Below are 72,089 nucleotides of genomic sequence, written 5' to 3'. Positions count from 1 at the left end.
TTAAATGTTTGAAACTCGGCCTCCATACTCGAGTTAAAATTAACAAAGTAAATATTTGAGATATAATTGAAAAAAAACAAAAATAATAATAATAATAATAATAATAATAATAATAATAATAATAATAATAATAATAATAATAATAATAATAATAATAATAATAATAATAATAATAATAATAATATTATAATATTATTATTATTATTATTATTATTATTATTATTATTATTATTATTATTATTATTATTATTATTATTATTATTATTATTATTATTATTATTATTATTATTATTATTATTATTATTATTATTATTATAGTGTTGTAAAAGCTTTTGCAAAAGTAAAATGCAAAATAAAAGTTTTTAGATTGTGACTAAATTTTAAGATAGTTGTTTATTCTAAGATTTTTTAGTATTTTTGAATCATAGTGATTGCTAACAAGCTTTAATTTTCAACTTATTTATGTGAATATATATCTTAAATATCAAGTGAAATTAGATATAAATTATTAGGGCGTTCGATTAGTTATAAAAGTTATTTCGCTTGTTAACCTAGAAAAAGACAACTCTTTAAATTTATAACTTACAACTTATTTTAAGACGAATAAAAACAAAAATATTGTGTCCGCAAACACTCAAAATAAATGATAAGAAAAAGCAGAAGGAATAAAAAAAAAAGCACATAATATTTTTAAAAGTTGTTACAAATTTATTTAAACCCTAAAAATACATTTAGTATGAAACTTGTATGTTGAAATCAATGAGAAACTTCCATCAAAAAAAAGAAATCAACGAGAGAGAAGCAATGCTGATTCAGTTGACGTGGTATTCGTTATATCCTATAGTCAATGTAAATAACAATCTTTTTTGTTCTTGACTGAAATAATTAATAATTAATATGACGAAATATTTGACAGAGAAATATAGTGGAGCAGTTGGAAAAATAATAGAGTCAGTCAGCATTCATTTTTTTCCTGTTAAGGCAACGGAAACTTGTTTTGGTCTTTGGGTGATGTCCTCATTGGAGGATGTTTCTCGAGTAAATTAAAAAAAAAAAAAAAAAAAAAAAAAAAATCGTGCAACTAGTATTTTGGGATTTTGGCCCAAAATGTTTTTTCGGGATAATTACAGTTTTGGTCCCCCAAGTTTGCACGTTTTTCACTTTTGGTCCCCCATTTACTGCCGTCAACAAAATACACACTAATGTTGTCACATTTTAACACATTTAGTCCCTCCGTCTGTTTGACCGTTAAGTAGTAACGGTCAACGGTTGAATTTGGAGTTTTTCTTTGAGAAAATTGCAATAAGACCCCTGTATTCTTTCAAAATATTCTAAAAACCTCTAAAATTTTATACAACCATAATTTAACCCCTATTTCATCAATTAACCAATTTTAACCAATGACCCCGATTTTTCAAAATGTGTTAATCCGACGTTGACTTTCTTTTTAACTCGGTTGACTCTTTTGTCGATTGATCTTTTTTTTTCCCCCTGTTGACCGATGTTGAATGTCGGCTTAACAGCGTTGACATTTTTTTTCTTGATTTTTATTTTATCTTTATTTAAATTGTTGAGTAATGAAAATATATATTTACAAAAAAAAATCAAAGCAGATAATCGGCGAGAAAATAATATCATAAAAAAATCAAAATAAACAAAAAAGGAAAAAGTCAACGCATTTCAATGACGGTAAAATTTTAAGACAAAAAAAAAAGGTAAAAATTAACGGCCGGTGTTAGCCCAAATTAAAAAACCATTGTATACTAGAGTGGTTATCTCATTTCAAATTACTCCGCACATGCCTAATTCATCTTCTTCATATTTTCTTGGGAATAAATTAGGGATGCATTGCCGGTTCCACGAAGAAAAAATTGAGGGGAAGAAATTATGGATTTTAGAATTTTTTTAAATTGTATTTAGGCCCTAGAATTTTAGATAAAAACTTTGTTAAAAGTTTGTAATTTTAATATTACGATTGTAGACGAAAGAATTTTCAAGCAATTAAATTGCTAATTTCCATAGAACCGGGTGAATTTATGCGTCAAAAGCAATATATATTAAATATCAATTATATGTTTTCTATTTTAATGTTAAGAATTTTATTAAAAAAAATTCCTAATTTAAATAGATAATTGATTTTAAATATATATTGGCCAATAGGATTATTTCTTCTCTCCCAAGTTATAAGAGATAAATATCAATTAATTATTGGCCAATCAGATTATTTCTTCTCTTCCAAGTTACAAGAGATAAATATCAATTTAAATCGGGCCAATCAAATCGCACCACATCATCAGTAAGGCCCATCAAGGACTCTTATTCTACCACTATAAATAGGGATCCTCCCTTCACAATTCAAAAACACAGCTGAAGGAACAGAAACCGTAGGAGCAAAATTCTCTCTACAATTCAAGAAGCAAAGAAGAAGAATTCGTAGGAGGTAAGATTCTCTCTCTACATTCAAAGTGTTCTTCGTCAAATTCGAGGTGTTCTTGAGCAAATTCAAGGCGTTCTTCATCAAATCCAACGTTCGATCCGAGATAACGGTGCCAAACCTTCGGATTAACGTTAATCAATTCAAGTCAAGATCATTGGAAGATTGAAGGGCCAAATCCATCAAGAATTTCAAGATCTTCAAGTCAAATCAAGTCAAAGTTCAACGTTCGATCCGAGATTCAAGTCGCAAGACCCTCGGAAAACGTTATCCAAATCCAAAATCAAATCCGGAGAAGATCAAGTCAACGACCCGACTCCGAAAATTCAAGTCAACTATATATTGTTCTTGAGAGAAGAATCAGAGGATTAAAATAGAGATTGTAACCCGCAATTTATTTATTTTAATTCAATAAAATCATCTTTGTTCAATTTTTCTTGTTTGTTTATATCGCAGATAAGAATTTGTTGTTACAAATTTTGGCACGCCCGGTGGGACACCTCTACCTCTCATCTCTTCTCTCTCTCGAAGATCCTAGTAGTTGTTCTACGTTCACGATGAAGGCTGCTACTTCAAATTCATCAAGCATGGGCGTAGTTACAAGGAGTATGGCTAAGAAGCTGCAGACATCCTCCGAGACTAGCTCAACGCCCCAAATCATCGAAAAAGGCTCGTCACCTCTCGTCAACACAGGTGGAGGCGTGGAAGGATCTAGAGGAGAAGCTTCGTCATCCACGTCCCTTTCAGCATCAAACTACTCTGAGGTGGCTCCCGTCATGACGACACATGCTACGACCATGGAAGAGCAGATGGCGATCTTGACCAAGGCCATTGAAGGGCTAACAAAGCACATTCAAGAACAAGACTCCCAAATTGCGATGTTGCGAAACAAGGTTGACGGTAGTCACGACATGGGTAAACAAGGCGAAAATCACACCGAAGCTGAAACTTCTGCAAGGCGACATCCAATCGAAAGGGAGAAGAGCCCGGCTGAAGAATTCCAGATTTCGTTAGAGGGGTTGATTCCTATAGACCAATTGAAGGAGTTCATCATGGGGACTATCAAAGACAAATTCAATGAGGGTTCAAAATCGTCGTCAACATACACCAAGCCATACACTCTAAGAGTAGACGACTTGAAGATGCCAATTGGTTACCAACCCCCGAAGTTTCAGCAATTTGATGGCAAGGGCAACCCAAAACAGCATGTGGCACATTTTGTTGAAACTTGCAACAATGCTGGGACTTTTGGAGACTACCTCGTGAAACAATTCGTTCGATCATTGAAGGGGAATGCTTTTGATTGGTATACGGACCTAGAGCCGAACTCAATTGACAGTTGGAGTCAAATGGAGCAAGAATTTTTGAATCGCTTCTACAGCACCCGAAGAACAGTGAGCATGATCGAGCTCACAAACTCTCGCCAGTGGAAAGAAGAGGCCGTCATTGACTATATTAATCGCTGGAGGAATTTAAGCCTGAATTGCAAGGACCGATTGTCAGAGGCCTCAGCTATCGAGATGTGCATTCAAGGAATGCAATGGGGACTCCGATATATCCTGCAAGGGATTCAACCTAAGAGTTTTGAAGAGTTGGCCACTAGAGCGCACGACATGGAGTTGAGCATTATGGCTAGTGGAGTTGAGGGACCACCAGTTCAAGAGCCTCGACAGTCGAAAGAAAAACAGGATTTTCGGAAGGTGGGTAGAGTTTTCTCTAAGACCTCAAGCAAAGAATCTTTGGCAGTGAATGCGACCCCTATCAAATTTCAAGGAAAAGTGAACGGAAACAATGAGGAAAAACAAGATTTTTCCCAAGAAAGAAGAAGACTTACTCTAAAAGAAATGCAAGCAAGGGAATATCCATTCCTCGACACTGATGTGGCTGGAATATTTGACGATTTGCTAAGTTTAAAACTTATCGAATTGCCTGAAATGAAGCGCCCCGAAGAAGCTAACAAAACCGATGACCCAAAATACTGCAAGTATCATCGGTTGGTCGGGCACCCAATTCATGATTGCTTCGTATTCAAAGACAAAATCATGCAGCTAGCTCGCCAAGGAAAGATATCACTTGAAGAGATCAGCGCCAATACAAATTTTATCGTCAGCAGTTTTGAGTCCCTTGGCATGACGACAACCAACGTACACGAAGGAGATGATGATCATATTAACATCTCATGCAACACGATAATTGAAAAGGAGATCGCTGCTAGTGGAACAACTCCGTCTTCAAATGAAGTTTGTACCGTGATTGGTAAATGCATGTCAACAATGACTTTCGCTGATGAAGATTTACTTCTTGGTTCCAAACCACACAATAGGCCATTGTTTGTTGCCGGCTACGCTCGTGAGCAGAAGGTGAATAGAATTTTAATCGATGGAGGTTCTGCGGTCAATATTTTGCCCTTGCACACTTTAAAGGAGTTGGGGATCTCCACGGAGGAGCTCAAAACTAGTCGCTTGATGATCCAAGGATTTAATCAAGAAGGACAAAGGGCCCTTGGTATCATAAGGATAGAGTTGTTAATGGATGATATGTTGTCCACCGCACTGTTCCATGTCATTGATGCAAGAACCTCATACCGTATGCTTCTCGGGCGACCTTGGATACATGAGAATAGTGTGGTTCCTTCTTCTTGGCACCAATGTTTCAAGTATTGTCGAGACGGAGTAGTTAAAATAATACTCGCCGATGATAAACCGTTCACCGAGGCAGAAGCCCACTTTGCCGATGCTAAGTACTATCTTGATGATGAGAAGACGGTAAAGGCCAAAGAAATTCTACCAGTTGAAGAACCAAAGCGAAGAAATAATCAAGACAAGGCTCCTTTAGCGTGTGAGGCTTTGAAAGATTTGATGTTTCCCTTAACACCAATTGACGAGAAGCGATCAACTTCTCAACCACCTAAAGGATTTGTTCATCCCACAGAAGAAACCCAAGAGGAATGCAAAGAATTCTCCGAGTCCCAAATGACAAAATGCTTTGGCCCAAATGCTTATAAACTCTTAGTGAAAGCTGGTTTTAACCCACATGAAGATTCTACGCTTGGAAGGCTTCCTGCCGAAGTTGTTGGCGAAAAGATGCATGGCCTCAATACTACTCAAATAATGTTGAGGGGAAGAAATTATGGATTTTAGAATTTTTTTAAATTGTATTTAGGCCCTAGAATTTTAGATAAAAACTTTGTTAAAAGTTTGTAATTTTAATATTACGATTGTAGACGAAAGAATTTTCAAGCAATTAAATTGCTAATTTCCATAGAACCGGGTGAATTTATGCGTCAAAAGCAATATATATTAAATATCAATTATATGTTTTCTATTTTAATGTTAAGAATTTTATTAAAAAAAATTCCTAATTTAAATAGATAATTGATTTTAAATATATATTGGCCAATAGGATTATTTCTTCTCTCCCAAGTTATAAGAGATAAATATCAATTAATTATTGGCCAATCAGATTATTTCTTCTCTTCCAAGTTACAAGAGATAAATATCAATTTAAATCGGGCCAATCAAATCGCGCCACATCATCAGTAAGGCCCATCAAGGACTCTTATTCTACCACTATAAATAGGGATCCTCCCTTCACAATTCAAAAACACAACTGAAGGAACAGAAACCGTAGGAGCAAAATTCTCTCTACAATTCAAGAAGCAAGGAAGAAGAATTCGTAGGAGGTAAGATTCTCTCTCTACATTCAAAGTGTTCTTCGTCAAATTCGAGGTGTTCTTGAGCAAATTCAAGGCGTTCTTCATCAAATCCAACGTTCGATCCGAGATAACGGTGCCAAACCTTCGGATTAACGTTAATCAATTCAAGTCAAGATCATTGGAAGATTGAAGGGCCAAATCCATCAAGAATTTCAAGATCTTCAAGTCAAATCAAGTCAAAGTTCAACGTTCGATCCGAGATTCAAGTCGCAAGACCCTCGGAAAACGTTATCCAAATCCAAAATCAAATCCGGAGAAGATCAAGTCAACGACCCGACTCCGAAAATTCAAGTCAACTATATATTGTTCTTGAGAGAAGAATCAGAGGATTAAAATAGAGATTGTAACCCGCAATTTATTTATTTTAATTCAATAAAATCATCTTTGTTCAATTTTTCTTGTTTGTTTATATCGCAGATAAGAATTTGTTGTTACAACGATACGAGATATTAATATAGTATTATTATTGTGTTATACAGTAATTGTATTGATCGAAAAACAAGTCAAAGGAAAAAGTTCGTAAAAAATTAGAAAAAATAAAAAAAAGTCAACATTGTTAACCGAGAATACAATGTCGGTGAACGGCGTCAAAATCAATATTAAACAAAAAAGTCAATGCAGAAAAAAAAAAAAAAATCAACGGCGGTCAACGGTCAGCGGTAATGGTGATAAAATTTGGGGCCGTTTGTCAAAATTGATTAAATGATGAAATTGGGGTTAAATTGGGGTTGAATAAAATTTTAGGGGGTTTTTAAAATATTTTAAAGGAATGCAGGGGTCTGAGTGCAATTTTTATCTATGAAAAATCCCAAATTCAGCCCTAATTCAACAGTTGACCGTTACTTATTGACGGTCAAACTAACGGAGGGACTAAATGTGTTAAAATGTGACAACATTAGTGTGTATTTTGTTGACGGCGGTAAATGGGGGACCAAAAGTGAAAAACGTGCAAACTTGAGGGACCAAAACTGTAATTATCCCTGTTTTTTCTTTCACATTGGCCCAATACCGCACGCACCAGCCCATCTTAGAGATGGCCCACACTTTAAAAGTCCACGGGTGAAGAATTGGTCTTGACCCACTTAAAAAGGTTAAAACGTGAATAAGCTTCTTGTCCGCCTTTGCTCCTTTCCCCCCTCTCTTCTTGCCCGATTTCTTTGCCGGAAATATATGATAGTGATGATGCTAAAGTTAGATCACCTTAGAGTGTTGAAGTAGGATGAGCTGGAAGAGCAGAGTGGATCACTGGCTCACGAGCTTGATGACCTTGAGATACCTGCGATCATAGAACACGTGTACTAGGCCGGGGGTTGATCCAGCGGAAACCCCTCCGACGCTCAAGTCAGACATGCTGATAGTAGAAATAGTCCAGAGAATACATTTAATAGTATTGCTCAGATAATATGACGTACCTGAAAGAATGAGTTCAAACCTTTATTTATAGCTTAGTTGAGATTGTCGGGCCCAAACCTTACTTGAAGGTGATTGGGCCTCGGTGATAGTGGTCTTCGATATTGGGCTCGTGGCCCAGTAGGTAAATAATTTGTAGGCCCATTGGGTTGGACCAATTAGGCATATCATTAAGCCCCCCACTCTCGAGTCGATGTGGGGGCCATGTTGAAATGGGTGTTAGATCGTGTCGAGAGTAAAAATTGTAGAAGTCGATCGTTGGCGTATGGCCTAATGGTGTGCGAAAACGCGTTGGAGCGTGTGTCGGAGGGGAGTGAAGGCGCGTTGGCGCGTAACGCGACCAATTTGTCGCGATATATGTTACTTGAGTCATCGGTGTTGTCCCGCGACGATGTAGTAGCTCGGATCAAGTTATCTCCTCGTGGGAGTTGTCTTGTCGTGGGGTAATAGAGTTGATCGAGTTATCTCCTCGTGGGAGTTGTCTCGCGATAATGTAGTAGCACGGAGCTAGTATTCTCCTCGTGGGAGTTATTGTTTATCGACATTATCAATGTTTTGACGCGTTGCTTGTATGTGTTTACATATATCCTTGTGCGTGATGTATTTGAGGAGGGGATCAGACTCTCAAGATTTTTTTATGGGGATCGTGCCCCTTGTTAGACCTCGTGGGTTGTAAGTATGTTTGGACCGTGGCCACGTTTTAATGAAGGACCCATCGAAAACAAGTAGACAAATTTTGAGTAATCAAGCTGGCCAGGCTATATAGATTCCCATAATATCTCTAAGTGTTTCTAGGGTTGTAATCGTGCTAACTTGAGTTTGCGATTATATAGTGAATTCTGTGCGAGTTGTCTCCTCCTCGTGGGAGTTGTCTCGCAACGAAGTTGTTGGAGCGTTGGATAACGCGCGAGTGAGGAGTGTGCGGATTGAGGTCGCTCTGAGCGAGTTGTAGTAGCGAACGAGTTAGCTCCTCGTGGGAGTTGTCTCGCTGCGGGTTGTAATACCGAGCGAGTTGGCTCCTCGTGGGAGTTGTCTCGCTGCGGGTTGTAATACCGAGCGAGTTGGCTCATCGTGAGAGTTGTCTCGCTGCGGGTTGTAGTATCGAGCGAGTTGGCTCCTCCTGGGAGTTGCCTCGCAAGGGGTTGTAGGACCGAGCGAGTTGTCTCCTCGTGGGAGTTGTCTCGCTGCGGGTCGTCGGTCTGAGCGAGTTGTCTCCTCGTGGGAGTTGTCTCGCTGCGTGTTGCAGAACCGAGCGAGTTGTCTCCTCTTGGGTTGTCTCGCTGCTGGTTGTAGGACCTAGCGAGTTGTCTCCTCGTGGGAGTTGTCTCGTTGCGGGATGTAGGACGGACGAGTGGTCTCCTCAGGGGAGTTATCTCGCTGTGGTTTCGTAGACCCGAGGGAGTTGGCTCATCGTGGGAGTTGCCTCGCAAGGGGTTATAGGACGGAGCGAGTGGTCTCCTCGTGGGAGTTATCTCGCTGTGGTTTCGTAGACCCGAGGGAGTTGGCTCCTCGTGGGAGTTGCCTCGCAAGGGGTTATAGGACGGAGCGAGTGGTCTCCTCGTGAGAGTTATCTCGTAAGCCTCCGACTCTCGAGACGATGTGGGAGCCAGGTCGAAAAGGGTACCGGATCGTGTCGAGAGTAGATCGGTGTTGTAGTCTTGCATTAATCGTTGGCATGGCGCGGAGAAATAATATTTTTTATTTATCCATTCGATAGCGAACGCGATTTGGTAGGCGCGTTAAAGAGCTCGCGCAATTTGGTGGAGCGCGTTGAAATTCTCTTGCAATTTGGTGAAGCGCGTCAAAATCTACGCGCAATTTGGTGGAGAGTAGTAAAAGTTGCACGCGATCTGATGGGAGCGCGCGCTCCAAGGTGGCCTTGGGAAGGCGCGCGCAGCTGCTGCCCCCCAGGCGCGTGTGAGCACGCGCTTCGCAATATTATTAATTATTTTTTTTTGGATAGAGGCGCGCGCGGGGCTTGGAGGGGGCGCGCGGTCGGTTGGCTGCATTTTTTTTTTTTGAATGGAGCCGCGCGCGCGGCTTGGCTGCTGCTTCTTCCTTTTTTTTTTTTTTTTTTTTTGGAATAGGGAGGCGCGCGCGCGACTTGGCTGGCGCGTGCGCGCGGCTTGGCTGGCGCGCGCGCGCGGCTTGGCTGGCGCGGCGGCTTGGCTGCATCTTCTTCATTTGTTTTTTTTTTTTTTTTTTTATCTTCTTCTTCTTTTTTCTTCTTCTTCTGTTTTTTAATCTTCTTCTTTGCATCTTCTTCTTTTTTCTTCTTCTTTCTTCTTTTTCTTTCTTCTCCTTTTTTTTTTTTTTTTTTTTTTTTTTAGGTGGTTGATGTTCACCCCTTTGGGGATGTTCTATTTTTTGAGTAGGGAGATTACACTCGTTTCTTGAGATGGGATGTGCACCCACTTGGGGTTGAAAGGTAAGGGTGATGTCAACCTTGGGATGTGATAGCCTCCCACTTTAGGATGAGGCGCTCGAGACCTATGGCCTGAGGTGAATGCGCACGGTTGTGCCATTGCTTCAGTGGCAACACGAGTTGAAACTTTCGCGGTCGTACGCTGAAGGTCCTTATCGATTATCTGAACCGTTAGAGGAGCAAGTAGAAGTTGATCTTGTTGAAGGTTCGGCGATCATACGCTCAAGGTCCTCTTCGGTTATCTGAACCGTTCGAGGGGGGGCGGAAGTAGGCCCCCAGAGAGTCGATGACCCATGGCGAACGAAATGTTTTGGGGGCACTGTAAACCCCCAGGGAGTCGATAACCCTTGGCGAACGAAATATTTTGGGGGCAGATGTAAGCCCCCAGGGAGTCGATAACCCTTGGTGAACGAAATATTTTGGGCGCACTATAAACCCCCAGGGAGTCGATAACCCTTGGCGAGCGAAATGTTTTGGGGGCACTGTATACCCCCAGGGAGTCGATAACCCTTGGCGAGCGAAATATTTTGGGGGCAGAGGTAAGCCCCCAGGGAGTCGATAACCCTTGGCGAACGAAACATTTTGGGGGCAGATGTAAGCCCCTAGGGAGTCGATAACCCTTGGCGAGCGAAATGTTTTGGGGGCACTGTATACCCCCAGGGAGTCGATAACCCTTGGCGAACAAAATATTTTGGGGGCAGAGGTAAACCCCCAGGGAGTTGATAACCCTTACTAGCGTTGAAGGGCCTTCTCGGTTGTCTGAACCGATCGAGGGGCGAGAAGAAGTGGATCATGTTGAGGATCTAGTGGGACATCACGAGGAGGATCTCGTGGTGGATCCCGAGCATGGGGAGGAGGAAGTGGCAAGTCAGAGCCTCCACAAAGTGGGAGGTTGTTACCAGTGTCACACTTCCCTGATCAGAAGTCTCAAGGCCATCTTGCGCGCTACGTGGTCTTGTTTTCCTTCCCACAGACGGCGCCAAAATGATGATGCTAAACTTAGATCACCTTAGAGTGTTGAAGTAGGATGAGCTGGAAGAGCAGAGTGGATCACTGGCTCACGAGCTTGATGACCTTGAGATACCTGCGATCATAGAACACGTGAACTAGGCCGGGGGTTGATCCGGCGGAAACTCCTCCGACGCTCAAGTCAGACGTGATGATAGTAGAAATAGTCCAAAGAATACATTTAATAGTATTGCTCAGATAATAGGACGTACCTGAAAGAATGAGTTCAAACCTTTATTTATAGCTTAGTTGAGATTGTCGGGCCCAAACCTTACTTGAAGGTGATTGGGCCTTGGTGATAGTGGTCTTCGATATTGGGCTCGTGGCCTAGTAGGTAAATAATTTGTAGGCCCATTGGGTTGGACCAATTAGGCATATCAGATAGTCATATCTTGACTCCTCATTTCGCTGAAATCAGTTTCTTAGAGGCTATAAATATGCCTCTTCTTCGTGAGAGAAACAAACTACGAAAAATTCAACTTGCTTTTCACCTTGTTTTAAAATCTCTTTTTTGTGACTGATTCGACTCTTTGTGAGTCTCGACTCTTTGTGAGTGTTTGGATGTTGGGTTGGGTGTTGTGTGTGTTTGATTTATATTCAAACTCTTGGTTATTTGTGAATTGGGGTTTCTCGGGTTTTTCGGGCTTGGAGATCAGAGAGTGCTTTGGGTTATGGGGCTGGTTCCGGTGGCGCTCCCCCCCACGTGATGGCGACTCTGTCAGATCAACTACTTGCGTACAATGACCTACCCTATCATTTCTATTTAATTTACCCACGGTGAGTGATAAAATATTATTATGGCGCCGTCTATGAGAATGCAGATTAGATCGTATGAGAATACATATTAGATCGTGAAGTAGGCAAGGTGATCAGGAGAATCGCCTACCCCGGGATATACCACTTTAACATGTACAAAACTCCTTCCAATGGTGAATCCACTTAGACTGATGCAAGTCCCATCTTCTCAACGTGGGTTAAATCAAGTCCCGTCTCTCTCCATATGGGTTGAATCAACCCCCACCGGCTCCACGTATTCAAATAAGTATAAAGGCACTTAAGCTCCTGATATTATAAACAACTCTGCTGCGCTGTTACGTTGTGGCGAGATAACTCCCATGAGGAGATAATTCGCTCAATGCTATTACCCCGAGGCGAGACAATTTACGAGGAGATAACTCGATCAACACTACTATCCTGCGGTGAGGCAACTTGCTTGACGCTACTATCCTGCGGTGAGACAACTTCCACGAGGAGATAACTCGCTCAACGCTACTCAATAGCGGCGAGAAAACTCCCACGATGAGACAACTCCCTCAATGCTATTACACCAAGGCGAGACTGTTGGGATAATAAACTAAAAGCCTCACTTTAAATTACATAATTTTACTATCGAAAAAAATAGTATATTATCATTTTATGAGAATCTCTACTTTGACTCATAATCCACACATGCTCCTCTTCTCTCTGCACCATATTTTCTTACTAAGCTAACTTTATCTAACTTATCACCAAACTAACACTTCTTATAGCAGCTCACCAAGTCCATACAATGCTTGAACTTTGAAACATGTAGAGATTTTGTTAGCATATCGGCAACATTATCACATATATGCACCTTCTCCACCTTGATCCTTAGAGACAATGTCTCTTATACCAATGTGTTTAGACCTCTCATGAAACACTTGATGCTTGGTCAAGTGAATTGTACTTTGTTTTTCACATTACACATTCACAGTTTCATGCTCAATCTCCAATTCCTGGACCATCCTAATCACCCACAAAGCTTTCTTAATGAGTTCAATCACTAACATGTATTCAACTTCTGTTGTAGACAAAGCTACAGCTGATTAGAGGTTTGATTTAGGGATGGCCATGGGGCGGGTATCACAATCCCTGAACCCGCCCCGTTTGCAAAATTTAGCAATCCACACCTGCCCTATACTCATTGTGGGTTGGATTGTAGAACCCGTCCCCACCCCATTTTGCACCCGTGGGTACCCACCCTGTTTTACAACCCGTTTGTTTTTCCTTCCATTTCGGCTTTCCTCCTTATATTGAATATAAAGTAAATTCTGGCCATGTTCCTTAGAAAAACAATAGCCTCATCCTTTTTTTTTGAATGCAAATAAATTTATTCCTACTAATTACAAAATGCGATGAAACTCGTAAGAATTAAAATATAAATGGAAATCAACAATCATTTTATAAAATAAAATATTACATCATAAATTAAAAGCAATCATCATTGTGTTTGAACAAGTCACTCAGTCACCTATGTTCGACAATACTTAATACAAAATAAATAGAAAGGTAAACGACTTTGCTATTAATCACCAACCAATACACCTTCATCATCATCATCATCATCGTCATCATCATCATCTGTTGGAACTTTCATGATTTTCAATAATTAATATTGAGTAATATTAATTAAATTATGTAAAGATTAATTTCATTGATTTACTTGATCATAATCATGAAGTAAAGTGAATGAATATTGTCTTGATTAAATGGTTAAAGTTCAAAAGATGTGCGCTCGATGTGATCGAGTGATAGGACAAGTTTGGGTTTAGGTGTCCACAAATATTACTTTTGGGGACATTTAGTAATTAGTCAAATTAGTTGACCCAAAATCTAAATAATAATATATTGAGCCCAAACCAAATATTTAATTAATTGGCCCATGACCAATTAATTTTCCTACGTTTTGAACTCGGTGAAAAGAACAGACACAACTCTCTACTTCTTCTTCCAACCATTGCAACCCTCCATGAATGGATCTCTACCACCTATAAATAAAGGCAGAATCTGGCCAATTATGTACTGAATTTAATCGGCAATTAAGAGATAGTTCTTCATATTCTTCTTTTTCTTCGTCAAAGTTTCTTTCGTTGTTCAAGTTCGCCGGGTCGAATATTTGTGCAAATATTTGACAACCGATCGTTGTACCTTGGGAGACTACCGGGAAAAGATTGTGCACCGTTGACGGCCCGGAAATATTGTCTTAAGGGAATTGCTTTGGCAAGCCTCGATCGTTCTTTGTGTTTTTCACAATTCCGCTTTTCGACAAACAAGTAAGTATTTTTCGTTTACGCAGATTGTTATTAATTATACCAACAATCTTAAGACAATATAAAGTTTCAATTTGTTAACTTCTGCGTAATTTATATTTGTTTGCCCAAACTTTTATAAAAAGTTTGAATCTGTGTTTTTACTTTTAAATTAACATCTGTTATTAAAATATATGTATGCGTTTATATTTGCATATTAAAATAAGTTACTGTTTTAAATTATAAATTACTTTTGCCTTCCTTAAACGTTTTGCAAAAGTTTTTATAAAGTAATTTTGAATCTGAAATATGCTATTAAGATTTTGATTTATTAATGTATTTTTATTCTCTTGCGAAGACTTGTGCCTATAATTACAAATTTTATTATGTATATGTAAGAGTTGTCTGGTTCCGTGTGAAACTGATATTATTTTGAATAATTAATTGGTATTTCTGATTCCAATTGTTTATTAAACAAATGTTCTTCTATTACTGTTATTTGAGAGATTAAGGTATATAATACTTAATTACTTATATTCTTAATTACAGAATATTTGGATTTGAACATTGTTTGACTTGAATTATCTTCAAATTATCTTGGCTTTCGAGTTTAAAATTATTTTCGTTTAAACTTTTCCTGTGAATCTGAAATTTGTGCAAATGGCTTCAAATATGGTTTTTGGAGCAGCCGAAATATCGAACACATTCAAGAGTGATGTCCTTGTATCTGAAGCATACGTCATGAGCGATACTAAAGGTTGGTGGGTAGACACGGGGGCTACTCGTCATATTTGCTATGATAAGAGCATGTTCTCATCTTACAAGAAGTTAGAATGCGATCAAAAGCTCTTCATGGGAAATGACGCTTATTCGATGGTTGAAGGACAAGGTCAAGTGATCATAAAGTTCACTTCTGGAAAAGACGTTACCTTGAATGATGTGCTGCATGTGCCGGACATTAGAAAGAATTTAGTTTCTGGTTCTACCCTAATTAAAAAGGGGTTTAAGATGATCTTTGAGATGGATAAATTTGTTCTAACCAAAGATGAGATGTATGTAGGAAAAGGCTACTTATGTGATGACCTGTTTAAGGTTAATGTAGCCGTTATCGGAAAAAATAAAGCTATTAATGAGAATGCTTCTTCTGCCTACATACTTGAGTCTCCCATTTTATGGCATGATCGATTAGGTCATGTTAATTTTCATAAAATGAAAAAGTTAGTCAATTTGGGATTAATTCCAAAACTAGACTTCGGTAAATCTTACAAATGTGAAATTTGCGTTGAGGCAAAGTTCAAACAACCTTTTAATTCAATTGAAAGGAGCTCAAAACCGCTAGAGTTAATTCATACTGACTTATGCGATTTTAAATCGATACCAACTAGAGGTGGTAAAAAGTATTTCATCACATTTATCGATGATTGTACTAGATATTGCTATGTTTATTTACTTAGTAATAAAAGCGAAGCAATAGATGTATTTGTGAAATACAAAGCTGAAGTTGAAAACCAACTAAATAAAAAGATAAAAAATTCTTAGATCCGATAGAGGCGGAGAATATGAATATCCTTTTGCACAAGTATGTGCTGATTCAGGAATAATTCATCAAACCACTGCACCTTATTCACCCCAATCGAATGGGATAGCTGAACGGAAAAACCGGACTTTAAAAGATATGATTAACATCTTACTTTTAAATTTTGGTTTACCGGACAACTTGTGGGGGAAGCTCTTTATATGTCTAATCACATACTAAATAGAGTTCCACACAAGAAGAATGATACCATTCCTAATGAGTTATGGAAAGGTAGAAAACCGAGTTATAAATACCTCAAAGTGTGGGGGTGTTTGGCTAAAGTTTTGGTTCCTCCACCAAAAAGGGAGAAACTTGGACCTAAAATCGTTGATTGCTACTAAATAGGTCATGCGATAAATAGTAGTGCATTCAGATTTTTGGTGTTCAAATCTGAAATAAGTGATATCCACGTGAATACAATCATTGAATCACGTGATGCTACGTTTTTTGAGAACGTATTCCCACATAAGAAGGATTCAAAAGTCACTTCTTATAAGAGATCATATGAATCAATTTCTAATGAGGAAGATTTACAAATCGACAAAGAGATTGTCGGTGAGCCTCGAAGGAGTAAAAGAGCTAAAACCTCTAAATCCTTCGGACCAGACTTCTTAACTTATATGCTAGAGGATGAGCCTCAAACATATAAAGAAGCAATGTCTATTCCTGACGCCATGTATTGGAAAGAGGCAATAGATAGTGAATTACAATCTATCCTAAGTAATAATACTTGGGAATTGGTCGATCTTCCTCCGGGGAGTAAACCAATTGGATGCAAATGGGTATTTAAGAAGAAATTAAAACCCGATGGCTCGATTGACAAGTATAAGGCTAGACTAGTAGCAAAAGGTTATCGTCAAAAAGAAGGATTAGACTTCTTTGACACATATTCACCAGTGACTAGAATAAAATCTATTAGAATGTTACTTGCTCTAGCAGCTATATACAATCTAGAGATACATCAAATGGATGTTAAAACTGCATTCCTCAATGGTGAATTAAATGAGAAAATTTATATGGAGCAACCAAAGGGTTTTATTGTTCAAGGCAAAGAGAACAAAGTTTGCAAACTTGTTCGTTCTCTTTATGGTCTTAAACAAGCTCCTAAGCAATGGCACGAGAAATTTGATGGTGTTATGCTTAAAAATGGTTTTCACATCAATAAATGTGATAAGTGTGTCTATATAAAGAAACTTGGACAAGAGAATGTCATAGTTTGTTTATATGTAGACGATATGTTAATATTTGGAACTAACAATGAAGTTGTTAAATCCACTAAGAAAATGTTAACAAATAATTTTGATATGAAAGATCTCGGCAAAGCCGACGTTATCTTGGGTATTAAGATAACAAGATCATACGATGGTATTAAATTATCTCAATCACATTACGTGGAAAAAATGCTTGAGCGGTTAAAGGTTATGGAATTAAAGGAACTAATAATCCTTATACTCCATCTCTTGTTTTACACAAAAATAAAGGTGATAGCGTATCACAAGTTGAATATGCTCGTATAATTGGATGTCTCATGTATCTCATGAATTGTACGAGACCGGACATTGCTTACTCAATTAATAAACTGAGTAGATATACAAGTAATCCAAATAAAAATCATTAGGATGCCCTGTTAAGAGTACTTGGATACTTGAAAAATACATCTCAATATGCATTACACTATGGAAAATATCCAGCGGTCCTTGAAGGATATAGTGATGCAAATTGGATTTCTGATTCAGAGGAATCGAAATCAACAAGTGGATATGTATTCACTTTAGGAGGTGCGGCTATCTCTTAGAAATCTTCCAAACAAACTTGTATAGCTAGGTCTACTATGGAATCTGAGTTCATAGCATTAGATAAAGCTGGAGAAGAAGCTTAGTGGCTTCATAATTTTTTGGAAGATATTCCACTATGGCCAAAACCTGTGTCGGCTATATGTATACATTGTGATAATCAAGCAGCAATGCATAGAGCTCATAACTTTATGTATAATGGTAAATCTCGACATATTCGTCGTAGACATAATACCGTGAGACATTTGCTCTCTAATGGAATAATTTCCATTGATTTTGTGAAATCCAAAGATAACCTAGTGGATCCATTTACTAAAGGTTTATCTAGTGAGAGAGTTGAATGTGCATCGAGGGGAATGGGATTAAAGCCTAAAAAGAACTAAGTTACCTTATACGGAAACCTAACTTGGCGACTAGTGATCCCAAGGACCAAGTTCAATAGGATAACCAGTTCTGTGTAACTTAAATAATCGTAGCACTTAGGAGTTTAAGTCCATCTTATTCCTATGATGCAATAAGTGCAACCTACGACGTTCAAAAGAGGTTAAGCTATTGCTTTTAATGATGCCTATATCTTGTTACAAGTGGGTATAGTAGGATACTCTTTATAGATGCGGTCACCTATGTTAGTGTGAGCTGGGTCGGCTCGTTGAGAATTTTGAAAGGCTGGAATTCTCTAAAGCACTCGCAGAACCCGAGGATGTTCAGGGCCAAAACGAACACAACCGAGAACTTGAACAAGTTCGTTTAGTATGGTGTTAATTTTATTGTCTTGGTTTACACAAACAGCCGACGGTTCAAGATGAAATAATTCACCGATTGGCTAAGTAAATCCGATAAGCTTTAACTAGGGAAGGTTCAAGATGAAATATTTCACCTATCCCGATGCTTTACTATTCACTAAGAAATTTTGACAAGTAGATCTTATGCGATAAGATTGGAAGAACAATTGTATTCATGTGGGGATTGTTGGAACTTTCATGATTTCCAATAATTAATATTGAGTAATATTAATTAAATTATGTAAAGATTAATTTCATTGATTTACTTGATCATAATCATGAAGTAAAGTGAATGAAAATTGTCTTGATTAAATGGTTAAAGTTCAAAAGATGTGCGCTCGATGTGATCGAGTGATAGGACAAGTTTGGGTTTAGGTGTCCACAAATATTACTTTTGGGGACATTTAGTAATTAGTCAAATTAGTTGACCCAAAATCTAAATAATATAATATTGAGCTCAAACCAAATATTTAATTAATTGGCCCATGACCAATTAATTTTCCTACGTTTTGAACTCGGTGAAAAGAACAGACACAACTCTCTGCTTCTTCTTCCAACCATTGCAACCCTCCGTGAATGGATCTCTACCACCTATAAATAAAGGCAGAATCTGGCCAATTCTGTACTGAATTTAATCGGCAATTAAGAGATAGTTCTTCATATTCTTCTTTTTCTTCGTCAAAGTTTCGTTCGTTGTTCAAGTTTGCCGTGGGTAGAATATTTGTACAAATATTTGACAACCGATTGTTGTACCTTGGGAGACTACCGGGAAAATACTGTGCACCGTTAAAAGCCCGGAAATATTGTCTTAAGGGAATTTCTTTGGCAAGCCTCGATCGTTCTTTGTGTTTTTCACAATTCCGCTTTTCGACAAACAAGTAAGTATTTTTCGTTTACGCAGATTGTTATTAATTATACCAACATCATCATCATCATCGACGTCACCATCAAGGACATTTTGCAAAATATTTTGTACATCTTGTAAGGATAAACCTACAATCCTAGAAATAAGAATATGTTCTTAGATAAAAAAAATAAATAGACATATATTTATAACAAAAGTAATGATAACTTGGCTTTGATTTGTGACCATAACCAATTTTGGGTACACATCAATGCCTCTATCGTCTTTGCATGTAGTCTACTTCAACGTGGACTGAATAATCTATCACTTGTACTAAAAGTGTGATGGAGGTCTAACCAGCAGTTGGCAAGATTATCCAATCCAAGTCCCAACCGGACCAGTAACGAGGAGTCGAGCTAAGCAATTCAAGGAGAATCTTGCTGCATTGATCCAAAATTTCTTAACTAAGAAAGCTTCATTCAATGGTGATAAAAAAAGCTGGATTATGCATATTCAAGTGGCGGAGTCACCGGACAAGTGTGGGAACCATCCGGGCTAAAGATCAGTCCAAGTAGAGAAAATAAGAGCAAGAAGGATGAAGACCAAAGCCCACCCTACCTTAAATTCGTGGGTTCATCTCTAATTAGCTCATATTAGTGTTTTATGGGCCTATTCTATTAAGGCCCTCTTTAATTTCGTGGCTCACTTGTTTAAAGCCTTTATTAAGTAGATTTAGGGTTTTATTTTCCTTTCTTGAAGACCAAGTTTTGGGGGCTATATATATGCCTTCTTATTCATTGTGAAAGACAACTTTGATCATTAATTAAATCGTGATATTATTCTCTCTAGTTCTTTAAGAACTCTTCGAACATATCGGAGGATTCCGTACGTTCATCCGACTTATCAATCAATCTTCCACAATTGATTGTGGCATCTTCACATACCAAGGTTCTTGTCTCTTTATAGACAACGGGTCGCGGTTCCACCCTTCGATTCCTTCTTTTGGACGGTCCAGGATTTGATATCCGAAGTATTGATATCGGGTCTCGTCACATGGTTGGCGTGGTTCGTATCATTTGGTAATCAGAGCCATCTTTTGAGAAGGTTTCGTCTATCCTTCGAGTCTTTGTTGTTTTTGTTTCGTTTCTTTCCGTATTCCATATCTTTCTTCCTTCTAGTGTCATCTTTTCTTGTTTTGTTTTGTTTCCATCATCACATTTGTTCTTGAGTCATTAAATTCGTCCATGCCTTATGTATCTTGTTCGTCTTGAGTCTATTGTCAAAAAAAAAAAAATCTGAAAAAAAGAAAATCCGAAAAAAAAGAAAAAAAGGAAAAAAAGCAAAAATCGAAATTATTTGAAAGGAATAAATTCCTTGTTGGTATTATAAGTAGTTGGAAAGGTTCCGAACACTGAATCTTAAGTTAGGAAGGGTATATTTTGTTTCCTATCCTCGGGATCCTTGAATATCTTATCTTCTACTCCATATCTACTTCCTTCCTACACTCTTTTGTTTCCTATAATATTAATTTCGAAATTCAAACAAAATAAATTACTCATGACTATCCATAGGCCATTAAATTCTGCTCATATTCTATTTCGATTTAATTTCATCGTTCATCTTCTATATCAATTCCTGATAATTCGTGGTGAACTGTTGCTGAAAATTCTGATATTTATTTGGTGAGTTTGATTGGGACTATTGAGAATTTGAGAGGAAAAAGGCAAGAGTGGTGAGTTCATAAGAGGGTAAAAGCCAAAATTGATTGTGTGCAAACACGAAAGAAGTTGAGTGATATCCATTTATTGAGTGAAACACGTAAGGGAGTGTGTGAGGTCCATATTTTCTTTCTAACATTGTTTTGCATGAATCATGTCTAACAATCAAACAAAATTGGAAGACACACATAGGGAGGTTGATGCAAAGTTTATGATGGAGGCATTGGTGAGAGAGATGAAGATATTGATGAGGGAAGAGATGGAGCAAATTCATGAGCGGATGGATCAAATGGAAAACTCACGGCAAGAGTTTCCCCAAACCATTCCTAACGTACAAAGGAGAGGACGAGCTCCGCCCAGTGAGGCTAGGGCAGAAGAGGATGAGTATTATAGTGATGACTTCGATGACCAACATTCCGTTGCTGTAAATCGAAGGTTTGGAGCGAGGGTTCGCAATGCTCAAAACCGTGAGGATAACAATTTGGGAAACGTCAAGGTGAATATACCATTGTTTCGAGGCAGAAACGATCCTGAAGCTTACATTGAGTGGGAGCGAAAGATGGAGTTGTTGTTTGATTGTCACAATTACTCGGAACACAAGAAGGTGAAGTTGGCAGCGATTGAATTCTCTGATTATGCCATCATTTGGTGGGATCAATTGGTGCTGAATAGGAGGAGAAATAGCGAGAATCCAGTGGCAACTTGGGACGAGATGAAAACCCTAATGAGAAAGCGGTTCGTGCCAAGCTACTACTTCCGAGAGCTGTATCAAAAGCTGCAAACTTTGAAGCAAGGAAATTTGAGTGTTGAAGAGTACTTTAAGGAGATGGAAATTTCAATGATCCGAGTAAATATTGAGGAGGATCGGGAGGCTACTATGGCAAGGTTTTTGGCAGGGCTGAATAGAGAGATTGCTAATGTAGTGGAGTTGCAACACTATGTTGAGATGGAGGACATGGTATACATGGCCATCAAGATTGAAAATCAGCTCAAGCGGAGGGGTAACAATCCACGATCTGCCCCTAGTTCGAGTTCATCTTGGAGGCATAATGTTGTTAGCAGAGATGAGAAGCCGGCTATGACTAAACCCAAATTCGAGCCAAAGCAAAACACTACCAACCATGCAGTCCAAGGTAAAAGCGATTCTAATACAACTCGAAATCGTGATATAGAGTGTTTTAAATGCCATGGCAGGGGTCACAAAGCAAACCAATGTCCAAACAAGAGAGTTATGCTGTTGCGTGATGATGGGGGGTTTGAGACCGAAGAGGAGGAGATTCCACACCACCACAAGAGGATGATGGAGAAGAAGAATATGCAGCACATGGTGAACTATTGGTTGCAAGGAGAGCTCTAAACGTGCAAGCAAAGGGCGATGAAGAAGCACAGCGTGAAAACATCTTCTACACTAGATGTCATGTTCGAGACAAGGTGTGTAGTATGATCATTGATGGAGGGGGTTGCAACAATGTTGCTAGCATTACAATGGTGGAGAAGTTAGGGTTGCCTAAAACCACACATCCACAACCATATAAGCTGCAATGGCTTCATGATAGTAGAGAATTGAGGGTGAACAAGCAAGTGTTAGTATCATTTCGCATTGGAAAGTATGAAGATGACGTACTGTGTGATGTTGTTCCGATGCAAACTGGACACTTGCTACTTGGTTGACCGTGGAAATCTGATCGACGGGCTAAGCATGATGGTTTCACCAACAAGTACTCATTTGCGTTCAACCAAAGAACAATCACTCTAGTTCATTTAACGCCACAGCAGGTCCATGAGTATCAAGTGAGGTTACAAAAAGAGAGTGATCAAGAGAAAATGAGTGAGAGTACAAAAGAAAGAGAGAGTGAGGCTGAGAAAAACAAGAGAGAAAATAAAAATGTGAGTTCGGCCAATGAGAGAAAAGAAGAGGGAAAACAAGTTTATATGCGAGGGCGAGTGATGTGAACAGAGCTATGCATTCCAATCAGCCGATGATTGTACTTAAGTACAAAGAGGCCCTTTTGAACACTAACAACGTTAACTCTTCTTTACCTAGTTCTGTTGTTTCTCTTTTGCAGGACTTTGATGATGTATTCCCCGATGAGCTACCACCAGGGTTGCCACCAATTCGAGGCATTGAACATCAAATTGACTTTGTGCCAGGAGCTTCTATTCCAAACCGACCAGCCTACCGAAGCAATCCCAAGGAAACTAAGGAGATACGAAGGCAGGTCACGGAGTTGATGGAAAGGGGGCACGTGAGGGAGAGCATGAGTCCGTGTGCTGTTCCGGTACTTTTAGTGCCTAAGGCAGATGGAAAGTGGAGAATGTGTGTCGATTGTCGAGCAATCAACAATATAACGGTACAGTATCGTCATCCTATTCCACGCTTAGATGATATGTTGGAGGAATTGCATGGTGCTTGTGTGTTTTCAAAAATTGATTTGAAAAGTGGGTATCATTAAATAAGAATGAGAGAGGGTGATAAATGGAAAACTGCTTTCAAAACAATGTATGGTTTATATGAGTGGTTAGTTATGTCGTTTGGGTTAACTAATGCCCCTAGTACTTTCATGTGATTAATGAAACATGTTTTGCGGTCTTTCATTGGTAACTTTGTTGTAGTTTACTTTGATGACCACTAGGCCAAAATGCAACACTGGCGACGAAATTTCGCGACGAAATTCGTCACGTAGCGACGTTTTTTCGCCTTTAGCGACGATTTAATTTCGTCGCCAAATGATTAAAAATTCGTCGCGTAATGCCCCGTCGCAAAGTCAGCGACGAAAATCCAATTACGACGCAAAGATTGGCGACGAAACCACACATTCGTCGCAAAAACCGTATTTTCTGAAAAAAATTATTTTTTTATTGTTAGCGACGGAAAACTAATATCGTCGCATGTATTTGCTACGAATTTTGTTTAATTCGTCGCAAGTTCACCGAATCTGTGGGCGACGAAATAGTTGTTTCGTCGCCCGGTTCTATTTTTTTTTGCGACGAACACTGAATTATATTTCGTCGCAAACGTTTTTTTTTTTTGATTAATTTATTTATTTTAATTATTTTTTATTACAAATAAAATCCCCTGTTAAAAAAAAAAAAAAAAAAAAAACCAAAACCATATTTACTCAAAAATATTAAAAACCACGATTACCAATTAAATATCAAAATACAACACGAACATCAATTCAAAAATTACATAAAAACTTGAAACCATAAATGTATTAGTTCAAGAGGCACACTAATTTCATCTCGTTTTTATACTCCACCATTAAAACGCTCGAGCAAGTTGTTCAAAAGAGCTCGGGTTTCCTGCAATTGCTGTTCTAATCGATCAAATTTTTCATCTTTAACTTTATTTGTTTCTCGGTTTTCGTTCAATTGTTGTTCCAATCGATTCACTTGTTCGTCTTTCATTTGCATTTGTTCTTGCATTGCCTTCATTTGAATCTCCAGTTGAATCTCCACGTCTGATGGAGTCGAAGAAAATCTCGACTTTCCAATCCTTGTGCTTGAACTTTTAATTCCAAGGCCTTTACTCTTTCCCAAAACCTTTTCAATTGCAGTCGAGTTGGCCGTGCTTTCGTCACTTCCATCACGCATGGTCTCGTCATAAATTCGCTCCAAATCAGCCTGAAAATGATTATGTACAAAACTTTAGCAAAAAATTCGACAGCATAACATCTAAATACGAGCATACCCAAAAAAAATCCTTACCAGTACACAACAACAACTTGACATATTAAAAAAAAAAAATATCCATAGCCACACATCTAAACATATAAAGAATATCCATAGCCACACATCTAAACATAACCAAAACCATATTTACTCAAAAAAAAAATCCATAGCCACACATCTAAACATACTACCGATTGAAGAATATAATTACACTTTACTTACCGAAATGAGAAGTTGTTCAGGAGTTGCTGTCCCGTTATACGGCTCTGTCTCTCCTTCCTCACTAATAGATGGTCCGGTTTCCCTCAACGCATCAATGCCCATGTAGGCTTTCTTATACGTGTCAACCACGGTAGGATTTTTGCCAAACTTTTTAAACTAAAAAATAGATTATACAATAAGTATGTATTTTATATAAACTTAAATAAATTAAAATTATAGATTAAGCCACTTACATGATTATAGGACCAACTATTGATACTTGTTCGACCCCAATGGTGGTCTGTCGACACTTTCTTTCTTGAGTCCTTGCATTTAGTGGACTTGGACTGTGAAAAATATTGCACAAATTAATACACATAAACATATGAAAATATAATCATAAATTAAAATCATATTACCTTCCCATCATCCCCCGGAGTAGAAATAGAATGAAACTGATCACACAGCCTCTCCCAAGTTTGAGCGCTAATCCTATCCGGAAGATTTGCCTTAGCAGCTGCAAGGTTAGGCGCTTTATCAAAAACCGCCTTCAATCTTTTATTTTTTGCATCTTTCCAACGACAATTGGCCGTCTCGTTGAACCATTTCTTCGTAGCCTCATTTTCAGGAAGTTTCCACGTTACCTAAAAGGCATACAAAAAAATTCATAATTAATTGATAACAAAATAATTATAATAACTGAAATAAATAAAATAATTTGAACTTTCAAATACCTTAAATGCTCTCCACAATCCTTCGACACGACCCTCTTTCTTGTGCTTAGGCCATGAAATAGACGGATCAAAATTGTCCCAATGTGTAACCTCGTTACTAATTGCCACCGCCAACTTGTACCTCCCGGGTGCAACGGGAATACCCATACCGTCAAACTCCAAATCAACTATGTCGGTACTTGTAGACTCATCACCTATAGGCTCAACAGAAATGTCTTCCGTCGACATTGCTCACCTGAGAAAGCAAATAAGATACAATACAGAAATATATATACAAATAACAATAATAAATTATGGCAAATAAAATGATAACATTAAAACAAGTACATTACAATCCAAACAAGCTAATTAACAAGACTTCAAAAAAATATTAGAACAACAAAAATAATTATTCACTCTTCCATATCATCTATAGCATTTATGTCATTATTTATAGGAAGTATCTCATAACATTCATCTTCAACTACATTGAGATCATCAGGAGTCAAAGCAAAGTTGTCTCTTGGTTTAATAACAATCGGAACCACCCATGGCCTATCACGTGGATCATCAACGTAAAAAGCTTGCAATACTTGACATGGAAGAACAAAGGGACTTGCTTTTATATCTGGCTTTGTTAAGTTCACAAGTGTAAAGCCCAAACCGTCCGTCTTGTTCATGCGAGTATTAGCCCAATCACATTCGAATAAAACTACCCTCTTTGTACCTACGGCGAATGAGAGTTCAATAATATCTTTTATTACGCCATAGTACCCTACGTCTTCTTCTTTCGGAGATTTATCTTTGGAGTTCGCGAAAGTAGTTGTCTTTGCTTTGACAAAAACACCACTGTTTTGAGTTGAAAGAGACTCTTCAGATGACTTTGTGCGGAACATAAATCCTTGCACTTCAAATCTCTTGAAAGTCTTCACTCTAAATTGAGGAGAACAAGCTAAAGCTTTGATATCGTCGCTCAGTTCACTCTTTCCTTGCACCTATGTAGTCACCAATTATTCATTTTTACGTTTTAAAACCATTTACAAACTAAGCTAAAGTTAAACCAAACACTTACGTAGGATTGGAACCAATGACGAAATTCTTTGTCTTGTAATTGCTGAATGCGCCATTGGTAAGCAGGGTCACTTGTCGAGATTTTGTTCTTAATGGTCTCGAAGTGCTCCCTAAAATAATTGTGTTTTTTATTGGATGAAAATCAAATGAAAATAGTAGTAGTTTTAAGATTTTTATAAGTAACTTACTCAATGTACGGTTGAATTTCATCAGAGTTAAAAAGACAATAGTTGTGTGCCTTTTCCATTTCATCATAAGTAAGAGTTCTGTACTTAGATCGCACTTCATTGCCTTGTCTATCATCGACAGAAATGTTCATAGATGAACTTTCTGTGTACAATGAGCAAAAATTTAAGCACTCCTCAGTGATGTAGCATTCAGCAATTGAACCCTCGGGGCACTTTTTATTTCGGACAAATGACTTTAAGTGACCCAAGTATCTGAGATTGAAATAAATATTTATTAAAAATAAATATTTATTGAAGTAAAGAAATTAGATTTTTAAATAAATTAAGTACCTCTCTATCGGATACATCCATCTATAATTCACCGGTCCAGCAACCATTGCTTCATGAGCTAGATGAACCGGCAAGTGCATCATAACAACAAAGAATGCCGGAGGAAACAATTTCTCAAGATCACACAAAATTTTCACAATGTCGGAGTGCAGTTTTCGAAAATCTTCAATTGAGTTAGTTTTTGAACACAATTCTCGAAAAAAACTGCACAACTGGATTATTGTACTAGCCAACTTTTTTGGTAAGTCCACGTTACGGATTGCTAATGGAAGCAACTGTTGCATTAGTACGTGGTAGTCATGGCTTTTCAATCCCCCTATTTTGTCTTCACCAAAACAACGGGCTATATTAGATGCATAGCCGTTAGGAACCTTAACATTTGCTATAACATCACACACGGCCTTCTTGGATTGGGAAGACAACTTGTGATACTTTCCTAATTTTGGAACGAGATTGGGAAATCGAGGACCAGATTTGCCTGACGGTGGCTTTTTAATTTTTCCAATGTCCTCCTTAGCATTGTCGAACCCGTCATTTTTGCCAAGAATATTTAATAACCACCTAAGCAATAATTCACCGACATTTTTCTCAATATGCATGACATCAAGATTGTGCCGAATGAGATTATCTTTCCAGTACGGTAATTCAAAGAATATACTCCGTTTTCTCCATTGGGAAGCTCGATGCACTGTTTGGCCTACGCCAAATGTAACATTTATACCCTCCGTTTTTGATAACACCTCATCTCCTGAAGGCGGAGGTGGAGCCCCGTCTTCAGAAAAACGACTATGACCCATATAGCACTGTTTGTTAGACTTGTACAAACGTTCAGACACAGTATTTTCGGCACAACTTGGGCAAGCAAGATAGCCACTTGTACTCCACCCCGACAAGTTACCAAGCGCAGGGAAGTCGTTGATAGTCCACAAAAGTGCGGCTCGCATATTAAAATATTGCTTGGTGTACGAATCAAAAGTTGTTATCCCAGAACCCCACAACTCATTAAGCTCGTCGATCAACGGCTGTAGATAAACATCAATGCCATTTTTCGGGCCTTTAGGACCAGAAATAAGCAATGACATCATCATATTAGAGCGTTGCATGCACATATTTGGTGGTAAGTTGTAAACCATTAGAATTACAGGCCATGTGCTATGTTTGCTGCTCAATGATCCAAAGGGATTAAAACCGTCAGTAGCCAAGCCAAGCCTTACATTTCGAGGGTCCAAAGAGAATGACTCGTGCTTCTTGTCAAACTCTTTCCAAGCATCAGAATCAGCAGGGTGCCTGAGAACGCCATCGTTACATCGAGACTCAGCGTGCCATCTCATGTTAATTGCTGATTTTTGACATATAAATAGCCGCTTGAGCCTCGGAATCAATGGAAAGTGTCGCAGAACTTTTTTCGGTACCCTTTTGCGCTGAGAGGTTGAAGAACTCGGTTGGTTTTCTACTGGATTCTTCCATCTTGAAGCATTACACACTTTGCATGCATTTAAGTTCAAGTCATCCTTCCAAAACAGCATGCAGTCATTCTCACACGCATCAATCTTGACGTAACCACACCCCAATTTACCGATGAGCTTCTTAACTTCATAAAAAGAGTCGGGTATATTTAAAAAATCAAGTTTTCTCATTAACTGAAGGGTTTCAGTAAATGTATTATCACTCATCTTGCCACGAGACTTAATTTTGTAGAACTCCATGACAAAAGAAAGTTTAGTATATACCCGGCATCCATCATAAACGGGGATGCACCACTCTTCAATGAGGGTACGAAAATCATCAGTTTCGGGGTTGGGTTCTTCGTGCAGATCTTCTTGATCGTGATGATGATCGTGATGAAGACACGCATGCAGTAAGTCTTCCATGTTATCACGTACATCAACAGGTTCATTTGAAATTGCAACTTCGAGTATTTCTGTATGATTAGTATTGTTCATTTCATCGCCAATGTATTGTTCTTCGGACTCTCCATGCAGAGTCCATCGGCGTTGCCCATACATCTTATCCCAACCCCTCCAAAGTAAATGTTTATGAACGAATTCACGATCCCCCCATTTACGACACTTACAGTCTCTACATGGACATCTTATTTTATTATCAACGTCACATCTAGCGAAGGCAAAATCCATAAATTCCACACAACCATTTTGATATGCTGCTAACCGACGATCACCTAATAAAACCCAACTCCTATCTTTTGGCATGCTTTAATTAACAAGATTACCTAGAAATTGGGAAGGATCACAATTATTAAAAGCAATTTTTCAAAATTTCATAATTTAGCTTTACCTTAGGATGTGATTGTAATTTACCCTAATTTAAAGCAATTTTTCAATATTTTTCCGAAAAGGTTTATTTATTTATTTATATATTTTATAGTCATAATTAGGAGTGGAAATCGGACGGATCGGATCGGATTTGGGTGTTTCGGAAAATTGTTATCGGAATTTTCGGAAAATCGGAAATTTTCGGAAATCTTCATTTTCGGAATTTTTTCGGACATTTTCAGTTATTTTTCGAAGATTTCCACAATGAAACATACATTTCCGATTTGGGTAGTATGTTTCCAGAATTTTCAGTTATTTTTCAAAAAAAAAAAAAAAAAAAAAAAAAAAAAAAAAAAAAAAAAAATTCCACCGACACAGTAGCAAAGCAGACAAAAATGAAGAAAGAAACATATATACACATTCACCAAAACACACACACGCACAACAGACTCACAAACATAATTCCGAACAACGGTTTTTCCGAGCAAACACATAACTCCGAGCAACATAAATCCAAGAACAATTCGCATAATTCCGAGCAACAATAATTCCGAATATATCCGAGCAACACAGGCTCATCAAATCAACATAAAACAAACAAACACATAATTCCGACAAAAAACCTAAAAATAGATCGATAATCGAACACCCAAGTAATTTTGAACATAAACAAAGAAACATTTAAAAAAACATAAAATTACCTTGAAATTGGAGGAGTAGCGGCAGAGGGCTGGCGGCGGACGGCGGATGGCTGTCGGCAACGGCGGAGGGCTGGCGGCGGAAGGCTGGCGGCGGACGGCTGCGACGGCAAAGGAATTGGGGGCAACGGCTGGATGACGGCGGGCGAACGGATGTCGGCGACGGGTGAGCAGCAGACGGCGGCGGCGGGCGGGCGGATGTCGGCGACGGCTCAGCAGCAGACGGCGGCGGTGGGCGGCGGTCGGCGACGGCAACGGCGAGGGCAGATCGGAGGAGATGGAGAGGGGGAGAGTTTGAGAGAGAAGGCCGGGAGGAAATAGATCTAATTAGGGCCTGATTGAGTAATAAGTCAATCTTTGCGACGTTTCCTATTTTCGTCGCTAATATATCCGAGAACTAGCGACGAATTCAATAATCCGTCGCTACTAAATGCGAAAAAAAAAATTTGAGCACATTTTGTGCGACGATTTTGTTAATATCGTCGCCGGAATACTAAAAAAAAAAAAATTACTAAAACTGTTGCGACGTTTTTACCTTTCCGTCGCAACATATAAATAAATTACAAATAAATGGCAACTCCGAGCGACGTTTATGAACAAACGTCGCAACGTATATTTTTTTTTTTTTTTTTAATAATATTTGCGACTAATCCGCCTGTTACGTCGCAACATCTAAAATATAAAATCACAAAATATGTAAAGTAGCGACGAAACACTATTTTCGTCGCCACAAAAAATATTTTTATTTTATTTTTCCCGTATTGGCGACGTTTGTATACTTTACGTCGCTTGCTAGCGACGCTTATCCCGAATCGTCGCTAGGGTTTTAAATTAAAACTTGATAGCGACGATTTAATCACAGAAACGTCGCAAATGTGCGACGAAAACATAACCGTCGCGAAAAAAAACGTCGCCAGTGTTGCATTTTGGCCTAGTGGACATTCTTATCTATAGCAAAAATCTGGATGATCATGTTGTGCATTTGAAATCCGTTTTACATGCTCTTAGGGAAGAGAAGTTGTATGCTAATTTGCAGAAATGTTCATTTTGCACGGATAAGCTTGTCTTTCTTGGTTTTGTTGTGAGTGCCCAAGGTATTCAGGTTGATGAAAAAAAGGTTCGAGCTATCCAAGAATGGCCAAGTTCGACATGTGTAGCAAATGTTCGAAGTTTTCATGGTCTTGCTGGTTTCTATAGGAGGTTCGTGAAGGATTTTAGCACTATTGCAGCACCGATGACCGAGGTGATAAGGAAGAATGTGGTGTTCAAGTGGGGGGACGAGCAAGAGAAAGCATTTCAATTAATTAAGGAGAAGTTAACCAAAGCTCTTTTACTTGCTCTACCAAATTTCGCGAAAACATTCGAGATCGAGTGCGATGCTTCCAGAGTAGGCATAGGCATTGTTTTGATGCAAGAGGGACGACCGATTGCATATTTTAGTGAAAAGTTGAGTGGGGCAGCCTTAAACTACCCGACTTATGATAAGGAGCTGTATGCCTTGGTTCGAGCTTTAGAGACATGGCAACATTATCTTTGGCCTAAGGAGTTTGTGATTCACACGGATCATGAATCGTTGAAGCACTTGAAGGGACAACACAAGCTGAACAAGACGCATGCCCGATGGATGGAATTCATTGAGACATTTCCTTATGTCATCAAATACAAGCAAGATAAAGAGAACATTGTGGCTGATGCATTGTCTCGAAGGTACACCTTAATCTCTACTCTTAATGTAAATTACTTGGTTTTGAACAAATTAAGGAGTTGTATATTCAAAATGCTGATTTTGGTACTGTTTATGAAGCATGTGAAAATGGTGCATTTGATAATTTCTATAGGGATGAGGGATTCTTGTTTAGGGAAGATAAACTTTGCATTCCTATGTGTTCTATACATGAACTACTTGTGCTTGAATCGCATGGGGGAGGTCTTATGGGTCATTTTGGTTTCGAAAAGACATTACACATGCTGAAAGAACATTTTTATTGGCCACACATGAAGAGAGATGTTGAGAGAATTTGTGGTAGGTGTGTTACATGTCGTCAACCTAAGTCTTGAGTACATCCCCATGGTTTATACACACCATTGCCTATTCCCAATGAACCGTGGATTGATATTTCTATGGATTTTGTGTTAGGTTTGCCTAGGACAAAACATGGTAGGGATTCCATCTTTGTTGTCGTTGATAGATTTTCTAAAATGGCGTATTTTATACCCTGCCACAAAACTGATGATGCGTCGCATGTTGTTGATTTGTTCTTTAAAGAAGTTGTTAGATTGCATGGCATGCCTAGGACAATTGTTTCTGATCGTGATGCGAAGTTCTTGAGTTACTTTTGGAAGACCTTGTGGTGTAAGCTAGGAACAAATTTATTATTTTCTACTACTTGTCACCCACAAACTGATGGTCACACTGAAGTAGTAAATAGGACTTTGTCTGCCTTGCTGAGGGCTATTATCAAGAAAAACATTAAAACATGGGAAGAGTGTTTACCACATGTTGAGTTTGCATATAATCGAGTTGTTCATTCTGCTACTAAGTTTTCACCGTTTGAAATTGTTTATGGTTTTAATCCTTTGACTCCAATGGATTTAATTCCACTACCTTTATCTGAGAGTGTTAACTTGGATGGAAAGAAAAAGGCTGAACTTGTGAAGCAGATTCATGAAAAAACAAGGCTCAATATTGAGAGGAGAACATAACAATATACCAAGCAAGCGAACAAGGGACGTCGCAAGTTGGTTTTTGAACCTGGAGATTGGGTCTGGCTGCACATGAGAAAAGAACGATTTCCAGTACAAAGGCGTTCTAAGTTGCTGCCAAGAGGAGATGGTCCTTTTCAAGTTCTCGAGCGAGTGAATGATAATGTGTATAAGCTGGACTTGCCAGGTGACTATAATGTTAGTACAACTTTCAATGTTGCTGATTTGAGTAATTTTGATGTAGGTGATGATTTGAGGACAAATCCTTTTCAAGAGGAGGGGAATGATGGAGGTCTGACCAGTAGTTGGCAAGATGATCCAATCCAAGTCCCAACCGAACCAGTAACGAGGAGTCGAGGCAATTCAAGGAGAAGATTGTTGCATTGATCCAAAATGTCTTAACTAAGAAAGCTTCATTCAATGGTGATAAACAAGGCTGGATTATGCATATTCAAGTGGCGGAGTCACTGGACAAGTGTGGGAACCATCCGGGCTAAAGATCAGTCCAAGTAGAGAAAATAAGAGCAAACAGGATGAAGACCAAAGCCAACCCTACCTTAAATTCGTGGGTTCGTCTCTAATCAGCTCATATTAGTGTTTTATGGGCCTATTCTATTAAGGCCCTCTTTAATTTCGTGGCTCACTTGTTTAGAGCCTTTATTAAGTAGATTTAGGGTTTTATTTTCCTTTCTTGAAGACCAAGTTTTGGGGGATATATATATGCCTTCTTATTCATTGTGAAATACAACTTTGATCATTAATTAAATCGTGAGATTATTCTCTCTAGTTCTTTAAGAACTTTTCGAACATATCGGAGGATTCAGTACGTTCATCTGACTTATCAATCAATCTTCCATAATTGATTGTGGCGTCTTCACATACCAAGGTTCTTGTCTCTTTATAGACAACGGGTCGCGGTTCCACCCTTTGATTCCTTCTTTTGGACGGTCCAGGATTTGATATCCGAAGTATTGATATCGGGTCTCGTCACATGGTTGGCGTGGTTCGTATCAAAGTGGACTCTGAAGCAACCGTGGATATGAGAATAGCTAAAATACCGCTTGCAATTAATGTCAAGGTTGGTACTTCGCTCCATTATTTTTCCACCAAGATAAAATATTAAAATTATGGCTTCTTTATAAAACATAATCCTTTAAGTAATGATCGAACTCTACTTTCCCATCTCCAATACTTCTTTGTCTACTAACAAGCATATCATAATCGTAAAGAAAATCACCTCCAAAAGATTGATTATCAAGCGAGGACACTGATACGTGCATAAGTTAGTATAAATATTTGTGGATAATTAGTAGATAATTAGTAGAATTAGTCGTGCAAAAGAATAGGTCTTATTAGTTAGCAGAAGTGGAGTGAGGTTATTCCACGTACTGCACAATTCTAGGGAATAGAGTAGTTGTTGCTTTTAATTATAGTAGTATAAATATAGAAGAATGTAAGGAAACGGGGATATGAATGAATTAATACATAACAAATTCTCCTCTTAAGTCTTCTTATTATCTCTTTTTTTCTAATCTCCTCTTATTCTTTCAAATTCTCGTTCCTAAAAGTCTTGGAACATATCAGTGGTATCAGAGCCACATTCCATGGAAACTCGGAATAAATCCAATGCCGAGTTTCGCACTGAGGTTTTCGAAATCCTTGTCAAACATGAATACAATTTTTGATCAAAGACACAATACCCTCCAAATTGTCCTCAAAGAGATTCAAGCTCTACGGGCTTCTTCTGCACAACATAAAGTTCCCAAAAAAAATTATGTCAACCCCTTTGCTGCGGGAGAAACATCACAAACAGTCAAGCAAAATAAAACCATAGCTATAACTCGCACACCTCCAACTCTTTTTCCAAACACAAACCTCAAGTTGCAATTTCCAAAGTTTACCAGCTAGGATCCAATGGGGTGGATATACAAGGCGGAGCAGTGTTTTGAATTTTAAAATATCCCAGCCGTGCAACATGTTCAACTCGCTTCCTTTCATCTTGAGGGGATTGCCTTGCAGTGGCACCAATGATTAACAAAATTCCGAGGACCCTTGTCGTGGGACGAGTTTTCAACCACTCTTTTAAGCCGCTTTGGACCGACCGATTATGAAAATCCTTCTGAATCTCTCACCCGCCTCAAACAAACTACAATTGTTGCTATGTACTAGGAGGCTTTCGAAAATTATCCGACCAAGTGAACGGTCCTCCGGAAAAAAAATTAATCGGTTGTTTTATTGCAGGTCTTTTCGATGAGATTCGTCTAGATGTGAAAATTAAGCAGCCTAATTCTCTAATAGATGCGATAGGCGTGGCACGACTTGTGGAGGAAAGAAACATGCTTCAAAACCCACAACCCTTCTACTTGCAAACTACAACAACAAACTTGAGAGTCACAACTACTTTCACGTCCGGTATTCTAGGCGCCTGGTTCTGAGGAGAGACGAGAAAGGCGACAGCCTTGGGCCCTCGATTTTTTACGAAATTTAGAGGGGCCCGATTTTGAAAAAAAAATATTTATATTATTTTAGAATTTATTCATAATATTATTATTAAAGGACATTTGTTTTCAAACTAAACTTTACCTAATAAACTAATTTTTTTTTAAAGAATATCTAAAATAAAACATAAAACCATGAAGAAATATTTTTTTTCTTTCTATTTTCTGTTTTTACGCAATATCCCCTAACCTTTTTGTCTTTATTTTCTTACCTTCTCTCTCTATTGTATTTCTCTCCACTGCCTCACCCACGTTATTTTCTCTAACAAACAAATTGAGGCCTTCAATTTTTCATCATGATCAAATACCCTAAGGGCTTTCATATCCCCCAAATTTTAAATTTCTAATCTTCAATTCTGGATTTTGAAACCCCAAATTTCCACTCATCTCTTAAATTTGAAACACAGATTACACAAATTTCATTCTTAAATTCCAAAATTCAAGTCACCAAATTTTTTGATCCTGATTTTATTACTTTCTCTCAATTGTTGCTTTCCTACATTTCTCCGACCTCTACCCGATTTAAATCGACAGGTGGCTATAGGCTACATCGCACCTCCCCAAATTCTAGTCTTTTTCATTATTTGGTATACCATATATATATATATATATATATATATATATATATATATATATATATATATATATATATATATATATATATATATATACTATGAAGGACTGATATTTCAATATATTTCTTGTGTTGAAAGTGATATTTTCATTATATTTTGTAATTTATAATACATATTTTGATGTGTTATTTTCTTGTTTTGGTACAAAATTTCTTACTGTCGTGGTCATGGGTCCTACTCCTAGAGTATATCCTTCTGGATGTGAAAAAAGAAACACGAAGGATAAAAGAGACGAACTTGATCGATCTATGAAAAGAAGAGGAGGTTTGCATAGATTTTTTTATGCCGGACAAGTTAATAATATTGAAATAGTCGAAGAATTGGTGGACGAGGATGTGAATGATAATGAAACAGTGGAGTAGAAAATCCAACTGTAGATGGCAACCAAGAAATGAAAACAACCAAGGCTGGAATTGATAATGATCCACTAGTTGAACAAGTGCTGAGTGAGCAAGTAAGTGATGATCCAATAAAATGGGACAAACTTGATGTAAAGACAAGAGACTTTTTGGTAGAACGAGACCCTATAAGAGATGTGTATGATGATTTTGAGTACCCTCTTGACGATTCTTGTAGACATTTCTCTTCTACACATTACGTCCGACAATTTCCAAATGGAGAGAGACACAAGAGAAAGTGGTTAGTTTATTCCAAAATTGCTGATAAGGTCTTTTGTTTTTGCTGCAAATGGTTCAAGAATGAGTCAAAGCAACCACTGGTTTTAAGGATTGGAAAAATCTTGCTCATAGATTACATAATCATGAAGGCAACATCGACCATATTATGTGTATGAGTAAGTGGATCGAATTGGAGATGCGGCTAAAGAAAAATAAAACAATTGATAAAGGTTTGCAAGAGCAAATTAATAGAGAGAAAGATTATTGGTGGTTGATTCGAATAATTGCACTTGTGCGAACTCTTGCACAACAAAATTTGGCATTTAGAGGAGACAATGAAAAACTTCATAAAGATGGAAATGGAAATTTTTTGAAGTTCATTGAAATGATTTCAATGTTCGATCCCATAATGCAAGAGCATGTTCGAAGAATTGAAACAAAAGAGATTCATTATCATTATCTCGGTAACATGATTCAAAAGGAATTGATTAATTTATTGGCTGGTGAAGTCAAGAGGGCTATCGTGGAAAAAAAAAAAAAAAAAAACAAAATACTTTTTTGTTATACTTGATTGTAGGCCTGATGTAAGCCATAAAGAGCAAATGACTTGTGATACGATGTGTGGATGTTACTGTAAGCCCAATAAAGTTGAGGAGTTCTTCTTGGAGTTTCTGAAAGTGGATGATACAATAGGACTTGGCCTTTTTAGTGAACTAGAAGAGGTATTAGATTCTCTTGACCTAGACATCCATGATTTATGAGGTCAAGGTTATGACAATGGGTCGAATATGAAGGGAAAACACAAAGGTGTACAAAAGAGGTTACTTGATCGAAATCCAAGAGCTTTCTACATGCCATGTGGTTGTCATAGTCTGAATCTTGCACTTTGTGATATGGCTAGCTGTTGTCTCCAAGGTAATTTTTTTGGGGGTTATTCACCGAATATATTGCTTATTTTCTGCTTCAACAAAGCGGTGGGATATTATGAAGGCTAATGTTATCGGTCTTACTCTTAAACCATTGTCCCAAAAGACGATGGGAAAGTCGTATTGAAAGTGTGAAACCATTGCTACGACAAACCGAAGAACTTTGAAATGCTTTACTTGAGTTGGCACACAACGATGAAGATGGAACAATAACTAGTAAAGCTGAATGTTTGATCATAAATGAATTCGAAAACTTTGATATTTTGATGAGTTTGGTTATTTGGCATAATTTATTATTTTTTTTGAATAATGTCAGTATGACACTTCAAAATGAAGACATGCATATGGATGAAGCTTTGCGGCAGTTGAAATGACTCATCATTCTTTTTGAAGTACAGAGAAACATCTTTTGAGAAAGCAAAAAAAAAAAAAAAAAGCTCTGGTCATTGCGACAATATTGGGTGTTCAACCCGTATTTCGGACGAGACGGGTAATTAAAAGAAAATGGCAATTTGACGAGAATGAGAATGAATACACACCCCAGTTAGCAGAAGAAACCTTTAGATTTGAATTTTTCATGTTTGTTATTGATCAAGCTCTTACTTCATTGAGACAGAGATTTGAAGATTTCCAGAAGTTTGAAGGACAATTTGGATTTTTGTTAAATTTAAAGAAGTGGAAATTGGAAGACGACGAATGACTGAAGGCATCTTGTGTTAAGCTTCAATTTTTTTTAAACACGATATGGAATCTGATATTGACGGGGAAGATTTATTTCATGAACTAAGGGTGCTGAGAGAAATTCTACCGAAAGAAGCAGAAACGGCAGTTGGAGTGTTGAATTACTTGAAAGCGATGAATGGTAGTTTCCGAATGCATGGGTTGCTTACATGATACTATTGACTATACCAATCACGATTACCTCTGCAGAAAGAGATTTCTCAAAATTGAAATTAATCAAGTCTTACCTCCGAGCAACCATGAGCCATGAAAGACTAAATGGATTAGCTATATTGTCCATTGAAAAAGATTTGACAGAAAAACTTGATTTCAGTAGTTTGATTAGTAATTTTACAGCTCAGAAAGCAAGAAGAGTTATTTTTCAATGATATCATAACTGTTTCGAGATTATTTATTAGTTTTTTTTTTACTACAAATATTTTTAGTACTTATTTTAATTTTAATATGGTGTCACTAAAAATATAGCATGCATTCATTTTTATATTAATTTAGCTAAATATACAAGGGGCCCCCATTTCGACTCATTTCACAAAGTTCGCCTTGGGCCTCCGAAATCCCAGGAACGGGCCGGTCTAGGCCCTCCACCCACCATTTCAAGCACTGCACGAGCTACTAATAATCCAAATATCTTGCCCCCCACATTTACAAAAATAAATGGCCAAGAAGCTCGTGAACGAAGCCAAAAAGGCATGTGCTACTATTGTGACGAAAAATTCAAACGAGATCATCGTTGCCAACGACCTCAATTCTATATGATCGAGAATGTGCACGTGGAAGATTTCTAGTCAACCGACCCTCCAAACAGTCCAAACGATCCCATACATACATCAAGATTTTATCCTTGAGGACAAGGATATTCGAAGCGGGTGGGAATGATACGTGCATAAGTTAGTATAAATATTCGCTAGATTAATTAGTAAATTAATTAGTAGAATTAGTCATGCATAAGAATATGTCTTATTAGTGGCAGAAGTGGAGTGAGACTTATTCCCACGTACTGCACAATTCTAGGGAATAGAGTAGATGTTGTTTTTAATTATAGTATTATAAATATAGAAGAATGTAAGGAAACATGGATATGAATGAATTAATACATAACGAATTCTCCTCTTAAATTTTCTTATTATCTCTTTTTTTCTAATCTCCTCTTATTCTTCCAAATTCTCATTCCTAAAAGTCTTGGAACATATCAGACACTGGAACATTAATACCCTTCTTCTTGGAGTTGTAGTCATCAAACAAATCATAACAAATGTCCTTAACTTTACTGACTTCATAAAAAGAATCATGTTATAATTTTTTTCCAAACAAATATTCCACCGATTTCATCTTGAATTGTGGAGCCAGTATTGCTGCAACTCCTATGATGCCATCAATCACTTTCCAATAATCATTAAACTTTTCTAAGATGCTTAATGCTATCTTCCTAATCATATGTAGATTTTCACCATTCAGTCAAATGTATTTTAATCTCACAGATCTTAGGAAAAAACATATTAACAGTAGGATAAGTAGTACCATGAAACAACTCGGTTACCTTATGAAATAAACCTAATTTCTCGCAAATGTCAGCTAAGTCCACTCATCATCACTTGGCATGAAATTGTAGAGTTGCTCATGTTGCTTCAACCGGAAGAAAACATCCTTATACACCAAAGCGGTAGAAAGCATTAGATAAGTTTGTTGATTTTAAATGCCTATGAAAAATCACTCGTTCTATTCAGACATATTACTTGTTACGACATTAGGTGTGGTAACAGAATTCTTGTGTTGTCACAGTAATAAACCTACTAAAAGCAGAATAAAGAACATAAGAATTTAATGTGGTTCGGATACAAATGTACCCTACATCCACGAGGACTTGCAAAACTAGTTCAGATTTAAGTGTACATTAATAGGACTTAAGAAAAATACTAAAGACTCCATCTTTATGTAATATGCCGTTCTTGCACACGACTCGAACTTGTCGATATTCAAAGCAATTCCTCCATCCGCACTCTTGGACTTCCTCCAATGTTGAACTCCCTTCAAACGGCGATCGACCTCTCCCGAGATCTTTTAAGCACTTATCCCGAAACGCCGATCTTCTTTATGGTCTGGTAGAAGAAACCCGTTATGTTGCCACACCTGATGTGCCGATAGGGCTGCAGCACGGGCTGCACCCTTCAAAGCCTTTATGATTGGATTTTTCTTCTTAAAGCTCCATGAGACTCATATGAGGTTGAGGGCCTTATATAGGCATGAAATCACCACCCTAAACCTAACTTGAGCCCTAAGAAATCGATTTAACTAGGTAATAGAATCCTAGTCGATTTCTACTTCTATTCTAGATAAGTACAAAAGATACCTAACTAGAATATAATACATGAAAATAAATCTAAGTCCTAATAACAATATTACAAGAATAAGACTCTAATTAATTCCAAAATAAACATGGAAAACAAATCTTTGCCAATCTTTAATTTCCACGTATGGCGGATTTCTTCAATCTTCACTAACATAAATCTGGCGCCAACAAAGTTGAATTCAAAGGTGTTTTTACATCAAGAACTAACACCTAAGTACAATAAACACGCACTTGTCTAGCAACTTCTTCAAACTTTTGCCTTCTCTTTGTTGATTTAATCCAAAAAACAACAGCGTCACACACTTTTTCAATACAATATCTTTGATAATCACCAAACCGTCTTGAACAATCATATTTAGAATATGAGCAGCACAACGCATGTGTAACAATGATCCATGCAAGATCAATGAAAATAGCTTCTAATTAGAGAGTATCATTAACATGGCATCATTGGTGCTATAGTTGTCCACAATAAAGGTGGATAACTTTCGTTCAACATCCCACTCTAGCAAACAATCCATACGAACATCCGAAAGAACTTCACTAGTGTGAGATGGCACATAAATAAACCTATGATAAAATTAAACATAAGTTAATTAAAATAATTTATAAAGTGAACTACAAAGTATATATAAGAAATGAATTAATGTGAAAATGAATACCTTGTCACATGATTCTGTGAAACCTAATAATTATCAATATAATGGGTAGTGACGACCAGGAACCCTCTTTTCCTATTGCTTGAAGTCCACATATCTGTTGTAATTGCAACCCTACTTTTATTTTTCTCAATAAATTTCATAACCTTCTCTTTTTTCTGATCCATGGATTTTAAATATATCCCTCTTGATTGTGTTTCTAGATATCATCTTAAATAATAGTTGAAGAGTACAAAAAGTATTTTTTGAAACCAATATAATCAACAATACTCAAGAGAAACTCATGCAAAATTATTATACAAGCGAGCTTGTATCTAGCTGCCTCTTGATTTAAAATGACCAGCTGTCAATCCCATATGACCATCTAATTTATTTTATTTATTTATCAATATCTTTTGCCTCATGTCCCTAATGTCTTTATACTTTCTCTTCCAAAATGTAAAAATAAACTCACAACGAATTACTGAAAAAATTATAATTTCTTTATTAAAAAAATTGCACCAAATTATTTGATTGATGGATCTCCTATTGTCATTAGGGAAAATATTTTGTAGAAATATTTAGAAGAAAATATAATCTTTAAATAGCTGAATAGCTGAATCCATGAAATTTATGAGAAATATAATCCACAAAATAGCTGAAGAATTATTATTTTTTTGTGTTTTGTAAGGAAAAATAACTCAATATATCGATGAGAAGTATTTCTATTTTTGCACTTTGTAGTTTTAAAATGATTGATGAATATAAAAAAAATGATTTGAAAATTAAATCAGGGAGCGCATCTAGTGGCGAGTCCAGGAATGTGTTACAACTAAATTTTCAAGGGGTAAGGGGGCAACACCCTTGAAAAAAATTAGATATTTTTTTGTGACAAAATCAGAAAATAGAAAAAAAAAAAGAAGAAAAAAAAAAGAAATTAGAGTGTTTTTGCATTATTTTGAACTTTGAGTGGACTAATTAAACAATTGGATTATTATTATTTTTTTTCATTAATTTTGATTTAAGGTGGACTAATTATTAAAAATTGAATGAACTTAATAGATATATAAATATAACATAGTGGGAAATTTATAAATTGATGGTGGACTTGAGTCCACCCTGCCAAAGGGGTGGACTCGCACCTGAGTGCACCATGTATAATTTATTGTATTCCAAAGTTGCAAAGTGCTACTAATTTTTGTCGAGGATGCAAAATACCAAAAGTTAATATTTCAAGGGTGGAAATAGGGATTAAGCATAAGTAGGCTTATAGGTAATTCATAATTGTCCCAAAATAGAAAGATGAGAGACTAATATGTGCCAATTGATATTAATTGTAAAAGTTGGGCAAAAAACAAAAAACAATTGTTTATAGGCTGCACTTATTTACAATTTCAAAATTTCTAAGCGCAAGACCTTACTTCATGCAAGACCAAAATATAAATAAATTTACTAAGAGTAAGACTGGAAATTACAAATATGACCCCAATATTTATTTTGATATTATTAATTCAAAAAATGCCTAATTGCTATTGCAAGACCAAAAAAATAAAAATGAAAAATGACTATTCTTCTTCACCAACAAAACCCAACCTCTTCTTCTTCACAAAAAAACTCTTTCATATTCTCCAAAAACCCTCATCAAACAAAACCCTCAAATCTTACTAAAACTTGAAAAGAACGACATTATGGACACACGAAACATTAATATGGATGATTCTAAGGTCGAAGAACACAATGAGATAAGAAATGTTGTACTTTATTTAGCTTTGTGATCGTTTTTTCGTTTTTCGAAAATAATTTCGCGTACACAAAAATTCGACGTTTACAGGTCGATATTTAGCAATAAAAACGACATTACAACGTCGATTTTCTCAGTTTCTGAAAAATCGACGCCAGCATGTCATTTAATTGCTAAAAATCGACACACTGATGTCGAAAAAAATGCAAATAATTGACAACAACTTATTGTCGAAATTTAGTGAAAATTTTGACACCAATGTGTCGAAATTTTACAAAAAAATCGACAAGTACATGTCGATATTTTAAAAACCACAATTCCTTCAACAATGGGGGTGGAATCTAACCCTAAAATCATACCCTATGCTCTAAATGGACTTGTGGCGACTGTCGACTGCAACGGCGACGGCGGTGGTGGTCGACTTCATCGGCGACGGCGAATCTGCAAATAGTTCTATTCTTCCCTCCTTCCCGTTCTTCAATTGTGTTTGGTTTCTTTTTTCTTTTCTTTTTTTTTTACTTTTTTTTAATTTGATCTTGCAAGAGTAATTGGTGTAATTATGTTTATATTTTACTAAGGTCATTATAGTCTTTTTACACTTAATTTAGTATAAAATTTTATTTGGTCATGCCCTGAGTAAATTTCGGATTGCATATAGTGGTTGCCCTTGTTTATAAGTGGGAGGAGAGAGAAGAGCAGCATCTCTGCCAAAAAAAACAATGGCGATTTCAGCTGAATCCATCACTCTCTGTCTTGTAACCTACGAAACCACCAATGGCAACCCGCCAAGAATCCCATTCCTAAATCCCCAAACCGCCCAATCATAAAATTTTAGTATTTTATTCACTCCTCTGTCATCTTGTATATAATAATCCCTCAATCCAATCGCTTACACATTGGATTGATCATTAATATACATTATATATATATAAAGAAAAACCCTAGATGCGTTCGTCGTGTGTTGATTTAATCGCCACCCACCCACCCACCCACCCCCACTCACTCACAGTCGGTATTATATTGGAATCTAGTCAGAAATGCTTTCGAAAATCCGATTATTGAAGTTTTCAGTGGGCTTCTCTTTCTCTTCTCCTCAAAAGAAGTATTGTATTCCGGAAGTAGTTACATTTGCTGCAAAGCTTCGATCGCAAATGGGTTCGGCTTCGTATGCCACGTCATCTGGTTCAAGTTTGCTTTTCCGACAGCTTTTTGAGAAGGAGTCGTCCACCTACACTTACCTCCTCGCCGATCTTTCTCACCCTCATAAACCCGCTCTGGTATTTTTTCTTTTTTCTTTTTTTTTTTTTTTTTTGAATTTGAATTTCAGGATAATTGGATTTTTGCATTGTGTGTAGGACTGAATTGTGTATTGGTAGCTCTTTCTATTTGATACGGATTCATTCGTCAAATTGGATTAGAATTGCAAAATTAGAATTTTGAATTTTAATATAATTGATACGGAACGTCAAATTGGATTAGAATTTCGAATTTTAATAAAATTGATACTGAGTATCAAATCGGATTAGAATTGCTAAATAACTTTTTAATTCCGAGAAGAATTTCGAATTTTGATAAAATCTTTAGCGTTTTCCCTATTTTCTGGTGGATTCCGAATGTTCTTTTGTTCTCTATGAAATTAAATCCTCTTTCACATATTTTTATTTTATTTTTAATTTAAATTACTTATGGAATTTGAATTTACTTGGGTAAATTATGTATTGGAACGAAAACGAATTGCTCTCTCCTTCAAGACTGGTGGTGGTAGATAATTAAATTATTGTAAATAATAGATTGCTGGACCACTTCGAGAGAGATATATATGATGGTGCAGAATCACAAAGGTGATAGATAGTACAATTTCGTGCTTTATTTTCGTAACCTTTTCGTTTCCTTTGACAATAGAAAATTAAATCAATCTACTGTTACCCAAAAATAAAGCACTTCAGTTTTGGATTTACAGTGGGGCAGACGATTCGAACTTTTCATAACTCACGATTAATAAGAATTTAAACATTTGTTATATTGCGTGGTTGGATTTTTGTATTACCCACTGATGTAATATTCTTGATACAGTTGGTTGACCCGGTGGATAAGACCGTGGATAGGGATATTTCTCTCGTTAAAGAGTTGGGTTTGAATCTCATTTATGCAATCAATACTCATGTACATGCAGATCACGTCACCGGTACTGGTTTGCTTAAGGTTTGTCCTAACTTTATTTTCATTTTCTCTTTTGTATTTATTACTAGTTCTAAAGATTTATTGCGTATTTTATTTTGCTCGATAGATCAAATCTTATGTTAGCATGCATTCTCTACTAAAACCCGTTTCCGTGTTGACATGGCTGTACCCTGCAGAGCAAAGTTCCGGGATTGAAATCTATTATTTCTAAAGCAAGCAATGCAAAAGCGGACCTCTTTGTTGAAACTGGTGATAAAATCTGTTTCGGTGATCTCTTTCTCGAGGTAAATGAAATGAATTGCTATGAAATACAAATAGAGTATTTTGTATTATCCTTTTATATCACATACTTGTATCTTCTTGCAGGTTCGTGCAACGCCAGGTCACACTCAGGGTTGCGTTACGTATGTCACAGGTGATGGACCGACTCAGCCTCAACCAAGGATGGCTTTTACGGGTGATGCTTTATTAATTCGTGGTTGTGGTCGGACTGATTTTCAGGTATCGTTTGGTTCATGAGAATCTTTTCAAACTTAAAGTCTAAGTTGTCTTTTTCTCGTCACCTCGATTCTTGAACAATCTCTTTCATGCATAGGTGCTGACTATGAATTCAGTATATACAATAAGACGATATCATTCATTCCCGCTTTTAGAAACTTCGATTCTCAGTCTTGAGAATTCATATGCACAATCTGTCTAGAAATTATTCTCATTTAGTCGATTTGTCCAAATTTCGTTTCAGTAATACTCGTTTCATTATTCTCACCCCTGTTATTTTTTTTTTTTGGTAAGGGTGGAAGTTCTGAACAGCTTTACAAGTCGGTTCATTCACAGGTAGGAATGCAGATGAAATATATTTTCATAAAATTGTGAATTTAAATTAACACTCGTCTATTCGCAATCTGCGTAACTAACGCTCGTTTGAGAATTTGCTCAAAAAACAGATCTTTACATTGCCTAAAGACACATTTCTGTATCCTGCTCATGATTACAAGGGGTTCTCTGTAAGTATACATATAAAAATTACGTTACTTTCTTGATGCACCGAACGACTTCAGTTGCTTACTATACACATGCTGCTCGTGGTTTTTAGGTGACTACGGTTGGAGAAGAGATGCATTACAATCCCCGCCTTACAAAAGATGAGGTGATTCCGCGGCTAAAAATGAATAATTTTTTCGCCAACTTCGTCATTTTAATAAACAGTTGTTCTTCCATCTCACTTCTGAAAAGCAAATCGTAATTCATTATTGCGCTATAATCCGATTTGTCGTTTTTTGCAGGAAACATTCAAAACCATCATGGCAAGTAAGTACTTTGGCCGTTGTTGAGTCTCTGTTTAATTCAATGCAAAGTTTTGTCGTATTATATATCGTAGCAAATAACTAATAAATTAAATTTAAAATAATACAGATTTGAACTTGTCGTACCCAAAGATGATAGACGTAGCAGTCCCTGCTAACATGGTTTGTGGTTTGCAAGATATTGAATCCAAAGGCTCGTAAAATCTTGCTCCAGAGGTAATGCCTGCCTGTCATTCAAAAGTCGAGTAATTTGTGCAAAATTGTTATCGGGAAAATTGTGGGAATTGTATTTACAAGTGTTGAATAAATTTGCCTTTTAGTCTTTACAAGGAAGGGCTAACACATTTACTGTACTGTGGTAAATATGTTGTTACTGAGAAGATAAATATCCCTCTTGACTTTCATCTCTAAATTAAAAGAACTCTTGCAACAGCTGTTTTTAGGGGTAGAATCAACATGTTTCGGGGAATATTCCGTGAAAGAATAAATATTCCTTGGAAAATCACACTATAAGGGGGTCAGTGTAAGACGGAAACAAATGTCGGTTGATTTGGTAATTACAGATAGGTGGGGGTGTTTTTCGCGATTTAGCATAAGTTGAGGGAGGTTTTTGTAATTTAACCTCAAATGATCTTATAAGTAGTCATTACAAAAATGTATCAAACAAAAACAAACTCCGGGCTTCATTCCACAACGAGAGAAGCTCCAAAAACGAGAAGTCGTTGAATTGACGGAGGTGAAGAATGGGGATGATTGCATTTTCAGTCTCGATGCTTAACACCTAAAACGATTTTAGTCTTGAACGTGCATTTTTGTTTTTGCACTTTTGGTCATGTTGTCACCTTTGGTGGGTTAAATTATATTGAATTATCGCTCACGTGACGTGCACGCGCCGCCCAATTCTCAGCCTAGATAGACCACAAATTCATCAAACTTATTTTTTTCCCCAATTTCACACACCAAACCCCTAAAATCTCATTCCCCAAATCTTTATTCTCTCCCACTTCAATCTTACCATCCGCATATTGAGGGTCGGGGCTGCGAAATTCTGAAATAAACGATCGGGTTGGAGAACTTACTTCAATCGAGGATTGGAGGTTTCAAGATAATAAATGCTCCTAAACTTGCGATTTTGACTTATTCGACCTCGATTTGCGGATTAGAAGATGGAGTTTGGGAGGGGATAAATATTTCACGAAGAAGATTTAGAGATAAAGTTGAAGGATCTCCTTCCTCTTCCTAGTTTCAAATACTTCAAACTTGTAAACATTCACCATTTAACATCGTATCAGCGTCTGCTCCAGACTCGATAAAAAAGATTCCACATTTAGAAGTTGTAAAAAGCAAGAAGTAGTCCAATTTCGCATTCACCAAACATATTCGAATAAAAAAAGAAAAGAAAGAAAAAAAGAGATGAAGTAAAAAAGTCTTTCAACAAAGTTTCACCGAGAAATATAAGAACTCTCCACGCGGGTTTACGGCAAATCAAGGTCGCCGTCGTTTTCATCATTGACCTTCGAGAAGCTCGCCACGTCATCGAAGAAGCTTCCGAATCGAACATTAGCCCTACGCGACTCATTGCCAAGGGTATTCAGGTAATCTTCATAGTTGTCCATCATAGGGCGATGGTGATGAAATCCCCATTTTCTCCCTCCCCCATCCTGCAGCAACTCCGACCATTCCGGAGAGTAACGATCAACGGCACACTCTGGCATAGGTGGAAAGAGTGGCAATAGAGCTGGTTTGGCACTAGCAAATAACTGATGATCTTCCTCCTCCATTTTAGAATGATGTATATTCATACCTGAAATTGCTTCTGCCACTCCCCTGTTCTTTCTAACTCCACCCTGAGGCTTCTCGGAAATCAAATTTATTGTTCGACATCAATTAGACATATAATCGTCGATTATTAACATATGACGAAATGTTGAGAAAATGTGATAGTGCACAAGAATAGTTTATTTAATTACCTCAACTAGTAGATTCAGATTTCCATATCTCTCAGCTCCAAGTGCTTTGATTCTGCTCTCATTTAGCAATCTGAAAGAAATAATAATAATAATAATAATAATAATAATAATAATAATAATAATAATAATAATAATAATAATAATAATAATAATAATAATAATAATAATAATAATAATAATAAAGTAAAATATAATCTTTTGAATTAGAAATACTTCGGATAGAAAAAAAAAATAATGAAGAAATTCGTACTTATTCATGTCAAATGCCTTTGAGATTGAAGATCCCTGGCCTTCCATTAGGGTTGCTGGTGGCAATCGCTCGTCGTTCCGTTGGCCTAAAACTTATCGAATTTAAATGCACAAAATTAATCACTGAAAATTAATTTAGAAAATGGAAGGCTTAAATACTAAACTCATTGTCTCAGTCATGAATAGTAAATATTTATGGTTTTAAAGAAAGTAAAATGCTTTCTTTGCTGTCACTTACCGAATGCGCAAAAAATCAAATTTTTACGAATTAATCCTAATGGTGTAAAACGTAAATAGTTGTAATACATATACATCTGCTAAAACGTACAACAGGGCTATCAATCGCCACCATTCATTCATCCACACTCACCGATATGGATCGATGTTAGTGTATTTTTTTATGTAAATGAATGGTGGCGATAGATATATAGCCGGTGTAACATGAAATAAACTGCACGGTCATAATTTTTTATTAGCAGACTAATTAATTATGAAAAAAACGTACAATAATCCGCTGCCGCGGGTACGAATTCCCTTCTCCATAATCTTCTTGAAGTCTTGCCAAGCCTGAATTTCTGTAAAAAAATTAATGAAATTTTGTGAAGAATTAATTAGTAACTGGAATTACTTAGCTCCTCCCATATATATATATATATATATATATATATATATATATATATAGAACCTGTAAATGACTCTTGAGGTGGTAAAGAGTGAGTCCTGGCACCCCCATTAGATTCAAGATTGCTTTAGGTGTTGCCTCTGCAAATTTAAATTTTAAATTTTTTCATGAAACAATTATTATTATATATTCGAAAGTAAATTTAAATTTACATTTTTTTAAAATTATTTTTTACTTTCATCAAATAAGCTTCTGCATGCACATAAAAAGCAACTAACTTTTGAAACAAAAAAGAGAGAATTTTTGTTGAGAATTTTTGTTAAGAATTTAATATAAATATATATTTTTTTATTTCCAATTAAAGAACACACACACACACACACAAATACAGCACAGCACACACACACACAGCTCAAAATGCAAGAAACATGCTAGCTAGTAATTAATTTGCACCATTCACATCAAATTCACCACACATTGAAGAAAAGAATTAATTAATTTAATGATTATTAATTAAAAAAAAGGGGAGGATTAAGAGAATGATTAAGTACTATTTGCTCCACCGAGTTCATCGACAGCCTTAACAAACTGGTCGTGAAGTTCTTGCGTCCACCGCAGCCTCGGCCTCGGATAAGTAGCCTGATACATATCGAAATCGATCTCGCTTTGACTATAAGTTTCCATCGCAGCCGGTGCCGCCGCCGCATGCGGAAGCAGATCGTAACCGCCAACTGCCTCCTCCGCCTGAATTTCGCGGCGGCGATTAATCTCATCATCACCAAACATGAATTCCCCTCTTCCACCGCCGCCGCCGGACCACCACCAAGAAGTGCTCTCCGTCTCTCTTCGAGTCGACGCCATTATAAGATCAATGGTGGTTTTGAATAAATGAAAAAATGGAGTAATACTAGGGTAGCTGTTTTTAGTGTGTGAAAAAACACACGTTTGTAAGTAAATGCGTTTGGTGGGGAGGTGATGTATGCATGCAGGTGTATGTATACGTGGAGGGGTAATTTGGGAGGGCTTTTTCTTTTCTTTTTTTTTTTTTTTTTATTTTTTGTTTTTAATTTAGAGAGAGTTCAAAAAAATTAAACCGATGGATGGTTTGTGAGGTTGTCTGTTTCCTATGGAGCAATTTAAGGTTTAACTGATTCATTCAATTTTGTGGATGTCTTCGTTATTAATGTGTATTGAGGTGTGGGCCCTTTTTTCTGATTTGGTATATTTGTACCTTGTTTTGGATATTAATTTATTTTTTATATTAAAAGGACATGGATGACAATGGTTCGTTTCTCGGACCCAGACCCAACCCAACCCAGCTTTATCGGAACTCAAATTGCTTCGCCCCACACCTGAATTTAACGGGTCTGACCTGCAAGAACCATTCGACTTGTTAATATTAAAGAAATATTTAATATTTCTTGACTTTTGTAATATTTTACTCGTATATTTGAAAGAAAAATAATGTAAACATTCAAATTCAATAATCCAAATAGTTATGCATACTATATGATCAAGTGAATAATACAAATATGTTATTAATTATTTGTTTTTTTCATACACCACTTTTTTTTTTTTAGAAAAAGATTTGTATTCCAAGAAAAGATGATACAAGAGAGCCTCGTTCAAAATCATAATCATGTGAGTCTGCAAAAGGAAAAGAGTACCCCTTAAAAATATGAAAAAAAAAAATCAATAGGAAAAATTCCTACATAAATTTTGCCTATTACAAGCCTCCCAAAGTGAGGTAGGAAAAATTATACTAGTAGGAAAATTGCACGGCTCCGACTTGCTCGTCTGCCTCAAACTGTGTGGCATTATATCTAGTTAAGGTCGATAATCCCATACAGGGCCGGCCCAAGCCCAAGGCGAGCAAGGCCGTCGCCTTGGGCCTCCGAAAAATCGAAAACTTTTAGGGCCTCCAATTTTTTGAAATGTTTATATAATCCCAGAGCTACAAAATTTTCCCAATAATGACCTTTAACATAGATGTCTAAGTTGTACTCTTAGGTTTCTGATCGTCCCGTGTTCGATTTCTTAGAATTGCCTTTAACATAGATGTCTAAGTTGTACTCTTAGGTTTCTGATCGTCCCGTGTTCGATTTCTTGATTAATCGTCTAACAACTATCATTCCCCTCCATCTTTGTTTTGTTTATTTTTTTTCTTTTTTTCTTTTATTTTTAATTTCCCTCTTTTTTTTCTTTTTAATTTGGGTTAAATACAAAAACACCCCTGTACTATATGGTCTTTGTATCATATAACCCCATATACTACACATAAATACAAAAACCCCACTGCTGTTATATTTTTTCCAAAATCTGACAAAAATACCCCTGCTAAGCCTGTAAATATAATGGTTTGGTTGAGCCATTTTTCACTATATTTTTATTAACATTTTCGGTTTATTTTACTTCGATTTTTTTATATATTTTCTTCAAAACATTTAGTTACTTAGATTTTTTTTCCTGAATAAAACCTTCTTTTTTTGTCTTTTTGAATTTTTTTTTTCTTAAATGTCTTCTGGTATATCAAATTCTCAACAATAATAATCTTAGGATATTTGGACTACCAGAAGACATTTAAGAAAGAAAAATGAAGAAACTCAAAATGAAAAATATAAAAAGTTTTATTTAGAAAAAATAAAATCCAAGCAATTAGATGTTTTGGAGAAAAAAAATATAAATATCAAAAAATTTCACATAAAATTGACTGAGAATGGTAAAAAAAATAGACAGAGGAAAATGACTCAAAAAATGAATAATATATATATATATATATATATATATATATATATATATATATATATATATATATATATATATATATATATATATATATATATATATATATATATATATATATATATATGCTTGAGTAGGGGTATTTTTGTCATATTTTGGCAAAAAACGTAATGTGAGGGGGTTTTTTGTATTTATGTATAGTACAGGGGTATATGATACAAAGTTCATAGTATAAGGGTGTTTTTGTATTTAACCTTTTCAATTTTATTATATAATTTTTTTTTCACTTTTTTTTTTAATATATAATTTCCCTCTTTTTTTCTTTTTAATTTTATTTTTTAATTTGACAAATTTCCCTTTTTTTTCTTTCTAATTTTTTTTTATTTCCCTCCTTTTTTTGTTTTCTTCTTTGTTGATTCATAAACTAAGAATTTATTTTATCTGTTATTATCTTGATTCTTTCATTTCCAATCACTGGCGGTACTTGTAAGGGGCATGGGGGGCCGTTGACCCCTCAAGAATTGTTTTTAGATATTTGGTACAAAAAATTTCGAATTACTTTTGGCCCTCCCAAAATATTTGTAAATATATGTTTTGACCCATTATTTTTCTTTTGTTTTTTCTCTAAAATCTTATATCAATTATAGATAAATATATCATATTAAATATAAAATATAAAATAAGATGCTTAAAACTTGTATTATTTTAAATAAAATTTATGAATATTACTTATTTTTGAATTTTTTCTATCAACGCCTTAAAAAAAAGATGAGATCGTGCCATTAATCTCCGAAATATTGAGTGTAGTATATTATTAGAATAATTTGAATTAATTTAGAATTTTTTGTGATGATTAATATATATATATATATATATATATATATATATATATATATATATATATATATATATATATATATATATATATATATATATATATATATATATATATATATATATATATATATATATATATATTTTAATTAAAAGTTAGTAATATAAACTTAATTTTTGCAATGTTTTGTGCACCTAATTTTTTTTTTTCAGGACACTGCCCCGAACCCCAAAATTTTAGTTAGCCCCCTACATTTTGATCATGATTCCACCCATGTTTCCAATCGTATATCTTTTTACTTCTTGTGTTTATATTTTCATTTTGGGTTTAATAATTTGACTTTTTCGTATTATATTGTATATTTTGGAATTTCATAGATTGAGTATTCACCAACACAATGAGCAATAAAAAAGTTTGAGTTGGGTTTTTAAAAAAAAGGGTCTTAAGATATAGGTCCTTAGTGACAAAATTAATTAGAACTAAATGACAAGTAAAACTAAACTTTTACTTCACATCCTTTATTAAATTCATTCCAAAAATGTCATTTCACTCATAAATTCGAAATTTGTATTAAGTAAAATACAAACTGCATTTATCATTTTTTATTATGCATTTAATATCTTATTTTTTTTATCTAACATATTTTATTTAATTTTTACGGACTTTTTTTACTTTATTTTTTATTTTTCACTCTAGCATTTTTTACATTATTATAAACAACTTAATATTTTTCCTTATTTTTAACATTTTATTTAAAATTACGATTTTTTTTTTACGTTTTTGTTAAATAGTATAGCAGATTTTAAACATACTATGGTCTACTATAGTATACTATGGTATACTATAGTTTATTAATATTGGAAAATAGGAATGTTTTTAAAAACAAATCGGTCGTAGTCGTCTATAAGAACAATAGAAATTCGTAGTCACATACTCTTAAGATCCTAGCTCGCATTTTGAACCCTAGTCGCTATCCATCGTAGACATTCATAGTAATCCGTAGATACCCGTAGACACTCGTAGTCATAAACGCTCGTAAAAAAACAAAACCCTAGATCTGTAATCACAGCCGCCAGCCATAGCCATCGTCCTACATATCCCATACCCACCCTCCACTGTACCCGCGACCACAATCACAACCACAACCACTCTAACCGCCTCTATACCGGTCGACTCCATAGCCACCGCCAGACCCGCCCATCTACGATAGCCGCCTTCATACCCAACGTCGCCATAGCCGTCGTCTGCCAGGTCCACCACCCGTCACAGCCGGTTCTATAACCAAGCAAAGATCCGTCTCAAAAGAGCATACCAGTAGTTGCCACTCCATATTCGACTTTATAATCAATCCACCCTACCGTCCACCGCCATTAACACTCACATCTGTTAAAAAAAAAGACAAAAATACAGAAAAGAGGACGGGGGTTGGGCGGCATTATATATATATATATATATATATATATATATATATAGAGAGAGAGAGAGAGAGAGAGAGAGAGAGAGAGAGAGAGAGAGAGAGAGATAATCAAACAAAGAGAAAGAATGAACCGGTGGTTACGTGAATTCAAAGACAGAGAAGACGTGGGGGTGGGGTGGGGCGGCGCAAAGAAAAAGAAGAGGGGAAAGAAGATGAGAAAAAAACCCTAATTTTTTACTAGTTATATTAAGGGTATTTTCGGGTTAAACAAAAATCAAAGGATGTGGGACAAATTTTATTTAGAATTAGAGATTTAGTTAAAATATTTCATTTGAGGTTGTCATTCATATCTAATTAAGTTTGAATTAAGGGGTGTCAAGCATATTACCCCTTAAAAAAACACAAACAGAGCTCTTAGATTTAAAAAAATTATCTTACAAAAATATGTTGAAGATGAAGTTGTGAAATTGTGGTGAGTTGATAAGTCAAAATAAAGTTGGTAATTAAGAGGGCCTCGTTTTCGTTTTTCGCCTCGAGTCTTCGAGATCCTGGGACAGGCCCTGATCCCATATTCCAAGACTATCACAACACGCAAAATCCTAGGAAGAAACATGCAAATAAGCCCACGCCTCAAGCCTATCTGTTACCGAATTTTTCTCTCTATAAATGTGATTGGGAATGAAATTAGGATTTATTAGGGATAACCCCCTTGTTGAGATTTTCTAATGAGGTAGATCCATTGGATTTTTCCTTTTTTGAGATATACCCAATTATGCCAAATTGTCACAATATATTATCTAATTTCTCTATAATACCCCTATTATGTTTTTGGACGGCAGTTTTTTCCTTAACGACGTGATATGAGATTGAAGATATGTTGCCTAAAATCACGGAATAAAATTACGTGAGTTTTTTGGTGGTTTCTTCGGTTTCGCCATTATCAAATCCTGTACAATCCGGCTACGAAGAATTTTTAACCGGCGTGGTAGTATTTTTTTAATCCGAGCGTTTCATCGTTTTCCGTCGTTACGTGAGTATGAACATTTTTTGTGCGTTTATTTTTTCGCTGGCATGTGCAAGGTTTGTTTGTGTTATGTGGTTAGCCATATCATAAGATTGTGTTGATACGTTGATTCAATTGGTATTAAAGTAGATCGTTTTTAAAAAAAATTACGTCGTCACATATATATCCTTATTTTTGGCTGATGATGTTTGTTTGGAAGAGGATTCACATAGTTGCCTGAGGATGGTTCACGCAGTCGGACCAGAGTTGTTTTATATGAGTGTCGTAGTTGGTTTACGCAATAATCGAAATAAAAGTCTGGTGTGGTCGAGTTCATGAATTTTGACCCCGGTTGATAGTTGTTTTATTTGTGTATAGCAGTCGATTTTAGTGTATTCGGTAGTATATTGAAATATATTTCGTAGTCTTGTTTAATTGATTATCTGGATTATGCATTTTTAAGTTTGGTTTGATGATGTTAATGTTTTGTCATTGAAATGTATTGGCAGTCTATTTATTCAATTTTTAGTATTTTGCATGTTTAAGTTCGTTTGATGATTTTAGGTTTTTTTTTCGATGGCGAATTTCATACGGATTTTGTTGAGGTTCGGTGGGTTGGTTGATATAAAGAGGTGTTCGAATGGGTTTTCTCGCGGTTCATTGGTTGCATTTGCTATTTCAAAGTGGCCACAACTGGATGGATGGGATATAAGCATGACGTATAGGCTGGAAGACATTGGTGAATGTATCTTGGCCGATGACGAGGACATGATGTCGATGTTCGAAATGTTGTCTGATTTTTCATATAACAGACAACTGTATTTTTCAACCACATAGTATATTAATGATTTCAATATAGTACATTAATGTGCTATGATAGTATATTAATATTACGGTTATAGTAGTAGTATGAAATTGTGTTACAAACAATATACCACTTAAATGACAAGAACATTGAGAACAAAACCAACGTATACTAATTCCAATAAAATACTTAAAACACATCATAACACATTCAAACCAATATGTCGAGTTAAAAAACTCTAGTACATTAATAATCTCATAATAGTATAATAAAATGATAATGATAGTATCATACGGTATTCATAATACTATACTAATGTATTACAACGGTTTAACACTTAACTGAAGTTACCGAGCCATTACATCGTAAACAAAACACGACATTAATTAAACATACCAAATCTTAGAGGGGTTTGTAAAATAACAACCATCGGAATCAATTGAATTCATTGAGTTTATGTCTTCGTCGCTATCATCAGGAATGCAATCGACTTCTTCGTCGGACAACTGCACAACGCCTGCATTCAATGCCTCACTTCCAATGGCATCAACAGCTCCAACTAGTTCACCTCCACCCCCTGTTCTAGCATCATTAGAAACAACAACTTCATTATTATTACGAACTTGGGGCGACCCGTTATTCTCGACATACAAACAAAACCAACACATGTTGAAGCCTATTCGTTCATAATAAATCATCATGTGCCTCGAACTACGATAATTGATTAAATAGACTATCAGATACATTTCAATGTACTACATAATACATTAAAATCGACTGCTGTAAACAAACAAAACAACTATCAATCAGTTTCAACTTCATCAATTCGACCACACCAAATATTTATTTCGATTACTGCGTAAACCAACTACGATACTCATATAAAACAACTCTGGTCAAAATATGTGAACCCTCCTCTTGCGACTACTTGAATCCTCCTCCAAGACAAACATTATCATCGGTCAATAACGATGTATATATCACGACGTAGTTTTTTTTAAAAACGATCTACATTAATACCAATACAAGATGACTACCACGTTGCAGTTAAACAAAAAAATTGACATGTGTTACCACTTCTGGTGGATGTCCTGCCCATCAATCGTTGCAACACCACTGATTTAGGGCTCGAATTCGGTATGCGATTAGAGAAGATCTGCAATTATACGAACGTCACAGTCGATTAAGCAAAAAACATATCAACATACCGATGGGTGATGATTCAAAAAGCGTCGAAGACGTACCAATGCGGGGTTGGTCGGAGTACAGAAAAGTCGTCAATCCACCTTATAGCGTGCTATCGTCGCCGGCGTATAGTGTTATCTGGTTTTTTTCGGAGGTTTTGCAGATTTTTGGTAGTGGGTTTGGTGGGGATTGTGTTTTAACGGGAAAATAGGGAGAGATTTGATACAATTTCAAAAGGTAAAGTAACGGGATTTGTGGGATTTGATTGAGGGTACTGATGGAATTTAGTAAAATATGGGTTTTTATCAAAATGTCAAATTTGAGTTTGGATCTACCCCTAATATTTATAAAACTAAGGGGGTTATATCTAATGGACCCATAAAATTATTGCAACTCATAAGATTGAAATATTGTCTTGCCTCGTACTCTAAACCCCAAGAACACCTTCTACCTTGATTAATCATATATAGAAACCGCCCAAAGTGAATCACTCTCAATTTCAAGGTTTGTGATATGCATAGAAACACATAATTTGAGACCCTCAATTAGCACTAGTAGAAAGATAGTAGAGAGACGCTTTTTACTAGAGAATGTGTTAATCTTAAAGATCAAAAACTCCATTGAGAAAAAAAAAAGTGACAAAAATTCCCCTGTAATCAATAGTCAAAATCATACACCCCCTAATCTTTGTACGTGTCATTCACTCGTTGTGTGTGCGACTACTTGTACGATTTCTGTACATTTTGTGCGTGAAAGGACAAAATTGCCCCTCTGAATCAACACTCATGAAACAATTAAACTACTCATGAATTTTTAAGAATATTTAAATTTAAACAAATAAAATGAAAAAAATATAAATTATGTTTAAACAGATTCAAAAAGAAAAAAAAATGAAAATGGCATACAAAGCCACCTCATCATCTTCTTCCCAACCCAAACTGCCCCACCCCCACCCACCTCCCCTCCTGCCAAGGCCGCCGGTTCACCGGAAACCTCAAAAAACTTAGTACAATAACCATGACAATGGCAAAATCGGAATGCAGAACTGAGGTAAACTTCAGTTTTGGGGAAACCGAAGAAATGGGTGGCCCCGAGAAAATGGGTGGAGAAATCTGGAATTAAGTGATTGTTTTGTTGAGGAGAGAAGAAGGTTTATTTTTGTGGGACTACGTGTAATGGTGTCGAAATTGTGGATCATGACTTTGGATTTTTCTTTTTCTTAGAATAATTTTGTAAAAAATTTTGGGTTGAGAGGGAATTCATTGTTGTTAGGGGTTGAGAAGCTTGGTTGCCGGAGAGGGGTTTTAGTCCATGAACGGAGCCGGCGACGACAGTGGTGGGGTGGGGTGAGGTGCGCATAGAATTAAAAATCAAAGTGTGTGTATTTGTGTGTGTGTGTGCGTTTTTTTTTTATTTGGGGAAGAGGGCTTAATTGAAAATATTAGGAACTGAATTGAAAATTTTAAAAACTTCATTTGGGTCATAAAATTTTTGAGGTTGGACAGATTTATCCGAGGGTTTATTCGTCTTTTCACGAGCGGTCAACGGATAAACATAAAATGGGTCGAGTATACTTGTTTAAACACTTATCGAGGGGATTTTTATCACTTCTTTTTTATCACATGGGGGTTTTTGGTCTTTAGGATTAACATAGGGGGGGTTTGCATTTAACTCCTTTTTACTACGATCATTAACCATACTAAAAAGTACTAAATTCGTAGTAAAAAGGTTTTTGCTGCGCATTTGCTACGAATTTGGCTCGTTGTATATACGGGCGTGACAAAAACTTTGTTACGGTAAATGGCCAAATACTTTTTTGCTACTTTAAATTCTAGCATTTACTACAACTCCAAGATTGTCCAGTAGTAAAATGTACCTCTTGTTACGACTTTTACCCTTGCAAAAAAAATCGTAGTAATAATGTCTTCATGTTTCATAGTTTCACTCTAAAAAACCGCACAATAACATGCCTTCCATATCTCTTGAAAACTTAAGAAACATATACCCTTAAAAAACCGCACAATAACATGCCTTCCATATCTCTTGAAAACTTAAGAAACATATACCCTTTAGCAGGGGCGGCCTTAGGGTGGGGCAAACTAGCGATGGCAACGGGTCGGTTCTGGGTCGGGTTTGCCTAAACCCAAGACCCGACCCACGAAAAATATATAAACCCAAGACCCGCCCCAACCCGTTTTAGCTTAGACCCAGACCCGCCCCAACCCAGACCCTAACTAAACGGTTCTGACCCGCGAGACCCGCTAGACCCGTTAATATACAAACATTTTAATATTTTTTAACTTTCATAACATTTTGCTTGTATATTTTTACGAAATAATCTCAATACTAAAATACAATATTTTAAAAAATCCCTACAAATAATATAACATGAACAATACAATTACAACTAATTACATTTAGGCTGCGGCTATATGCAAGACTAATTCCACTTGTGCAAGACCAAATTAAAATTTTCAATGTATAAATACTATAACACCCTTATTTATTAAAAAAATAAAAAATTCCAAATATGCAAGACCAAAAATTCAAAAACACAAAAAACCCTATCACAAGACCACAAAACCACAAGACCAAATCTCATCTTCTCCATCTTCCAAAACCCACAAGACCTTTCTCATTCCTCCTCCATTAACCCACAAAACCTAGAAATTCAAAATCATCAAAACTCAACAAATCCTACAAAGATGACGAGTATGCCAGTATGGAGTCAAAAGACATCAAAATAGAAGATTCTACGATGGAAGAACCCAAGAATGTATGCATTTATGGGTTTTTTTAGCTAGAATATCGATTTTCCAAAAAAAATCCCGCGCAAACGAGTTCGACATGTACAGGTCGAATTTTACGGGTAAAAATCGACATTTAGATGTCGATTTTGAGGTATAAAATTCGACATTTAGATGTCGATTTTGAGGTATAAAATTCGACATTTGAATTTGTGCTATAAATTCGACATGTCAATGTCGATTTTTACCTATGAAATTCGACGCTTAAGTGTTGATTTGTAGCATAATTTTTCGACACCTTGGTGTCGATTTTTGTTTTTTTCTCATTATTTGTATTTGGTCTTACATGAGAAAAAAAAAAAGCCAATTTAATTTATGGGCATACTTGTCATTCCATCTTAATAAAATAGAATCTTTTGGAATCTTTCTTTAATTTGGTCTTGCACAAGTGGAATGAGTATTGCATATAGCCGCAGCCTTACATTTAACTTCTATAATATTGAAATTCAAAATGCAAGACAATTAGCGGTGGTCGACAAATGATGAATATTAATCATGAGAAATGAGATTCGAAAAATAAAACAGTGAAATTAGGTAAATGAGAATAGACAAAATGGAAATTGATAGTTTGATAAATGATATTAAAAATTATATATATATATATATATATATATATATTATATATATATATATATATATATATATATATATATATATATATATATATATATATATATATATATATATATATATATATATATATATATATATATATATATATATATATATATATATATATATATATATATATATATATACGGGTCGGTTCTGGGTCAGTTCCAATAAGACCCGTAACCCGACCCAAAACCATCCCGTTCTAGAAACTTAAAGCCATTACCCGACCCAAAATCATTTAGCTGACCCAGACCCGCCCCAAACGGGTCGGTTCCGGGTCCAAGACCCGCCAAACCCGGACCCATTACCATCCCTAGGGCAAACAGGGCCCCATTGATAAGGGCCACATTTTTTTCAGATATATATATATATATATATATATATATATATATATATATATATATATATATATATATATATATATATATATATATATATATTACAAATGCTTCAATTATTATTATTATGTTAAATTTATCGAACAATAATCGAATCTTATATCTGAAAAATATTTAGAGTAAAAAGCAGTTTGCCCCCTAAAGTAAGGCCCGTTTTGCACTTTGCCCCCCAAAACAAAAAAAATTTGCACGTTTTTACCTAAACTCGCTATTTTGTTGCACAATACCTAAAAATTGCCATTTTCCGGCAAAATTCACCGGAAACCCGAGCACGCGCACCACACGTGGAGATTTACAGGGGTAATATTGTCTTTCTCTTACATTCTTGACTAGTTTAATTTTCTCTCTGTTTTTCTTTTTCCATCTTTTCTGCCTATTTTTCTATTTCTTTTTTCTTTTTTCTTTTTTTCGTTTTTCGTTTTGTTATTTGCGTGCCTTTCTCTATCAAATTCATTGAAATTCTCCTGTTCTTTTTCCCCTCATTATTCTTCTTCCCCATCCTTTCATCAGTTATCGCAGTAAGAAAATTCTTACCCCAACTTCTTTATCCCCATCATTTCATCACCTATCGCAGCAAGAAATTATTACCCAAATTGTCATAGTGAGAGAAGCGAGTAAATCTTGTGGGTTTCTCTCAAGATTGTTGTACAGGCAACGACATTGAGAATCGACCTTTTGATTATTTTTTATTCCTCCAACAAGACGGTGTGATTCCGACACATATTCGGTGCCGGAAAATAATATTATTTGTAGCCAAAAGTGGGTGTATTATGAATTCGCGTCCATTTCTCGATCTCGCAAATCGGGGAAGAACAGCTTTTGACGATGATGATGTGAGAGAAACTAGTTTTGTTGTAGCACTCTCCAATTGAAGCAGCAACATTAATCTCTGTAATTTTCTTGATTTTTTTCCCTTTTTCCTTCTCTCTCTCTCTCTCTCTCTCTCTCTCTCTCTCTCTCTCTCTCTCTCTCTCTCTCTCTCTCTCTCTCTCTCTCTAAAGTACCCACATGCTGATGTAAGTAAAACACAATTTGAGTACTGGTGTCTGATAATTACTGGAGGTTTTTCGAGGATTTTGTTACAAGGAAATGTTTATCTCAAAAATTGATGAAAGAAGAGGTTGCATTCTACGTTTTGTGTTTCAGCACTCTGTTTCACTTTATTCAAACAGATGAGTTGAGAAAGAAGGCAGATGGGGACAAAATTAAATGGAAGCGAAAAAAGGAAAAATTAAACAAAAAAAAAAAAAAAAAAGAGAAAATACATTTTTGCCCCTGTTAATCTCACATGAATGGCACGTGCACAACATTCCGGTGAAAATTACCTGAAAATATTACTTTTAGGGTACCGTGCAACAAAAAATCGAGTTTAGGTAAAACCGTGCGAAAAAAAATTGCTTGGGGGGTAAAGCGCAAAATGGGTCGTAGTTTAGGGGGCAAACTGCTTCTTACTCAAATATTTATACTAAAAATTATAATTTAATTTATATATATTAGTATTGAAATATTTTTGAATGGAATATCACATCTTCATAGAAAAGAAATACTAAATATTTTCTTCTTAGAATTAATATTTTTTTGAAAATTAGTAACATAGTTACAAAATAAAATCTTAAAATATTTATTTATATTTTATCAATAAAAATAAATATATTTTTTATTTATATGTTCTAAAATTAAGATAATTATTACATATTTTTTCAATCTTTTGTCATTCAAATAAAAATGAAATTCTAATTAAAATATGCAATATATTTATTCTTTTATTAGCAACGAGATTTCTATTGATAAATATGTATCTACATGACATAATATATAGGGGGAGATTGGGTTACTCCCCCAAAACCTCGTAACATTTATTATTTCGCCAGACACCTCCAAATATATCGGACCGTCCCTGGAGAACTGTATTAGATAAAAATCTTGAATTACCATGAAGAATTGCCTGCTAACTATGTGTTAGAGTAGGTGACCAACAAATCAACTTATGGCTGTGGTCTTTCCATTTGTTCTTGTAATAAATAAACTTTTTTTTTCGTATTAATGATAAAAACACATTGGCATTCTATATCTTTGTCCCTTTGTCTCAAACATAGATATAGTTCTTACAGTTATTACAAGTACTAGTAATTGATCTTTAGGATCGTGAGATATTTACTTTAGTATTATAACTGTTAAACATGTTCCTAGTCGAAGGGTTACGCCACCAATGAGGATATCGGCATTTCCCATTAAGAGACTAGCACTTAGTGTATGTGTACTGCATCTCATCACTAAACGGTATTGTGATATCGGCATGCATAAGTGGGTGCACGTAAGTTGACGAGTTCACTGAACTCCCTCACCCTAGAAATCTCTAAGTTGTTCTCAATAATCAAGTAGAGATATCTATGGTATAGTTGTACACCATCAGTCCTTATGACCTAGACATCACCGTGACTTCACTAGAGGACCAGCTGTATCGTGACCTGCCCATGAGTTCCACCGATGACCGCCCCAAGGGCCTGTACTGTTCGTGTAGTCCGAAATCTAGTGGGAGGTCTGTGCATTGTAGTCGGAGATTTGATCGCTTGAATAGTCTTGGATGTCCTGTGTGTTCTCATAGTTTGTAATCTCTGAGTCTTTGGCCAGAGCGGACTAGGTGATGATTAGAGAATTCGATTTTCTAAGTTATGCACGTAACGATTACAACACTTAGAACGATCGCACAATCATTGAACTACTAAGGAGGCCTCGATGAACCAATGCCTCTAGTTCAATCGGGACATATGAATCAAAGGGATCGTACTGTACGTTAACTATATCAAAAGGTTCTTGCAGGCAATTCATTTGTATCTTGCGGTCAACGCCGGTCTCCGGTGTTGACTTTTCGATTTTTTTTTTCTTTTTCCCTTCCAGATTTTTTCGCCGGTTTCCGGCGTTAACTTTTTCGATTTTTTTTTTTTTTTCTTCTTTCTTTTCTTTTCTTCCGGATTTTTTCGACGGTTTCCGGCGGTCTCCGGCGTTGACTTTTTTTAGTGTTTTAAAAAAAAAAAAAATTGTTTTTTTATTTTATTTTTTACTTCCGCCGCTAATCGTTGACCGTAATTGTGTTGTCACTGACAGTAAATTAACGTAATTATACTGTCAATGACAATTAATTAACGTAATTGTACTGCCGTTGACAATGCATTTATATAATTGTGCTGCCGTTAACAGTAAATTAATGTAATATTATTATTTTTTATTTTTTGTTATTTTTTTGTTTGATTTGTTGACAAGTCAACGTAATTATATTACTGTCGTTGACAGTAAAATAACTGTAAACACAATAATATTACTGTCAACAACATCAATATTATTATTTTTTGGGTTTTTTGTTTTGTTTGAGTTATTCACGGAGTAACATAATAATATTCTGTCTATTATTGTACTATTAATGTTGTTATTGTAATATTACTGTCACTCACAGTAATATTAATTCTTTTGGCTTTTTATTATGTTTACATTTTTTGAACGGCCAACATAGTAATATTACTCTATTATACAATAATAATGAGTTTTGTTGTGTTAATATTACTGTGGTAGAGATTAATATAACAATATTACTGTGTTAAACTGTAGTTTAGTTAATTTTACTGTGTTTAACAGTAATATAGATAATATTACTATCAATCACAGCAATATTGTTGTTTAAACGAAAAAAAAAATGTTACAAAAACAAAAAAAAAAAAGAAAAAAAAAAAATCGAAAAAGTCAACGCCGGAAACCGGCGAAAAAATCCGGAAGAAAAAAACAAAAAAAAATTGAAAAGTCAAAGCCGGAGACCGGCGTTGAACGCCGGAATCCGGCGAGAAAAAAAAATGTTTTGAAAAAAAAATGTTTTGGGTTAAAACTGAATAATTTGTGAAATTTATGGTCAAATTGAAGTTAAATTAAATTAAGGATTAAATTAGATAACACTACGAGGGGCTATTTTAATCCTTTTCAAAAAATATGGATCATGTAAACTTATTTATAAATGAATTTTTTATCTGAATCTCTTTATGAATAAATACTCATTGATGGACTTATTTGTAATAACCCTGTATCAGATGGGTCCATATAAAAAAGAGTAAAAAGCAGTTTACCCCCTAAATTAAAGGCTGTTTTGCACTTTGCCCCCCAAACAAAAAAATTTTGCACGTTTTTACCTAAACTTGTTAATTCATTGCACGGTGCCTCATAAAAGGAATATTCCGGCAATTTTGACCGGAATGAGAAACCATGTGCGTTGCACGTGAAATTTGTAGGGGTAAATTTGTCCCTTCACTTATATCCTATGTATTAATATAAACTAATCATTAAAAATAAAATTAAAAAAGAAAAAGAAAAAGAAAGCTGCCACCATCCCGTTGGCCATTAAAAAAACCCCAAACTCTTCCCACACCGCCATTTTTCATCTATCTTCATAGACAACTCTGTTTCTTCTTCTTCTCAGGCTACATCGAAGAATTCCACAGTTCAAACGGGATTTCATACCCATATTATAAAATACATAAAGTTTATGAATCACTCGTATCTAACTATTAAAAAGAAGGAAAACTAAATAAAAAAAGAATATTGTCATCTTCTTCCCTTGGCCGACCCCTGTCTGCAAATCATCATCATCACCTCCAACTTTCCTACCTTCATTTCGACCTCTAAACTTTCATTCCATGAGTCCTGCTAACCACCACTGCCCGATTCGTCGGCTTAATAACCCCCTTCCCTCTCAGCTTCATCAACGCCGACAAAGCAATACCTGTGCGCGGGCAGACAAACATTCCGGTCGAATCCACCATTGCCACGGCGTCCATCAGAGCATAAACTGCTTTGTCTATTGAAACTGGGTCGGAGTTCTTCAGAGCATAAACTGCTCTGTCGATTGAAAAATTAAAATAAGCATTACAGGCCCAACACAAACAAACCACCGCCTCCGACCCTCTTTCTCAACAAACTCTGCTCACCTCCAGACACAATCAAGCTAATACATGAAAGTGATATTTGGAAAGCGGAAGCATACGACAGCGGGTGTGGGGAAGAAACGAACAAGAGGAAAACGGAGAAGATAGAGGAAAGGAAAACGGTGATAAAAGGGGAAACGGAAGAGGGTTTTTGAGAGGAGAAATAAAGAAGGGTGATTGGAGAACCCGCCATAGTAAGAATCTATGGAATTGTTTCTTGATGATGGTCGTACGGGAGCCGCCGGCGGCGGCGGCACCGTCGTTATCCTTGAACAGTCTCCGATCTATGGCGGCGGAGATTGACCTGTAGGAGATTTGCTCCACCTTCATCGCCGCTGTCTTTACAATCCCTTTATAGCAGCTGCAATCCTCTCAATCTCTCCGAGTTACAGGGCAGCAAAGGAAATTGACTTTTTATAATTTGAGTTGGGATTTCTTTTGGCTGGGCTTGGAGATGGGTTGGGATGGTAGTGCGTTACAGCGCTTTTTCTTTTCTTCTTTTTCTTTTTGTTTTTTTGCTTATTTATTTATTTAATTTATTTAAATGATTAATTTATATTCAATATATAGTATGTATATGAATGGACAAATTTATCCCTCCAAATCTCACGTGCAATGCACATGTTTTAGTATTCCGGTCAAAATTGCCGGAAAATTTAGTTCAGGAGGCACCGTGCAAGGAATTAACGAGTTTAGGTAAAAACGTGCAAATTTTTTTTGTTTGGGGGGCAAAGTGCAAAACGGTCATTAGTTTAGGGGGCAAACTGCTTTTTACTCTATAAAAAATGAAGTTTGGTCTGCATTTGGGTAGGAAAAAACCCTCAGATTACTATTTACTACCCCTAGACTACGAGTCCCAAAACTGAATTTGGGGAAAAATCCGACCTCAGACCTAACAGACAAAGAGCGAGAATCAAAGATTTATTGTCCAAAATTCCTTCACCGTCTGAATTACTTTTGTTATTCTGAGTCCAGACAGAAATCGTTGGTTGTTTTCCCATTTTCCTTAATGGCGGCGATTACAGAAGAGCAGAGTAGAAAGCGGCTGAAGCATTCGCACGGGGAGGTGGAGCAGGCAACGCCGTCGATCGACAGAATCAGCGATTTGCCGGACTCGATTCTCTGTCACATCCTCTCTTATCTCCGGACAAATCTCTCCGTAAGAACCAGTATTCTAAGTAGAAGATGGAGGTATCTCTGGGCTTACGTCCCCAATTTATTTTTCCACAACGAGAACCAAGAAATCGTCAACAGTGTTATGCTGCTGCGCAGAGTTCAAACCATCAATATATTCCGCCTCTTTCATGAGATTGAATGCACCGACTATCAGCTGCAGACATGGGTTACCTTCGCCACCGTACGGAACGTGCAAAAAATCGATCTTCGTTTTCTTTCTCAAGAAGATGTTGTTCTGCCTCGATGCCTCTTCACCTGCAAAACACTTGTTGCTTTGAGGCTCCGCTCTTGCGGCGTTATCCCCTTACGCGTACGCGGTGCCGTGTGTTTGCCTCACCTCAAGAAGCTTCATCTAATTTACGTTCGTTTCGAGGCTGATGAGTCCCTTATCCACCTTATTTCCGGCTGTCCGGTGCTTGCCGAGCTGTCAATCAACTTATCCCATGGTACGGTTTATCGCAACGTATCTTCACCTACAGTTAAAAGGCTCATGCTCAATTTTCGATCACATGGCAATGGTGGTAGATCCGACAGGTTGGAGATAAATACCCCTGCTCTTGAATATCTCAAGATAAGTGATTCTTTCTCGGAGCATAATAAATGTGGGGTGCTAAACTCCTTAGTTCAAGCAGATATCAATCTTATCAATGACGAGAACAAACCGGACTATGTTCTTTATTCTCGATCTCTGCTGGAATTCATTGATAGGTTTTGCAACGTCACGCGCCTAAAATTAGTTTTATCATTTTGTCGAAAGGTGTGCTTTCGATCTTTAATCAGCTCATTCTCCATTTCTTTGGTTATATGACAATCTTGTACTGTCTGTGCAACGTATTTGTTTTACAGATTGTTGACTCGGTAGTCTATGCTTCGAATGCAAGTTTTCGTAACTTAACCAAACTCGAATTGACTGCCGACGGCCGTTTTCTCTCCAAGTTCCTTGAAAAAGCTGATAATCTTGAAATCCTTATTTTTTCTGAGGTTTGTTGATTCTATTAAAGAAAATATTTTTAGCTTTTCCGTTTTATGTCTTCTTCTTTACTTTCTTGCATAAGTGAATGTAAGAAAGCCCGTTGTTGTTGTTGTGATCAGTTTTGTGGAGAAATAGAAGAGTGGAAGGAACCCGAACAAGTGCCCAAATGCCTATTATCACATCTTAAAATTGTAAAGCTTGTTAACGTCAAAGGTAAAAAGCACGAGTTTGGATATATAGAATATCTTTTGTGGAATGCTAAAGTCTTGGAGAGGATGGAGATATCATATCCCGGATCCCTTCCTTCTAAGGAAAAGATTCATCTACTCCACGAGATCTCGGTATTTAGACGAAGATCCACTGCATGTCAAGTTGCCTTTGCTCAGGCTGCATAATCATCATGCCTTTTGATGCCTACATTCGCTGCAAAACCGTAAGTTGTTAAGTCTCTTGATGTGTATAAAATATTGAACAATCACTGTTACAGTATCGTATATTTGATGCGTGCGCCCCACGAAAGTCACTATCTTAGAACTGTAAAGCATAATTTTGTAATTCTGATGTATTTATGAGGATGGAAATAGCATATCCCCTGTTTCTTGAATTCTTATATGCTTGATCCTCGGAAACTCTGCAGAAAAACAATGGTGATGTCGACATGGCGGGGAGTTGAACTGTTTGAACGAAGATATGACGCATGCACACTTTGCTTTGTTGAGGTTGTTTAGGCATTGCATAATTGTTGTAAGATAAAAAAGTCTCCTAATGTCTAGTTCAAAAAAAATGTTGCTTCAGAGTGGCCTTCATTAACTTGTTCTGACCGGTGTCATCTATTTTGTTGTGTGTTGGAAAACAAAGTTGAATTTCCACAAAACTTTGGTTGAATATTTAAGTGAAATAAACATAATATATATATTTTGTCAAAACCATTCTTGAATAAATGAGAAATTAATTAATATAATAGATCACTTAAAATGCTTAATATAAGAAGAGGTCATATAATTTTGTATGGGGAAATATGCAATCCCCTTGAATGAAAAATATTATGATTAGAATCCATTTGAGTTTCAAGAATTTTGCATAAACTCACAATCCAATCTTAATTAGTGAAACTCTCTTACCAAACGTGATAAGACATAAGTATCCTAATTAGCAGTTTTTTAAATAAATCAAATATATAATTACGATATTTTTCCATAACCGTTTCCCTTTTTTCTAGTAGGACGTGATTTCTTTTGATTTACAAGCGTGATTTCAGTAGATAACAGACGCAAGTCTAATTTGTTGAGATCGAGTTCAATTGTCGTCGTTTGTACTTTTCAGTGTTTGTTGTTGGAGGAAAGCTTTTTGGAGAAGGTCAGAGGCTTTGCGTTAATTTTTTGTTTTTGTAACTGGTAGGTGTATTATATTGTTCGTATTCCCAATTATCGGCGTATAGTTTTCCAGAACAAAATGTTATGGTTTTTTGTGTCGTACAAGTTGGATGCAAAGAATCGTTAATGATTTGAATTTTTATATCGATTTACAGAGTAGTCATGATTGTGACGGTCTGTGTGTTTTAAATATTTTTTTTTTCTTTTTGCGTTATTTGATATGTTGGTGTAAATTTCAAGGTTTTTTGCCTACATTTTTAGCAAGGCAAAATGAGTTTTTTAGTCCTGTTAGTTTACTAGTTGAGAGTTTTAGTCCACCATGTTTCAAAATCGGAATTTTAGTCATGTAAGTTACAAAAGTTGGGAATTTTGGTCATATGACCTGCTATAACAGGTAATGTGATAGTCGATTGAATGAGTTGACATTTAAAATATAAAAATAAATAGATTAAAAATAAATTTGGTGATGATGTGGCTAATGAGTTGGATGGTTTTAGAGAAAATTTTGATCCTTAATGTCAAATTCACCAAAATAATGAGAAAAATTTAACATATTAATTTATATATTTATTTTTTTGTTATATTTGCAATAACGAACCACAATAAACAATTGAATAAAATCTACGACTATATTTGTTACCAAGGAAATAAGACTAACTAATGTGTAATTAATATTTCTCAATTTTTATTTGATAAAAATAGTAATTAACTTCATATTTATCTAAATATTTTATTTGTTACAAATCTATACTTAGTGATTACAATGAAATTGAACCAACAATCAAATTCAACATAAAACCGAAAAAAAAACCTTTTATTAAACTTTATTGTAAAGTTAAATGACATGCACAATAATAATTAGTATAAGAAATCAAATACACATTTACGAAAAATAATAATAAAATAGGGCAAATAGCAAAGATGGACATGACAAATGACTTAAATGCACATTGATCACAAAAAAAACAGTCTTTCAAATAAACTGATCCCATGTCTTTAGTCTAAAATACACTCCATAATATGTCTTTAGTCTAAAATACACTCCATAATAAACTGATCCCATGTCATTATACTCTAACTTCCTTAATATTATACATTGACCCCGAATTTAAACAAATATATCACATTAACCCCCATTTTAATAATTTTTTTTGTGAATTTTTTTTTCTTAATTGTTTTTCCGGCCGGTCAACCGCCGTTGACCGCCAGTCTCTGGCGCTGATTTTTTTTTTCTTATTTTTTTTTTAGAAAAAATGTATTTTAATTAATATTATTGTATTGTCTGCTAAATTACTATCTGAATATTACTGTTTGGGATAGTAATATGATGAATATTTTCCTGAACAATAATGTTACTAATATTACTGTCCCAAACAATAATATTATCTAAATATATTTTTTCTAATTTACAAAAAACGATAAAAATAGAAACGCGGGAATCACCGATACTTTTAGTTTAAAGTGTCATAATAGAATACTTATTGAGACAATTTTTAAACCGTGCCATATTAAGGTGTCATTAAGGCGTCATTAAAGAGTAATTTTCTAGTAGTGATAGTCTACTACATATTGTTGTAGTGTATATAAACAGACAAAAGATGTACGCGTCGAAGTGAAGTTCAACTTTTAGAAGCCTACAAGCGACGATAATAACTACAGTAACTATAAATGACTACATTAACGATAGAAGATAAACTAAAAATTAAAAAAAAATGAAAAACATGTAAATTGAATTATAAAAAAAAAATGAAAAATAATATGTTTTGTTTTTGTAAAAAAATTCAATATTATGTATAAGAAAAGGAAAAAAAAACGACGAAGTTTTTTGTATAATAGTCTATAAAATGCTAAAATAAAGAAAGAAAGAAAAAATAAGGCAATTGTTATAGAATAAAGCCTATAAACTCACTAAATATAAATATGTATATTATTGGTAAGGATATGAAAGCTTCTGCAAGTATATTATGACTTGTGAGAATTATGAGTATAAGTAAAAGAACCGAGTGAGATTGTAGATAGATTTGCTAATGAATAATGAAAGCTGTATCTTTCTCATTGCCGAAGAGAGTTATTTATACATAAAGAGTTATAAGCATTGTCATGCTTTATCTAAGATATCTATTCCACAAATAAGACACGTAGCTTAGAAAACTTAGTCCACAAGACTCAATTAATTTGGCCTTTAAATCCACAAATAAGACACGTAGCTTCATGCTCGGAGATATATTCAGATATTTGGCCTTTAAATCGGCTTTTGACGGATATTATCACGTCTTGACTCAACGAGCTTCAGGCTCGGAGATATATTCAGATATATGGCCTTTAAATCGGCGTTTGACGGATATTATCACGACTTGACTCAACGAGCTTCAGGCTCGGAGATATATTCAGATATTTGGCCTTTAAATCGGCTTTTGACAGATATTATCACGTCTTGACTCAACAAGCTTCAGGCTCGGAGATATATTCAGATATTTGGCCTTTAAATCGGCTTTTGACGGATATTATCACGTCTTGACTCAACGAGCTTCATGCTCGGAGTTATAGTATGATTTAGCCTCTAAATCGGCTTTCTTGTCTCAACGAGTTTAGACTCGTAGTTATATTAACGATTTAGCCTCTAAATTGGCTTTCTTGGCTCAACGAGTTTTTCTGCTCGGAGTTATAGTAAGACCTCAATACGGTGTATGTTAAGCTCTACGGGTACTGTGCCCGGAATTAAA

General features: G+C 36.0%; 5 protein-coding genes across 7 annotated transcripts; 3 read left to right on the top strand and 2 right to left on the bottom strand.

Moving 5' to 3' along the window:
• The first annotated feature begins 2,913 nt into the window (after window positions 1-2,913).
• On the top strand, window positions 2,914-6,570 carry LOC105972498 (uncharacterized). Its single transcript, XM_088812415.1, has 2 exons — window positions 2,914-5,546; window positions 6,567-6,570. The coding sequence occupies exons 1-2, from the start codon at window positions 2,992-2,994 to the stop codon at window positions 6,568-6,570; spliced, it is 2,559 nt and encodes an 852-aa protein (XP_088668541.1). The 5' UTR covers window positions 2,914-2,991.
• A 17,299-nt stretch (window positions 6,571-23,869) lies between these two features.
• LOC105954342 (uncharacterized) lies at window positions 23,870-29,992 on the bottom strand. Its single transcript, XM_088811918.1, has 6 exons — window positions 29,905-29,992; window positions 25,363-25,597; window positions 25,048-25,272; window positions 24,883-24,975; window positions 24,650-24,805; window positions 23,870-24,379 (listed from the first exon to the last, which is right to left on the bottom strand). Exons 2-6 carry the CDS (start codon window positions 25,588-25,590, stop codon window positions 24,005-24,007), a joined length of 1,077 nt encoding a protein of 358 aa, XP_088668044.1. The 5' UTR covers window positions 25,591-25,597; window positions 29,905-29,992; the 3' UTR covers window positions 23,870-24,004.
• A 13,424-nt stretch (window positions 29,993-43,416) lies between these two features.
• On the top strand, window positions 43,417-46,636 carry GLY3 (glyoxalase II 3). The gene is made up of 9 exons (XM_012991358.2): window positions 43,417-44,024; window positions 44,821-44,949; window positions 45,105-45,212; window positions 45,295-45,429; window positions 45,721-45,762; window positions 45,873-45,932; window positions 46,022-46,075; window positions 46,212-46,236; window positions 46,342-46,636. Exons 1-9 carry the CDS (start codon window positions 43,785-43,787, stop codon window positions 46,431-46,433), a joined length of 885 nt encoding a protein of 294 aa, XP_012846812.2. The 5' UTR covers window positions 43,417-43,784; the 3' UTR covers window positions 46,434-46,636.
• Window positions 46,637-47,436: 800 nt separating this feature from the next.
• Window positions 47,437-50,032, bottom strand: LOC105966928 (uncharacterized). Of its 3 annotated transcripts, none has more exons than XM_088811654.1 (6): window positions 49,625-50,032; window positions 49,137-49,213; window positions 48,957-49,026; window positions 48,453-48,543; window positions 48,203-48,272; window positions 47,437-48,085 (listed from the first exon to the last, which is right to left on the bottom strand). In XM_088811654.1, the coding sequence occupies exons 1-6, from the start codon at window positions 49,932-49,934 to the stop codon at window positions 47,708-47,710; spliced, it is 996 nt and encodes a 331-aa protein (XP_088667780.1). In that variant the 5' UTR covers window positions 49,935-50,032; the 3' UTR covers window positions 47,437-47,707. The 3 variants fall into 3 exon arrangements, with proteins under 3 accessions (XP_088667780.1, XP_088667779.1, XP_012846958.2); XM_088811653.1 differs by having other exon boundaries at window positions 47,570-48,079; window positions 49,625-50,022; XM_012991504.2 differs by having other exon boundaries at window positions 47,570-48,085; window positions 48,453-48,537; window positions 49,625-50,021.
• A 16,615-nt stretch (window positions 50,033-66,647) lies between these two features.
• On the top strand, window positions 66,648-68,919 carry LOC105966765 (putative FBD-associated F-box protein At3g50710). Its single transcript, XM_012991349.2, has 4 exons — window positions 66,648-67,777; window positions 67,867-68,001; window positions 68,113-68,426; window positions 68,631-68,919. Exons 1-3 carry the CDS (start codon window positions 66,854-66,856, stop codon window positions 68,386-68,388), a joined length of 1,335 nt encoding a protein of 444 aa, XP_012846803.2. The 5' UTR covers window positions 66,648-66,853; the 3' UTR covers window positions 68,389-68,426; window positions 68,631-68,919.
• Window positions 68,920-72,089: the final 3,170 nt, after the last annotated feature.

Source organism: Erythranthe guttata, chromosome 13 (assembly GCF_056151865.1).
Source record: "Erythranthe guttata isolate IM_541 chromosome 13, IM_541, whole genome shotgun sequence".
NCBI classification, from domain to species: domain Eukaryota; kingdom Viridiplantae; phylum Streptophyta; class Magnoliopsida; order Lamiales; family Phrymaceae; genus Erythranthe; species Erythranthe guttata.
This window is presented reverse-complemented; position numbering and strand designations above follow the sequence as displayed.

Excerpts from the sequence above, each read along its gene's own strand:
- LOC105972498 (XM_088812415.1), top strand. The coding sequence starts at position 2,992 with ATGAAGGCTGCTACTTCAAATTCATCAAGCATGGGCGTAGTTACAAGG.
- LOC105954342 (XM_088811918.1), bottom strand. The coding sequence starts at position 25,590 with ATGTCGACGGAAGACATTTCTGTTGAGCCTATAGGTGATGAGTCTACA. Across the intron at positions 24,976-25,047 it reads CTCCGGGGGATGATGGGAAG|TCCAAGTCCACTAAATGCAA; the intron begins GTAATATGATTT and ends TATTTTTCACAG. Across the intron at positions 24,380-24,649 it reads CTGAACAACTTCTCATTTCG|GCTGATTTGGAGCGAATTTA; the intron begins GTAAGTAAAGTG and ends AATCATTTTCAG.
- GLY3 (XM_012991358.2), top strand. The coding sequence starts at position 43,785 with ATGCTTTCGAAAATCCGATTATTGAAGTTTTCAGTGGGCTTCTCTTTC. Across the intron at positions 44,950-45,104 it reads CCGGTACTGGTTTGCTTAAG|AGCAAAGTTCCGGGATTGAA; the intron begins GTTTGTCCTAAC and ends TGTACCCTGCAG. Across the intron at positions 46,076-46,211 it reads CCCGCCTTACAAAAGATGAG|GAAACATTCAAAACCATCAT; the intron begins GTGATTCCGCGG and ends CGTTTTTTGCAG.
- LOC105966928 (XM_088811654.1), bottom strand. The coding sequence starts at position 49,934 with ATGGCGTCGACTCGAAGAGAGACGGAGAGCACTTCTTGGTGGTGGTCC. Across the intron at positions 49,027-49,136 it reads ACCTCAAGAGTCATTTACAG|AAATTCAGGCTTGGCAAGAC; the intron begins GTTCTATATATA and ends ATTTTTTTACAG. Across the intron at positions 48,273-48,452 it reads AAGGCATTTGACATGAATAA|ATTGCTAAATGAGAGCAGAA; the intron begins GTACGAATTTCT and ends TATTTCTTTCAG.
- LOC105966765 (XM_012991349.2), top strand. The coding sequence starts at position 66,854 with ATGGCGGCGATTACAGAAGAGCAGAGTAGAAAGCGGCTGAAGCATTCG. Across the intron at positions 67,778-67,866 it reads TTTTATCATTTTGTCGAAAG|ATTGTTGACTCGGTAGTCTA; the intron begins GTGTGCTTTCGA and ends TTTGTTTTACAG. Across the intron at positions 68,002-68,112 it reads AAATCCTTATTTTTTCTGAG|TTTTGTGGAGAAATAGAAGA; the intron begins GTTTGTTGATTC and ends TGTTGTGATCAG.